The sequence below is a fragment of the Sphaeramia orbicularis genome, chromosome 20 (assembly GCF_902148855.1).
Source record: "Sphaeramia orbicularis chromosome 20, fSphaOr1.1, whole genome shotgun sequence".
In the NCBI taxonomy this organism is placed as follows: Eukaryota; Metazoa; Chordata; class Actinopteri; order Kurtiformes; family Apogonidae; genus Sphaeramia; species Sphaeramia orbicularis.
In genome coordinates, this window is record NC_043976.1 from 3573946 (window position 1) to 3644992 (window position 71047).

At 40.7% G+C, this 71047-nt stretch overlaps 5 protein-coding genes across 21 annotated transcripts in view; 2 read left to right on the top strand and 3 right to left on the bottom strand.

The window, feature by feature from the left end:
* Positions 1–12244, top strand: part of arhgap28 (Rho GTPase activating protein 28) — a 54830-nt gene extending 42586 nt beyond the window's left edge. For 7 of the 11 annotated variants that reach the window (XM_030123258.1, XM_030123259.1, XM_030123257.1 and 4 more), the window contains 5 exons: positions 10802–11014; positions 11089–11214; positions 11369–11496; positions 11693–11730; positions 11812–12242. In XM_030123258.1, coding sequence (XP_029979118.1) covers positions 10802–11014; positions 11089–11214; positions 11369–11496; positions 11693–11730; positions 11812–11894 — 588 coding nt within the window. In that variant the 3' untranslated portion in view covers positions 11895–12242. Of the gene's footprint in view, positions 1–10801; positions 11015–11088; positions 11271–11368; positions 11497–11692; positions 11731–11811 lie in introns of those variants that run through there. The other 4 variants (XM_030123263.1, XM_030123264.1, XM_030123266.1 and 1 more) reach the window with 4 other exon arrangements.
* A 681-nt stretch (positions 12245–12925) lies between these two features.
* LOC115411235 (zinc finger and BTB domain-containing protein 14) lies at positions 12926–26397 on the bottom strand. Of its 4 annotated transcripts, none has more exons than XM_030123273.1 (11): positions 26215–26397; positions 21957–22145; positions 17820–17990; positions 17454–17549; positions 17200–17340; positions 16772–17016; positions 16598–16683; positions 16261–16400; positions 13776–13871; positions 13411–13697; positions 12926–13370 (listed from the first exon to the last, which is right to left on the bottom strand). In XM_030123273.1, exons 2-10 carry the CDS (start codon positions 22143–22145, stop codon positions 13557–13559), a joined length of 1305 nt encoding a protein of 434 aa, XP_029979133.1. In that variant the 5' UTR covers positions 26215–26397; the 3' UTR covers positions 12926–13370; positions 13411–13556. The 4 variants fall into 4 exon arrangements, with proteins under 4 accessions (XP_029979133.1, XP_029979134.1, XP_029979130.1 ...); XM_030123274.1 differs by lacking the exon at positions 26215–26397 and adding an exon at positions 25109–26085; XM_030123270.1 differs by lacking the exon at positions 26215–26397 and having other exon boundaries at positions 12926–13344; positions 13513–13697.
* Positions 26398–29290: 2893 nt separating this feature from the next.
* LOC115411236 (guanine nucleotide-binding protein G(olf) subunit alpha-like) lies at positions 29291–42039 on the bottom strand. The gene is made up of 12 exons (XM_030123275.1): positions 41895–42039; positions 39422–39494; positions 39111–39165; positions 36445–36564; positions 35074–35171; positions 33951–34005; positions 31617–31690; positions 31349–31407; positions 30562–30682; positions 30323–30453; positions 30054–30121; positions 29291–29718 (listed from the first exon to the last, which is right to left on the bottom strand). The coding sequence occupies exons 1-12, from the start codon at positions 42028–42030 to the stop codon at positions 29572–29574; spliced, it is 1137 nt and encodes a 378-aa protein (XP_029979135.1). The 5' UTR covers positions 42031–42039; the 3' UTR covers positions 29291–29571.
* A 983-nt stretch (positions 42040–43022) lies between these two features.
* On the bottom strand, positions 43023–59014 carry sycp2l (synaptonemal complex protein 2-like). Of its 4 annotated transcripts, none has more exons than XM_030123255.1 (24): positions 58998–59014; positions 57296–57415; positions 57126–57215; positions 55488–55592; positions 55179–55203; positions 54972–55051; positions 54809–54897; positions 54539–54573; positions 54330–54472; positions 54078–54127; positions 53797–53995; positions 53522–53594; positions 51749–51915; positions 51515–51626; positions 47003–47049; positions 46280–46349; positions 46060–46124; positions 45792–45831; positions 45611–45706; positions 44987–45129; positions 44547–44641; positions 44106–44205; positions 43291–43349; positions 43023–43210 (listed from the first exon to the last, which is right to left on the bottom strand). In XM_030123255.1, the coding sequence occupies exons 1-24, from the start codon at positions 58998–59000 to the stop codon at positions 43156–43158; spliced, it is 2061 nt and encodes a 686-aa protein (XP_029979115.1). In that variant the 5' UTR covers positions 59001–59014; the 3' UTR covers positions 43023–43155. The 4 variants fall into 4 exon arrangements, with proteins under 4 accessions (XP_029979115.1, XP_029979114.1, XP_029979113.1 ...); XM_030123254.1 differs by having other exon boundaries at positions 53797–53889; positions 53950–53995; positions 54330–54573; XM_030123253.1 differs by having other exon boundaries at positions 51773–51915; positions 54330–54573.
* Positions 59015–61418: 2404 nt separating this feature from the next.
* The window catches only part of gcm2 (glial cells missing transcription factor 2), a 24324-nt gene continuing 14695 nt past the window's right edge, over positions 61419–71047 (top strand). Inside the window, exons 1-2 of the mRNA XM_030123268.1 lie at positions 61419–61780; positions 63753–63816. Coding sequence (XP_029979128.1) covers positions 61694–61780; positions 63753–63816 — 151 coding nt within the window. The 5' untranslated portion in view covers positions 61419–61693. The remainder of the gene's footprint in view (positions 61781–63752; positions 63817–71047) is intronic.

A 71047-nucleotide genomic window follows, 5' to 3' on the forward strand; every position in this document is an offset into this window, starting at 1 on the left:
TTACATCTTGACAGTGTAGTGCTCTAGATGGACTGTATGGAACCAAGAGCTCTTTCAGATACACTATATTGCCAGAAGTATTTGCTCACCTGCCTTGACTCGCATATGAATTTCAGGTCCATCCCATTCCTAATCTATGGGGTTCAATATGATGTCGGTCCACCCTTTGCAGCTATAACAGCTTCAACTCTTCTGGGAAGGCTGTCCACAAGGTTTAGGAGTGTGTTCATGGGAATTTTTGACCATTCTTCCAGAAGCGCATTTGTGAGGTCCCACACTGATGTTGGACAGAAGGCCTGGCTCTCAGTCTGCGCTCTAATTCATCCAAAGGTGTTCTATGGGGTTGAGGTCAGGACTGTGTGCAGGCCAGTCCAGTTCATCCACACCAGACTCTGTCATCCATGTCTTTATGGACCTTGCTTTGTGCACTGGTGCACAGTCGTGTTGGAAGAGGAAGGGGCCAGCTCCAAACTGTTCCCACAAAGTTGGGAGCGTGGAATTGTCCAAAATGTCTTGGTCTGCTGAAGCATTCCCAGTTCCTTTCACTGGAACTAAGGGGCCCAGCCCAGCTCCTGAAAAACAACCCCACACCATAATCCCTGTTAAGACTTCTGGGTGACATGACAAAGCAGTTAAGACTGAGTAAATGGGTTTAAAGAGAGAGATGACTTTGTTTGCTTTTTGTGTCTTATGTGTGAAGAGTACATTGTAATTATGAATTTCTATGTGTCTGTTTCTATTTAAAGGTTTATGACCTGTGATAAAATCCTGTGATAAACAAAAATAAATTAAACAAGAAAAGGATAAACACGAGTTGTAACATTATGTGCTGCCTGTCCAGCCTTTTCGGAGGGCTAAAATTTTGAAAAGTCCGAACAATCCCCCCCCACCAAACTTTACACTTGGCACAATGCGGTCCGACAAGTATCGTTCTCCTGACGACCGCCAAACCCAGACCCGTCCATCAGATTACCAGATGGAGAAGCACGATTGGTCACTCCAGAGAAGGCTCCTCCACTGCTCTAGAGTCCAGTGGCGGCGTGCTTTACACCACTGCATCCGGCACTTTGCATTGCACTTGGTGATGTATGGCTTGGATGCAGCTGCTCGGCCACAGAAACCCATTCCATGAAGCTCTCTGTGCACTGTTCTTGAGCTAATCTGAAGGCCACATGAAGTTTGGAGGTCTGTACCATTGACTCTGCAGAAAGTTAGCGACCTCTTCGCACTCTGCGCCTCAGCATCCGCTGACCCCGCTCCGTCAGTTTACGTGGCCTACCACTGTGTGGCTGAGTTGCTGTCGTTCCCAAACACTTCCACTTTCTTATAATACAGCTGACAGTTGACTGTGGAATATTTAGGAGCCAGGAAATTTCACGACTGGATTTGTTGCACAGGTGGCATCCTATCACAGTTCCACGCTGGAATTCACTGAGCTCCTGAGAGCGACCCATTTTGTCACAAATGTTTGTAAAAGCAGTCTGCATGCCTAGGTGCTTGATTTGATGACCTGTGGCCATGGAAGTGATTGGAACACCTGATTCTGATTATTTGGATGGGTGAGCCAATACTTTTGGCAATATAGTGTATGTAGGTACCTGGACATGAAGGCCTTTGTAAGTGAGGAGGAGTATTTTAAAGTCTATCCTGGCTTTTACAGGGAGCCAGTGCAGAGAAGCCAACACAGGACAAATATGGTAAGGCAGCAGCATTCAGGATTAACTGAAGGGTCTTTAACCTCCTCAGACCCAGCTATGGGTTTTCTGTCCACATTTGTGGACAAGAGTTTCACAACTTTTATACAAAAAAAAAGAAAAGAAAACTGTCCACCACAAAGGACATTCCATAAAAAAATTAAAAACTGCATCTGAAAAAACTGTTGCATCATGATGTTTCCAATATAGGCATGTATTTAATACAAACAAAAAAAGCTTGTACTTTGCTGACATTTCCTGAGCCTTAGGCGGTTAAAGACTTTTTGAGACAGCCTGAGAAAAGCCAATTACAATAATGTAGTCTGGATGTATGGATTAATTTTCTGCATCATTCTCTGTTAAAATATGTATGCATGGTTTTAACAATATTTCACAGATGGAAAAAGTTTAATGTGTGAGTTATATGACAAATCCTAATTGAAAATAATGCCTAGATTCCTCACGGTGGTTTTGGACTCCAGGGTAATGCCATACATGATGACCACTTCGCTGGACACTGCATCCCTAACATTTTTTGGGCCAAGCGCAATCACTTCAGTTTTATCTGAGTTTAGTTTAAGTTGTTGGACATCCAGTTCTTAATATCTTTAATGCACTCCTGTAGATTAGTTAGCTGATTGGCTTCATCAGGTTTAATGGATAAGTATAATTGGGTATCATCAGTGTAACAATGAAAATTGATGGAGTGTTTCCTTATTTAGTTAACTAAGGGAAACATATATAAGGTGAAGAGTACTGGTCCAAGAACCGAGCCCTGAGGAATTCCATGACTGTGGTGCACTGAGAAGAGTCATTATTGCCCTGCTCCCGAAGGGGAGGTAAGGGGTATTCTTATTGGTTTTGTTTGTTTCTTTGTTTGTTTATTAACACTTCAGCAGCAAAACTATTGGTTAAATTCATACCAAATTGGGTTTATAGATTGCCAGTGACCCAGAATAGATATGATTACAGTTTGGGAAAAGTAGGTCAAAGTGAATATTTTTTTATGAATTTTTAAAATCTTTTTTTTCCCATTTACTTATAATGGCCAAAATGTGTCCGTGCTGTCATGTCTTTGCTGACATCAGCACACACATAGACATGATGACATTAGCTGCATTGATGCCAAAATAAGCTACAATACATGCAAGGGGCGGGGTTTGTTGTGCCTGGCACCACTTGTTAACTTTAAACTGAAAAGGATCTGTTAGATATGATTTAAACCCCATTAATGCAGTTCCTTTAATACCAATTGATTGTTCCAATCATTGCAGGAGAATGTGATGGTCAACAGTGAATGCTGTACTAAGTTCTAATAAGACCAGTATAGAAAAAAATTCCTTGTCTGAAGCAGTTGTTGCGACCTAGAAATATTTGGAGTAAGTTCCATTTCATTCATCTGTGACATTTTCTGTGAATTTTTCTTGTTTTTGCTATTGTCAGATTGTTGGAATTCATCCTAGTTTATGATGTCATCAATGATGCACAAGGGGAAACCAAGAGAATAGTGGCTTTTACATTGAACATCTGCTCAACACTTTGCCGATATTTACTAAATATCAAAAAAACAGAAGTGCATAATACTGAACTGTGAGTAATGAAGTTGCCAGAAATAGGATGAAGTTGTGTCTCTTTAAGGGTGCAACATAATCTTGGTGTTTCCACCTGGTTGGAGTTTTTCACCTTGAAGAAAGACGAGTTACACGTGACTAGCCCTGCAACAGCTAACTGCTAACCGACGTCGTACTGCAGTATTCTGAACAAAGCAGTGGAGGTAGTTATCTATCATGTCCAAAGCACAACATATGTTGTCTGACTGGGAAAATGTTGTGAAGGAGATAGAAGAAAAGTTACTGACACTGCGGGCACCGGATTTGAATATCTGTGCGGCGCTCTGTTTAGTTGTGGAGAAAAATGATAAAGACTCACCTCATAAACTGAGAAAACATATTCTCCATTATTTAGAGAGAGAGAGGATGTTACTTCATGAGAAGATGAAGGAATGTCCCTGTTATTGGAATTAAATGACAAAACTGACAAAGTTAAACAGAAAAATAATGACAGTAATGTGTCATTGCCCCAACAAGTAGTGCAAGAGCACCACCCTGTGGATGAAAATATAATCGCACCCAGTAATTCAGATGAGCAGAAAGAAGGTGTTTCTGTTCTGAGGACTACAGAAGCAACCCCTGAAGCTACTCAATGTTTATTTTGTACATCCATGGTACCAAAGAGATTTAAAAGTAATTGGACAAATTGGAGAAACAATTCAAAAAGATAAATTAACATACACTAGCCTGGAAAGACAAATTAAAAGGGCATGGAAAAAGATATGATGCAGGAGAGGTTGTTGAAGCTGTCATTCAAGCTATAGCTCCACGAACAAAACTGAGGAGTTATCTTGAAAGTAGGGTTGGACACTACACTGGGCTGGTTGCACAGTGTTGATGCCATTTACCCACCACAGGCCATGTCTATGGAGGGTGAGCTACGCCAGTCACCAGACCGCAGTGTTTTCCCACCTACAGCACAGTCCAGCCAGACAACTGAGCCCTGGGATCCGCCAGTGGACCTGAACCATCTGATGAGCAGCAGCAGGTAAAGCAAATGCTCAGAGGGGAATGTGACATTTTTGAAAAAGATGATTGGACCACAGGATGTATTAAAGACCTGGAGATGGATATACAGCTACAAGACAATGTACCTGTGCGAAGAACATACAATGCAATCCCTAAACATCTTTATCAAGAAGTGAAAACACACATACAGGACTTGCTCAACTGAGGCTGGATCCAGAAGTCCTGTTCTTCATATTCCTGCCTGTGATATGCATGAAGAAGAAAGATGGAGGCCTCCACTTGTGTATAGACTACAGACTGCTGATGGGAAAACCCTGCCTGACAGAAATCCAAATCTGAGGACACAAGAGATCCTGGAAAACCTGGGAGGCAACTCCTGGTTCACATTAATGAACCAAGGGAAGGCTTACCACCAGAGTTTCATGAGCAGGAACAGCAGACCGTGTACCGCATTTATAACACTATGGGGACTCTATGAATGGGTGAGGATCCCATTTGGGATCTAATGCTCCAGCAAGTTTTCAGCGCTACACGGAAGGATGCCTGGGAGACCTCAGAGAGGAAGTTTGTGTCCCATATTTGGATGATGTACTTGTAAGCGATGTTTCTGTGCTGCCCATTTGTGGAAGGATTTGTTCATGTGGACTGACAGGATGTGGTAAGGAGTGCTTTTATTGTGAAGGCAGGAAGTGTGGTATGTGTGGAAGTGCTGGATTGTTCGGGCTGCTGTGTTGAGGATAGTGCTGTGGAGAAATAAAGTGCCTCCCAAGTTAAGGCTGTCATCTTTTTTTTCACACATCACGCCGTCAGGGCTCATCCTCCAGACGCTCGGTTACATACTCATCTTTAGCTCCCGCTTTGAACAACACATCCAAAATGTGAGAAAAGTGCTGGAGTGACAAAGAGAATGTGGTATCAAGCTAAGGCCAAAGAAATGTGACTTCTTGAAGCACAAGGTCTGTTACGTGGGATGAGTAATCTCTGCAGAAGGATACAAAATGAACCCCAAAGAGGTGGAAGCACTGCAAGCACTGAAGCATGAGAGACCGTCTACAGAAACCTAATGGGTTTCCTGAGTTATTACAGATCCTATATACAAGACTTCTCAAGGACAGCCAAACCCCTTTATGATCTGTTAGCAAAGCCAAAGTTTTAACAGAAGCAGAAGAGCCCAAAGAGTAAGGGGAGTAGCCGCAAATCTGCTCAGTTGCCACCATCCCATCCAGTCCAATGGATGCCAATCCACCAAGACATAAAGAGCAAAATTGTAGATCAGCTGACAAATACACCAGTCATGGCCTATCCAGATCTAGAGAAACCTTTTGTACTGCATGTGGATGCCTGAGAATATGGCTTGGGTATGGTATTGTACCAGCATCAAGAGGTGATATGGATCACAAACATTTACAGCAGCAGAAAGAAATTACAAGTTACATTCTGGCAAACTAGAATTCCTGGCACTTAAATGGACCATAACAGAGCACTTTCATGATCATCTGTTTCATGCACCTTGTTTTACTGTGTACAGTGACAATAATCCTCTGACGTATGTGACAAAGTCAGCGAAACGCCATGCAGCCAGACACTGCTGGGTGGCAGAGTTGGCAGATTACTGGTTCACTCTCAAGTACAGGCCTGGATTAGCAAATCGAGATGCAGATTTCCTACCACGAAGGACAAAACATATTGAAGAAATCATGCAAGAATGCACAGAGGAATGTCAGCAGGATGCCATTGAATACAATGGTAAAGCTGTTGAGAGAAGACAGGAGAAGCTAATTGGATCTCTGCTGTCACCTGTAACTAGTGTTGTAGTACTTGAGATCGTCTTTTTTAATGTCTCAGTCTCAGATGAGGCGGCCTTGACTACAACACTACCTGTAACACTGCCAGGGGGGTGTAATATCTCAGAGCCAATTCAACCTCTTGCAGTTGAAGACATCAGAAATGCCCAAAATGTACAGTACAGGCCAAAAGTTTGGACACACCTTCTCATTCTTTGCATTTTCTTTATTTTCATGACTATTTACATTGTAGATTCTCACTGAAGGCATCAAAACTATGAATGAACACATGTGGAATTATGTACTTAACAAAAAAGTGTGAAATAACTGAAAACATCTCTTATATTCTAGTTTCTTCAAAGTAGCCACCCTTAGCTCTGATGACTGCTTTGCACACTCTTGGCATTCTCTTGATGAGCTTCCAGAGGTAGTCACCTGAAATGGTTTCCTAACAGTCTTGAAGAAGTTCCCACAGATGCTTAGCACTTGTTGGCCCTTTTGCCTTCACTCTGCGGTCCAGCTCACCCCAAACCATCTCGATTGGGTTCAGGTCCGGTGACTGTGGAGGCCAGGTCATCTGGCGCAGCACTCCATCACTCTCCTTCTTGGTCAAATATCCCTCACACAGCCTGGAGGTGTGTTTGGGGTCATTGTCCTGTTGAAACATAAATGATGGTCCAACTAAACGCAAACCGGATGGAATGGCATGTCACTTCAGGATGCTGTGGTAGCCATGCTGATTCAGGTTGCCTTCAATCTTGAATAAATCCCCAACAGTGTCACCAGCAAAGCACCCCCACACCATCACACCTCCCCCTCCATGCTTCACGGTGGGAACCAGGCATGTAGCATCCATCCGTTCACCTTTTCTGCGTCGCACAAAGACACGGCGGTTGGATCCAAAGATCTCAAATTTGGACTCATCAGACCAAAGCACAGATTTCCACTGGTCTAATGTCCATTCCTTGGGTTTCTTGGCCCAAATAAATCTCTTGTGTTTGTTGCCTCTCCTGAGCAGTGGTTTCCTAGCAGCTATTTGACCATGAAGGCCTGATTCACGCAGTCTCCTCTTAACAGTTGTTGTAGAGATGTGTCTGCTGCTAGAGCTCTGTGTGGTATTCATCTGGTCTCTAATCTGAGCTGCTGTTAATTTGCGATTTCTGAGGCTGGTGACTCAGATGAACTTATCTTCAGCATCAGAGGTGACTCTTGGTCTTCCTTTCCTGGGGCGGTCCTCATGTGAGCCAGTTTCGTTGGAGCGCTTGATGGTTTTTGCGACTGCACTTGGGGACACATTCAAAGTTTTTGAAATTTTCTAGACTGACTGACCTTCATTTCTTAAAGTAATGATGGCCACTCGTTTGTCTTTACTTAGCTGATTGGTTCTCGCCATAATATGCATTCTTACAGTTGTCCAATAGGGCTGTCAGCTGTGCATCAACCTGACTTCTGCACAACACAACTGATGGTCCCAACCCCATCAATAAGGCAAGAAATTCCACTAAGTAACCCTGACAAGGCACAGCTATGAAGTGGAAACCATTTCAGGTGACTACCTCTGGGAGCTCATCAAGAGAATGCCAAGGGTGTGCAAGGCAGAGCTAAGGGTGGCTACTTTGAAGAAACTAGAATATAAGAGATGTTTTCAGTTATTTCACACTTTTTTGTTAAGTACATAATTCCACATGTGTTCATTCATAGTTTTGATGCCTTCAGTGAGAATCTACAATGAAAATAGTCATGAAAATAAAGAAAATGCGAAGAATGAGAAGGTGTGTCCAAACTTTTGGCCTGTACTGTAGATGTAGCCATCAGCAGAACTTTGGCCCTGAAAAGAGCACATGCCCACCTAAAACATAAAGACAAAATGTCAGTGTGAAGCAGTCAGGCACCTTCTCAGAGTGCCTGCACCTGCAGATCAATGGGGATGGCATTCTCAGAGGAGACACCACAACAAGAAAACAGTTGGTTGTTCCTGATTCCCTGAAGCCTGTCTACAAACATCTACTGGAGGAGATGGGACACTTAGGTGCATATCGGATGGTTGCTCTTGCTAGGGAGAACTTCTTCTGGCCTAAATATGAGACAGGAAATGGAACACTATGTTACACAGGTGTGTTGCTGTATACAAAGGAATAAACCTAACTGAATAACCAGAACACATATTCAAAGCATTGACACCTCTATTCCTTTGAGATGATGCCCACTGACTACTTGCACTTGGACAAGTGTAAGGGAGGTGGGGAGTACATACTTGTGAATACAAGGATGGATCGTTTTACTAAATATGCTCAAGCATACGCAACAAGAGACAAATCAGGGACGACTGCAAGGAGAAAGGTTTTTGATGAATTTATCATGCATTTTGGTTTCCCATCCAGGATACATCAAGTGAATATATCAAGATTATTGTGGTATCAGCCATTCTCGTACATCCCCGTACCACACTCAAGCTAATCCTGCAGAGTGCTTCAATAGAATGCTGCTGGGTATGTTGCGTACACTTGAAGAGTCTCAGAAAGCAAGATGGAAAGAACACCTCAACAAAGTAGTTCATGCCTACAACTGAACTGTGTGTGAAGCAACAGGATTTGCTCCGTTCTTATTTCTCTTTGGTCATGAACAAACGTTGCCTGGTGTTTCCAAAGAGAGGAGAGGAAAGGAGAAATGGAAAGAAGTTATGCAAGAGGTCTATGTTATTGTGATGCAGAATATGAAAAAGAGTGTGAGAAGAGGACAGAAAAACTACTATCAGTGTACATGGAGTTCTACTCTTTAGCCAGGTGACCATGTACTGGTGAGAAACCTCACACCCAGAGGGGGTCCTGGGAAACTGCGTATTTACTGGGAAGACATAATTCATGTTATCAGGGGAAGAAAAGGGCCTGATAGTCCAGTGTACGTGGTCAAGCCATTGTAGGGAAAGGGAAGATGACGAGTGTTACACCATAACCAACTTCTGCCATGTCCTTACCTGGGTTACAAAAATGACTGGTTAATCATATCAAAGAGGTAACTGCTAAGTAAAGGTAAAGCATCTTTAATGAGCCTTGTTGGAACTGGGTCTGAGGCTACATTCAGAGTGCAGGCAAATGTGGCCCAAAACCAATTTTTTGACCCTATGTGACTCAGGTCAGATTCTGTCATGACAATGTGAACAGCACAAGTCACATGGAATCTGATCTTTTCGAATCAGATTTGGACCACTTTCAAATGTGGTACTGAATTGGATACGTATCAGATAGGTTTTAACAGCCAGGTCACAATGAATGCGACTTTAACATCATTAGGGGTCATGACACACATTACACAGACGGAGGACGTCACAATGCCAAACAGGTTGGCCAAGGTGTGGTAACCCGCCCCCGTTGCTAACCAATATAGCCCCACTTCTACTCACTCTTTCAAGGAGATGGGTCTCCTGAACGACATGTCTCAGCGCTGACAAATGTGGTGAAAGGTATTCCTTGACGTTCTGAAGTTCTGGAAGAATTCCTGTCCTGTGAAACCAGTGACATCCCGATTCCACCACTACTGGCTCCGACACTGCATCCACATACTCCTCTCTACAAATGCTGCAGCCATTGCTCCGCAAAGAGACATCATTAACATATACATTTTCTTTCTCCTCTTCCTCCTGTTTAATATCACAAATTTTCTGGCTGCCGCCACACATTGTTTTTAGCATTTGGCCATAAAGTACAATGGTTGCCACCACATTCACTTCCGTAAACACCATTGTGTGTGTGTGATGTCATTAATGATCAACTATGCATGCGGGTCAATTCAGGAGCGTGAGTTGTTCACACAGCAATCCGTAGACAGGCCACATTTACAAATATAATGAGAACAGTCAAACAAAAAATCGGAATTGAGCAATAAATTCGAATTTGGCACGAAGGCCTGCAGTGTGAACGTGGCCTAAGAGACAAGTAGACAGTTTAGATGAAGAGACTATCGAAAATTAGCAGATTTACCCTCTACGGGAGAAAATTAATCCATATAATCAAATGGGTCAATAGTCAGCTCTGTGGTTTCTGCATCTAAAGGATTTAAAGGTGGACTAGAATCTGTGGAGGACAGGAGGCCATTCATTTTATCTTTGATGAGCAAAATTTTATTGTTGAAGAACTTCATAAAATTGTTGCTATGGAGGGTTGCAGGAATACTAGGCTCATATGAACTGTGGGTCTTCGTCATCAGTGTAAAAAGAACATGACAATGTGACGACCATGACTCGAACTGATGTGATCAGTTTACTGCTAAGGCAACACCAAGGAGATCACATCAGAGGGTGATGAAGCTGTTTAAGGTTCACATGGTGTTTACAGTGATAACAAGAGGCCTCACACCTTGTCTCATCTTTTTCTTATTTAGTTGTTATTGGAGGTGGTTAAAGCAGCATAGCAGCGCATTAAGTCCACTAAGGTGACTGGAGACATATTGGTCTCATCAGCGGTTTAACTAAATCATCTAGTTTGATCATTCACTCCACCAGCCCAAACCTAAACATTATCTATTGACAAGACAACAGAGAAGAAAGATTTACTGCTTCAGAATTGTATTATTTGAGTTACTACTTCCTGTTATCACTGTCTAGAAAAGGAAAACTGCTGCAGGAGAGTGTGTAAATTGTTTTGTAAGAAATCAACATGTGAAACAAGTGTGGACTCGATGGTGAATCACACAGATGGGAGGGATTATAGTCTGTCTTAATGAACCTAATATGTCTCCATGCTAACAGGCTCTGCTGGATTTCCTCTGTAAAGTAGTTTCTCATCAGGACCAGAACCGGATGTCTCTGTGGAACGTCTCCATGGTAATGGCGCCAAACCTGTTCGCACATCGTACCCACAGAAATAAACGCTCCTGTGCTAAGCAGCAGGAGATGGAAGAGGCGGTGGGCGGGGCTCACCTGGTCCAACTAATGATCGTACATAAAGACCTGCTGTGGACGGTGAGTGAACACAAACCAAGGTAGCGCCAAGGCCTCGCCTACTCAGTGACATCATATGCTTTGTTCTGTGGCAGGTGCCCAGTTTCCTGTTGGCTCAGGTGAGACAGATGAACCAGGTGTCCAATCAAAGACAGGGAGGGCTAGCCAGGACGAAACGCCGACTACTGAGAAGGAAAAATGAAAACCACGACAGAGACCAGGTGAGACAAGGACCAAGGATGACACCACGAAAAACAACTTAGAAGAAAAAAATTACGTAAGACACAAGATGAAAATGAAAACCATCTGAAAACTTAAAACTAAAATAACATAAATGAGATGAAGACGATCAGCTGCAGATGTATTTGTGTGTAGATCACCGAGTTGTGTGCAGGTGTCATCAGAGTCCACGCCCCTCTACACTCCAAGGTTTCTATGGCGATACAACTTGACAGACAGACGAGAGCCAAGGACGTCACTGCCCGGTTCTGGTGTGAGGACAGGTACGGAGGTTTCATTTATTTAATTCATTCATTCTTATTTCTACAGCTTCTTCACTGCTGCGTCCAGTCTTTGTCACTTCAAATAAAACATATGAAACAGGTGACAGGTCAAAGGTCAAACCTGTGATCAGTGAATCAGAATCAGTAACATGTGACCTGTCTCTCTCTCTTTCTGTCATTGTCTCTTGACCATCAGTCCTGACCTCAGTCTGTTTGAAGTTGGAGGAAACATCTGTGAGTCTGATCACATGACCATCATATGACCCTGGGCACCTGGTCTGCCTTTAAACACCTGTCTGTTTGTCTGTCTTGCAGGTGAGCGCCGCCTTCATCCAGATTGCTTCCTATTGGATGTTTACCGGGTCAATCCTCACTGTGATTGGCTGATTAAACCCTAATGCGGCTGCTGTTCAACTAAAATCTGCCTCTTTTGTTTAAGTGTTAATTTATATTGATCTGTTTGATTTATTGATGATCACTGTAAAACCATCCTCAGAGTAAAGACATTTAGAGATGGTGCTGATGTTTTTGCTCCTCCTCCTTCGCTGCCCCCTGGTGATTGTGAAGGTCCTTTTACAATAAATACTAGTAAAACATCTCATTTCTGTGCTGGTTGACTTTTCAAGGTATACATTAAGGTATTTTACCAGCACAGACAAAGCTATGTGTGAATTCTGAAGATTTTGGTGTGACAATAAAAGAAAAAACAAACAAGCGATTCATGAAAACTTAAGAAAACACATTTAAACCTTAAATCACTAAGTCAGTCACCAGGTCCATTCTGTTCTTAGTGAGGAGGATATAACAGACACAGACCCTGCTGGAGGACGTCATGTATTACATCAAACTCAAAAACAGAATATTCTAGAAATGATCCATTCAGAAACTCTGATTCTGTTACTGACACTGAAAACTGATTTGGTGTCAAGTCAATGGTCATAATTTTCAGTGAGTGTTTTTGAGTTGATTTGAGTAGTTCAATGTTCTTCATATTAATCTGACATGAGGTTGAGTTCACTAGAAGTTCCTTCACTGGATGAAACTAATGCCTCCATCAGTCTGACCGGCCTGTTTCGGTGTTTCCACTGCAGAACGTTAACCACCAGAGACACAGATAGTGTTCATAATCCCACCTTCACCCTGTGATTGGTCAGTAAACAACCATGTATCATATTGTGAATCAAGTTAAAGAAATCTCTGAAAATGGGGAAACTAATCACTTATTTCATCTGAAAAAATCTTAACGTTTGTTTTAAGAAATATCTTGCAGTGTTATATTTCATCCTCCATCGTTTCAGCAACCATGTCACAACAGGTTGTTGTGTTGCTATGATAACCAGCCACACTGAGGGAGTAGAATAAAAGACAGATGTTTCATTCAACCTCAAACCACCTGAAACACAAATGAAAACAATCAAACTGACAAACGTGAGCTTTAAAATCAGCATCTCTGCTCATGAAACTGAACAGACCCACAGTTTTATTTACAACAAACACAAACCCACAGTGTTCTGTACAGAGTCCGCTTCACACCGGAAAAAATTTACAAAAATTACAAATCATACATGACAACGGGAGCAGCACACGGAACATGATTATCACATGTCAATAACTCCATGTCCAGGTTGAGTTCACTGACAAACTGAAAGCTACAAAACTACAAACGGCTGCATTAAAATGATTCACGTTATGAAAATGGAGCATTAACCTACAGTGAATCCATGACTGAGGTTTACTCAGGTTATGTTCATTAATCCAGATTTTGATGTTCCTCCTGTTAGGAGCTGCTGATATCATCTAGATGTTTCTATCAGATCAGATGATGTGGTTCCAGAGGTCCTCAATCAGCTGATGTGTCCAGATATTACGTGCAGCTGATGGTGTCCAGGCGTTGTATCAAGATGTTGTGTGCACCTGATGGTGTCCAGATGTGTGCACCTGATGGTGTCCAGAGGTTGTGTGCACCTGATGGTGTCCAGATGTGTGCACCTGATGGTGTCAAGATGTTGTGTGCACCTGATGGTGTCCAGATGTTATGTGCAGCTAATGGTGTCCAGATGTTATGTGCAGCTGATGGTGTCCAGATGTTGCTCCTCTGCTGCCATGGCAGCAGCCTGTAGTGTCTCCGTGTCGCTCTGCAGAGGGTTCAGCTGTTTCCTTTCGCTGTGCATGTTGTTCTCATGACGCTTCAGATCCGATGCCTGAAAAGACATGAATTCAGGGTCAAAGTCAGAATGTGTTAAAGCTGTGGCATCAGACATCAGACGGTCAGTCATTACCTTGGCAAACGCCTTTGTACAGGATGGACACACAAATGGTTTCTCTCCTCTATGTCTTCTCTCATGGTCCTTCAGATGAGACTTGTGCTTAAAGGCCTGCAGATGGACAAATGGACAGACAGACATTTTTAAATAAGTTTTACATTAACATCATAGATATCAAAATGGATTAATTGACAGAAGATCTCAGAAGGTTTCAGTTACTAGTAACATAATTGGACATCCATAACCAGAATAATGAACATGTCCGTCAAAGTCTTATCTGCTGTTTGGTACCAGACTCAACTACTGATTACCCTGTAAGAACACACCTCAACCCGAGTCCTGCAGTTCGTGGACCTTCAGGTGTCTCGAACAGCAGGACTAGTCCCATCAGATGAACACATGACTTCACTTAATTGGTGATCGTCATTCCTTCATGTTTCTTTAGTTGAGTGTATTTCTGTGTGTTCAAAGTGAGTCTGTAAGGGCTGAATCATCCACTTTAACCTCCTAGAGTTTGTGTACCAGGCATTTACTTGAGTCAATCTCCATAGCAATCATTGAGAAAATATGATCTTATCATTTGGGATATAAATGACACCCAAGGAGCTTCAAAATCAAACATGCTACGAAAAATGCCATCACACACTAGTTCTACTCAAACTCCAGGAAAACTTGTAGATCACCCAACTAAAGGTCTGGTCAATCTGGAACAACGACCCTAACCCTGGTGAAATCCTAATCCACAATGTGAATCACCCTGGTAATAATCCTCTGGTTTATGGAGGTTTAGTTGGTCATCCTTACTTGTCCTCAAAGGTCAACTGAACTTAGTTTGTTCCTGAAAACATTTTGTCATCTCTTGAATGAGAGATGATGAAACGTCTTCAAGAACAAAACAAGTGTGTGTCACGCTTATTCTACATCATTTGGACTGAAATTATTATAATATCCACATGAAGTAAATAGGGATGCAAATAATTGATTAATTTATTAATCATTAGTTGGTTGACCTTATCGATTGATTAACGATTAATTGATAAGCGACGATTTTCCTGAGAACCTGAATTTCTCTTTCAATAGGCTCTATAAGAATAAAAGCTAATTATTGTTTATATACTTCATGAAAAAAGTATGTCATAGTCCCTAATGATTTATTGTAACATTGGATACAGTACAGGCAATAACATTTATGTAGTAGAACTAAATAACTTCTGCAGAGAAATTCAATAAAATAAATGGATCTGAAGAGGGGCAGTTTAGAAGAAATGGGCATTTCTGACTTTACATCACTAGTCGCTTTTCCATTGACCCTCAAACTGCGCACATATAACTTGCACATAAAAATTCACCTCATGGAAAAATGACAATTTCGCCAAGTCTCATTTTTCAGTTAAAAGTTTTTGTGCTGGCAAGATGTGATTTTTCGGGCGTAGCGCAAATGGTATATCACGCAAAACTGCAATGGAAAGACCTTTTTTTGCAACTAGAGTCAGGTGAATTAAAAAACCTGATGTTGACGGACGTTACGACAAGCAAAGAAGAAGAAGAAACATGTCGCGGTATGTGTGGACACACAACCACCCAACCATTTTTTAATTTAGTATGAGATAGAGGGGTAACATATAATGATAATGAATATATCTGTAAATCAACACCATATTTATGTTCATCACTATGTTTATGGAATGACATCTCGTGCCATCTCACGATAATAAACAAATCATCGCATTTGTGATTTAATGGAAAAACCGACATTACACACTTCTGTTTTTTCAACATTTAGTAAATATCGGTAAAGTTTTGAGCAGACATCCAATGGAAAAGTGACTACTGACACGACGTAGCGAGATTTCAGGATGTTTTCAACTTCTGTCTCACTGACCAGATAGTCCAGATGACCGTAGACTGGAACAACCTCCGGGACTGGACTGACACCGACCCCGCATATGTGTGCATATTTAGCCCGGGGTGCTGTTTCGCTCCACCATGTCCCTAAAGCAATTCTAACTAATCAACGCCACGATATAGTTTGATGACTATCCCGGCCATGGGGTTGCAGCACAGACAAGCCGGCAGCCTTTGGACCGGTGGCCAACTCCCCCCAACATTCAACCACAGCGATGAAGCCTAGTGTAGGCAGTGGCACCCCCTACTGTCAACACCACAAACACCGCCGTGGAAAAGGGCAATTTAACCGACAATGTTGTAATTTAATTGAGCAAATTCTTATCGACAGTTAATTGATAGTCGATTAATTGTTTACATCCCTAGAAGTAAACCATCATCCAAAGCCACTGTCTTTCCATTAATCAAACACATTTGAGTCTTTTTTGCTCTATTGTACTTCTATAATTGATGAGTTCGAGTTTATCTGTGAAGTATATGTGGAAATCAAACTAGTGTCAAATCAGTTCAGAAGTCAGACGTTCAGCTGATGGACTTACAGACTTAAATACTGCCATCAATTCGCACACAACCGTTACCCTTTCCCTCCTCTTACCTTGTCACACATCTGGCAGGCGAATGGTCTCTCATTGCTGTGAACTCGCTCGTGTTTCTTCAGGTCTGGAGCTCGAATGAATGATTTCCCACAAACATCACACCGGTAGGGTTTGAAACCTGTGTGGATCTTCAGGTGTTCTGCAGGACACAGATAAAGACAGCATGTGGATGTCCACAAAGACAAAAGCATACGATAATGAAGGACAAGGAGGTGCAGATACTCACACATGTTCATTACAACACAGAATAATACCCATGACCAGTCAGCCTCATTAATGACAGAAAACAATGACAGGAAAGGGGGGGGGGCTGGCACTCAAGCTGGCTGTACTTACCTTTCAGGTGAGCGTGTGTGGTGAAAGCTTTGGTGCAGATCTCGCAGGCAAATGGTCGTTCAGCAGAGTGAAGCTTCTCATGTTTCCTGCAGACAGAGACATGATTGGAACTGACAGACACAAGGGAGGGTGTGGCTTACAGGTCACATGTGGTCCAGGTGAGCTGACAGGTACCTGAGACGGCTTTCGTCAAGGAAGGTCTTCCCACACACCTGGCAGGCGAGCTGCTCTCGGTGTCCATACAGCAGGTATTCAAACTTCATATCGGCGGTGGCAGTCGTCCATCCTGGCGGTTGCTCGTCCTTCACCTCGCCCATACTGTCTGGAAATGTCAGTGTCTGGGTAGCGTGATGCTCCGCCCCCAACTCTTTAGGTTCTGTCTCCATCTCCGTCACCACATCCTGGTCGTAGCAGGTCACCTGAACATGTGACCCAGGTGAACTCAGACATGACCATTCACATTCAGAGTTTTTATAAAGTGTCAGTTCTACTTTGGGGAGTTAACTAGGTTTAGTTCGTGGTTAGTAGTTTGAGCAGTGGACACTAGTAATAGTTAAGGTTAGTGGCAGCAGCTGCGACTGATGAAGGAGTGATGCGTTTACCTTGTGGACATCCTCGTTGGTCAGTTCTTTGAGGATTGCTTCCTGGACACGCAGCGCTGCACTGGGAGACTTATCCAACTCCTGATTGGCTGACGCCTCCACAAGGTCATCAGTGGGTGGTTCATCATGCTCACCTAGAACCTATACTCAGACACACACACATGTAACATTAGAGGGTGATCTTTAACCCTGAGCCTAGTGTGATTGTGAGACAATGAACCTCAGGGTGACCTTTGACCTTAAGTGAGGTGTACCTCAGCATCAGCAGCCAGCTGAGCCTCTGGAGGCAGAGCCATCTTCACGATGTCATAAGGAAACTTCTCTTTGTCCTCTGACGAGACGTCCCGTTTCTGAGGGAACTCGAAAGCATCAGTACATCAGCACAGCAACACTACATATATCAGCACATGCACACATCATCACAGTGACAGTTAACTGCTATATTTAGGAATGTGTTGAACTCAAAAAGTTCATAAAACCTTATTTTAACAAGATCTAATAGATTTCTTCCTCATGAGGCCTCATGGGTGGAGTGAATTCACCTTTATGTGTTACCATCACACCTGCCAACACAGTGCACACCTGTGTAACTGACACACACCTGCGTACCTGACACACACCTGTGAGCAGAGTTTGTCTAGGAAGCGGATCCCCAAGATCTGTCCTGAAGACATCATCAGGTTCACGTCTCTCTTCTTGACAGAGATCTTGGCAGTGTACATGTAGTTCAAGACCTCCTCAAAGATGTCTGACCGGATGAAATCAATCTCTATGACTGAAGAATTGTCCACCTGAAACAAAGTCAATATAAAAGTAAAATGTATTCAGACCAGAGGTTGTGGTAGACATTTGTATTTTCCGTCAAAATGACGGACAGGGTCGTAAAAATTCCGTCATAACACATTATTATCCGTCATTTCAGATTTTATTTTTAATGATAACAAGTCATATTTAGTAGTGTTTAATGTTCAAAAACGTCTCAATGATGACAACAGTTATACACAGAACGAACTTACAGATTGTGTGTGGTTTTTTTTTTTCCCCTAACAGTGAAAGCGGCCATTGTGCTAAAACGGGAAAATATTGTAATATGAATAATGCCGTTTTAAAGAACTGGGTGAATACATTTAACAAATAAACTATTTTCAAGAAATTAACAAAACTGAACTCAGTTGATCCGCTGTACAGTCTACCATGAACTCAAACCTTCCTCCTGGTCCTGGGACTTAAAGTTAGTGCTGGCTTGTGCGTAATCAAATGCATCACAGGAGATTGCTGCAGAGGTGATTGTCATTAGGTTTTGCACTTTTGCCTCAGACAGACGACTTCCCATGGCTGTTTTTATTTGGTTCTGAAGGCTGAAACCCCTCTCCGCTGCCACACTGGAGACTGGAATTACCAGCGCCACTTCAGCCAGAGTTTTAAAGTCGGGGAACATTTCTCCCAGAGAAGTGATCAGAAGTCTGCCAGACTCTCTGAAAGTGGGATTCCCAGATTGTGCAAGCACCCTCTTCACAGGGAGGAAATCCCGCAGCGTGCACTCCTTCTGCACCAGTGGCTCAACTGCACCTGTCTGTGCGCCGTAGACACACAGACGCGCTCCAAGGCCTCCATTCCATAGCTCTTCAATGCGCTGTCAGCAGTCGGATAGCCAGATTTGTTGAGTACAGTGTCGAGGTCAGTGATGATGCCCACATGCTCCAAGGGGAATCTTTTTTTGATAGATTTAGTCACCTCCGCGATGTACTCTGTGTGCAAAACCGAAAAGGTCTGTGCGTCTGCCTGCGTGTGATGCCACAGAATCTGCCGTCTTGTAAAAGTATCAAAGAATTTCCTCTCCACCTCACCTGGCTCATTCATCAAGTCGTCTAGGCTATCCAGGGTCATGTTCAGGACAACATCTTCTCGTTGGAACGTGAGGTTCATGCAGTTCACCATGGCCAAGACATCAGTCAGGAGGTGAGTCAAAGCAGGGAACATATACATTTGGAGCTGCTTTCTAATACCTTTAGCGACCAGGCAGCCTCTCACGGCTTCCTCCTCCTCCAGCTCCATCACCAGAGCAGCCCAGTTGGTACGTACGCCCTTAACGGCCCTCTCCAGTGACAGCCAGCGTGTAGCCGATGGTTGTTTCAGGCTCAGCAGGTCGCCTTCCTCCATTTTGTTTTGCAGTTCTTTTAGGCGGTGTGTTCAAATGGGGGAATTCTTGTAGTATGTGTATACGTTATTGATTGTGATAACATATGCACTTACTTCACGCACAGCCTTAGAAGTGTCGCAGGCAGCTAGTGCCGTTCTGTGCTCACCACAATGAACGTTAATGAGGTAGGGACAGTCCGTCTGGCGCAACTGTTGCGCAACTCCAGCCTTTCGACCCAACATCACACTCACTCCATCACTTCCCAGTCCAACGACCCGGTGCAGAGCTACTCCACGGGCCAATAGCACATCTTTTATTTTTGCTGCGATGCATTCTGCAGTGCCACATGGTATTAGAAAATTGCCAAGAAACACAGTTTCAGCCCTCCCATTCTGTTGAAGTGTCAGGTAAATGACCAGCATTTTCTCAACGACGATATAAGTAGTTTCATCGACTATTATCCCTACGTATTTACTGTTGGCGATGCAGTCGTTGGTGGCACTGGTTATGGTCGTTGCTATGGCATCCTCCATCTCACTGACAGTGTCATGATGGGTGTACGTATGTGCGCTGTTCAGGTTTGGACACCCGGCAGACTGTAACAGGTTTATTAGTTTGGGATACAGGTGGCACGGAGTGCTGGTATTTGCCATATACAACACAACCTTAAGTTGTGTTTTTAATGCCTCGTTGCAAGCCACCTGGGATTTCTCCACATGTCTTTCCATCACTGCGCTCTGGTTGAGCATCCTCGAAGCTTCAATGTGGCTATGGCTATTTTTGTGATCAATCAGTGCTGATTTTTGCATTGTCAGGCACTCTCGAACAAATCCGTTTCTCATGCCAGCTTTTCTACAGATATTGCAGAACATTTTGCCATCTTCCCTTGTCAACCAGGTGAACTCCTGCTCCTGCTGAATGCGGTACTCCCTCTTGACCTCCTTGCTGTCACTTGCTTGTCCTGTAACTGTAGTTGATTCTGGTTGATAAACGTTATCAGTATTTGCGTGTCCTTCATCCTCCACTGCATCAGTCCCTCTTTTTTCACCGCGTTTAATGCCATCACATTTACTCAGCTTTTTAAAATAATTAAGGAGATTCGGCTGTCTTGACATTTTGCGCGAGCAAAGTAGCATCTAATTTTGGCTAGTCAGCTAAACAACGACACAAGACATGACAATGACTGATTAATTATGCACATTCGCCACCAACTGGACAGGGGTGTACTTTGAGTCATTTGAAATAAGTACCGGTGTTGTATTCAGCGTAGTTGTGATTGTGAACGGTGCCGCTGTACAGGATGCTGTTATGAACTGTTTGATGCCTTTTAGACAGAAACAGGCTAGCGATCATACGTGCAGGTTGTTTTCACCGTGTTGTGTTAAAACTTTCCTAGATTACCCTCAGTATTTTAATCTGTCAAAATGACGGACGGCCTTCAGAAATGTCCGTCATTTTTTTAAAAAATCCGTCAATGACGGAAAATTTTCAGTTAAAGCTATACTGTATGATGTGGCATTTTTACACTTTTCTTTTGCCATCTTAAAATGCTCCTAATAAGCGTGTGTCAAACCAAAATGTAAAAGAAATCTGCCAGGTATTGAAACTCAAAAATGTTTAATTCTCATATATTTCTGATAAAAGTCTGACCAATCATTTTATTCGGTCCGAATGAAATAATTGGCCGAACCTGGCTGAGCCTCCTGTCAATCATCCATTATGGCCATCCAGCATCCGATCTATTATCACCGTCCCCGCATCCAAAATGTGTCCCTCTGAATCTGACACTTCACTGGCGCTGCTTCTCCTGTCACTGACCACAGTCTACTGTCTAGGATGTGAATGGATTGAACTCAAATGCACATGTGGAAGGGAAAAAACGGATTTATGAAGAGAAACAACAACTAAGGAGAACAAACAGGAGTCTGATGTATGAAGGATGGAGATAAAAGTCTGGAAGTCGGATGTACTGGACTGAACAGGTCTGCATAAAGGTCAGCTTTTATGACCGTGGGACTCATACAGGTACATGTACATGGTGTCACACAGTGTAGGATTATGTAGAATAATAAATGTATGGACTATGAAACCTCAAATGTCCACGGAAAATTCGCGGAGGCCACGCATTCACAGTGCGTGTGCCCGTCGCCTGGACGGGCACACGCTCTCTGTGGTGCAGTGAAGACACTGACCCAGCGCTGCACAGACCAGACCCTTAAATACAGGGTCCACTGATGAAACTGGAGCCGCGGGCCCGCAGCAGGTGGATGATGTATCTGATTACTGAGGGAGGGGTCCGTGGAAACACCGAAGCGGACCAGACCTCCACCTCCGCTTCCTCCGTGCGCATCAGGTGAGAGGAGGAGGAGCCTCAGTGCTCAGGCAGGGGGAAGTGGGTGGAGCTTTGGAGGGAGGCGGGTTGTTCATGTTCAAACTTCTACTAAGTGCTGTGAGAAATGCCACATTGGTAGGTATAGCTTTAATGCGATCTCTGATTCAGACAGTATATCATATTTATGTAGAATTCATATCTTGTGTTTTTTGAAGATTGTATGTGGGACTCTGCCAGTACATGGTGTTTTTCTGTACCTGTGCCTCTTTAGGTGTGGTGCATTACCTCATGTTTCTTGAAGAGCTTCTTGAAATAGTTGGAACAGGCGGCCAACACGCAGCGATGAGCTCTGAACTTCACATCCTCCACCACAACGGCAATGTCACAGTGTTCACCCTCTAGTCGCTGCTCGTTCAGTAGCTTCAGGAAGATACTCTTGTGTTCATCGTCCACGTATTTTACAGTCTCTGCCATCTGGACACACAGAACATGGGTTAAAAGTCACAGTTCTGCTGGTCTTCACCTGTGAGGATACTGGTATACTGTTACATGTAGTACGTACTGGTGCGTGATGTATGTACACGTCACACTTGTGCATTTGTCACAGTAACAGTGTCAACACAATTCAACCAGGTAAAACATTAGTGAACAAGTAAACAAACTACAAAAAAACACGAAAAACACAAATTATGTCAGTGGTTTAATTTAAAAATTCATATAAAAACAGGGTAGCACAGCACAACCTCTGAATTTTAGGAATTTGAATAAAATTCAACAAATTTAATGAGATTGAAAAATGTGTATTTTTAAAAATGTAACTATGCTTGAGTTATAAATGTCAGAACATTTCATCCAATAGAAAACACCGGTTTTAACAGCGATATGTGTTTTCTGTATATTTAGCGTCCATGGACTTGTTCATTACTGCTTTGAGGTCCAAGTAGGATTATAACGATGTCATGGAGTTACGATGAATCGCAATTTTAAACGTCACGGTTAATTAATCATCAAGGCAGCCAATAACCGTCTTATTAAGTACAATACATTAAAAGCAGAACAAAAGACACACCAATATGCAAACGAAAGCAACGTTACAGAGGCACTGCATTCAACATTCCACCAGTGAAAATGACAGAGAAGGAACAAGCTGGCCGTCTGTCTCGGGGGGTGGATGTACTTCTGACTTGTCTTGACTGTAAATATATTTTTGATGTGGGCTTCGTTTCCATAGATTTTGCATTTGCTACAGTCATCTACGCAGCTTCAGGCTACCATCGTGCAACCCACTCACAAAAATCTGACTTTAACAAATGTCCTGCCACCCCAAATGAAAGTTAATGAAGTTTCACAACAGCAGGAGATGTAGAGGGATTAGTAAAGCATCTACGTTGTAAAGAAACCATAAGACATATATTAATGATATCTTTTGAATATGCATCACTTTAAGACCTCCAGCAGGGGTGAAATAACCTATTTTCCAATCCTTTAGTAAAACTTGGTCACAGTGTTGATTTTTTGTTTGTTACGTTCGTCAAAAAGAATTTATAAAATGTACACATGCTGTCAGCATAAAAAGGGGAGGATATGATACGCATGCACAGAAAGGAACGTCACACACCAAGTTGGAAGCATGCCAGAGTTTGAGATGCTGCGGAGCTAATTTTGTCGATTAATACCTTTCTGGATTAAACTTCTCCCATTGTCCAGAGGATTATTGTCCTCCTTGGACCTACTGGGACCAATGTGGGCTGATCCTGTGGTGGTGTTTGCGCAGTGCTGTGAGTAAAGCCCCCAGCTACACTGTTACTGATCTATGGCATTGACTGTTTGCGTGCATAAAAACTTTGGGGACTAAAAGGGGAAAGGTATTTTGGGATTGAACTGCTTTATATTTAATGATTTGTGCAGACTTAATAATTTTGTTGGCTCTGCTATGTGGTTGCTTCATGGTTTATTTGTGTTATTTTGGGGTTTGTTTTGTCGGGGGTGTGCTCAGAGCGTGGGGGGTGTGTCCCGGCTTCACCTGTGGAGATTAAAAGGCTGACATAGAGCCAAATGCAGACTTATTTTGTCTTCTGCTTATTTCCCCTGCTGATGGTTAATCTGCCCGTGACCCCTAAGTGCATTGTAGTGTCATTTTAGAAAAAAATAAGTGAACTGTTTCAAAGTTTCACTTTCACGTCTGCGTGTACCTACATGGCACGGACCACACCCCCACGTATAAACCCCGCAAAGTAATCGTAGTAATCGTGAAAACGCGATTATTTTCCTGACAATAATCGTAGCATCAAAATCTCTATCAGTTACATCCCTAGGTCTGAGTGAGTTAACTAAACTAAAATATAAATATGTGAAACTACACTTTTACATTACGCAGCAAGGTTACATATAATGACTTTTCAGAATCATAGATGATGCTTTTTACACAGTGATGGCATCAAGACAAACACAACTACTACAAATACTACAACTAGTAATACTACCACAACTAATACTACTACTAAAAATAATAATCAAAGTAATAATAATAATTTGTTTAATGCAATAATTCTCTCCAAGGATTAATAAATCTAATCAAATTTTATTTATATAGTGCCAAATCCTAACAAAAGTTATCTCATGACACTTTACATATAGAGTTGGTCCAAACCAGACTAAAGCCAATTTACAGAAACCAACAGAATCCTCCAGGAGCAAACACTTGTGACTGGTGACAGTGACGAGGAAAAACTTCCCTTTAACAGGCAGAAACCTCGAGCAGAGCCAGACTCCTGGAGGATGGCTGTCTGCCTTGACTAGTTGGGGAGAGGGAGAGTAAAACAGGAGAAAAAGAGAGAGAGCGATAAAGATAGAGAGAGACTGGGGGAGAGGGGGAGAAGGGGGGAAGTAGGGGGAGACACATGAATGCAGTTGATGCACAAATAACTGAACTAGAACATCTATGGAACTGTATAATAAACACTATCATAGCTACATGGATAAGTGAGTATAAAGTATTCTGATTGAACCTAAATGTGTCTGTGCTCAGTTCATGTGTCTGTTGTCATTAAACCTGGATTCAAACGTTGAAACTATAATAAATGACGTTCAATGGATCTATACATCATATATCATATCTGTAAAATGACGTTCGTTGGATCTACAGGTTCACCAACGGGAGAATGTGACTGGATCCAGTAGAACCAACTGGTTTTACTCGGACTGGAGCTCTGTGTATTGGCCCAAATGACACCGATTTATTTATGGTCAGAACATGACAGTTAAAAAAATTACGACAAATTGTTTGTTCAACGTCAAAGTGAAAGAACAAACCTCTGAAAATAAAAATAAAATGATAAAAGACAAAGAAATCCCCATCACAACTTTATCATATAATGGAAGTTACGGTTAGAAGTTCGGTCCTGGGCTAGAGACCCGGTCCGGAACCGATCTCGTACCGTCCAGTTCCAGTGTCATCCTGGTTCAAACCCGGTCCGGTCAGTCCGGGTCAAGTACCGGTCACCGTCCAGACCCTGTCCCAGGTCCCATTAGTCCGGTTCCTGTAGTTCATGTACCTCTTCTTCATCGGACACGCGCACCGGGGCGTGTGCACGCTCCGTAGGGCTTCAGTGGGACCGGCAGCATCGGGAGCCGCTGCAGACCGGTCCAACCTGGGGTCCGCATCAGGACCCGAACCGCTATCGGACACCGGGGCCGGTTCACATTCTATCTACCATCCGTTGAACGCGAACGGACCCGGGAGCCTAATGCTAACAGCTGCCGGGCTACCTGTAGCCAAGACCAGATCAAGGTGAAGTCCCGGTTCCGGTCCTTAAGTCTACTAGGGGCTAACAGTGGGTTCTGACGGTGTACCGGCGGTAAGGTTACCCCGTTGGACGTATGGGAGTTAACGTGCTAACGGACTCTTTCGAACCGGAGGCTAAACGGCGGCCCGGGGCTGAGACTGAGGCATCGGGGCGTCCGGGGACCGGCCCGTCTGGTACACAGGGTTTGGGGGACTTTTCGTGCCCATCGGGGACACTACGCCGCCGTTCAATGGCGGACAGTGTCCCGCCGAACGGAAAGCAAAGAGAAGGTTTGGACCGCAGCGTCGGTCCATCATGGCGGACCTCTGCCTGGAGCACCGGTGAGGAGCCCTGGCCGTCGGTTCCAGCCGGTGCGGGTCACCGGGGCGGAGCTGGATCAGAGGCGGATGATGTTGAATGTTCGTCGGTCTTTGTGTTTGTCTTTCGGGACGTTCGGAGATGGTTTTAATGGCGGACGGTTGTCCTCCGCTCGCTCCCTCATTCATACAAAATGGCGTTTCTTTCTGTTTTCTTTTTCTGTCGGTGTTTTCCCGTTAACCCGCAACCCGGTCAACACAGGTAACGGCCCGCGTGCTGCGTCCCCGGGACCGACACAGGCACGCGAGTCCGAGCGGTGCCGCGGCCTCGGCAGCACGCGGGAGCTCGAGCCGCCATGAACGGCTCGAGAGCGCGCAGGCATCCCCGCGGAAACGGCGGCGGCGGAGCGCGGGGCCGGACGGCGGGGAGTGGGCTCTTACCGTCAGACAGCCGGTGGGAGTGCGGAGCTCCGGGTGTGTCAGCGCGCGGCGGCCGGTGGACCCTGTCCGGTTCTTGTTGTTGTTGTTGTTGATGAGGACGAGCACCGAGCGGAAGGCCGCGCTTTGCGCTAGCACGTTCACACTGCAGGGGCACGCAGGCAGCGGGCCAAAGATCCTCTATGGGCGAGACGGATCACTACCTCCGACGCATGCGCCCTGCTGCCGTGTGTCCGGGATCGCAGCGACTCCTCCGCCATGTTGAACTGAACTCCGTTGAGTAGAAGCTCCAGTCCCACCGCTGCCCAAACAGAGGCTCCGGGTCCAAAATGGGTCGAAGGGTCTTTATACTGGGTCGGCCACGGACACAGTAAAAATACATGAAAATGGTGAAAAAAAAACTCTGGAGAACTGGTATAACTTGTACTATACATAAGTATTTCCATTTCAAGCCACTTTGTAAAGCAGAAAGAACAGGAACACTTTTAACCCCACAACACCTGATACTTACAATCACCTCTGTATAAATGACATCAGCAGTTCCTCTTTGCTAATTCTTCATCTTCATCCATTGGGCCACTGGGTGCCCTCTAGTGGCCTAGAGACAGTAACATGACTAATATTCAACAAGTCATAGGAAAAAAAACATATGTTAATGTTAATACATTCCTTTAAATCAGTGTTTCTCAGTCTGTGTGTGTGTGTGTGTGTGTGCGGGGGGTGGGGGGGTTGAGGGGTGAAGGCTTGCCAGGGGTGGGGGGGGGCATGGGATCTCTCCTGGGTTAGAACATGTAGCAGGTGGACCTAATATTTTAGCGCTGGAGCACCCTGGACTCATTTTAGGGATGTACAACAAACAAATCCACTGCCATGGCGATCTGTCACTAGACTAGACAAAGAGTTTAGGTTTGGAGAATGGATGAGGATTTTACTGGAAAAGAAAAATGTGCAATGTTTTTGCACTGTTTGTACAGTTTGCACTTTAATATTTTGAGATGTGCAATGTAAACGGGCTCATTGCAGCCACTGATATTGTTAAAATTAGAGCCCGACCAATGTGGAATTTTTTGGGCCGATACCAATTTTGGGGGCTAAAAAAAGCCGATATCCAATATATTGGCCGATATCCGCTATATTGGCTGATACATGAAGTAAGAACATTGATATACACAGGATAGAAGTCTTATATTAGATACAGCATTTACGCTGGTAAGGTGCTGTGCCACAGCAAAATCCTTGCTGCCACACCATTCGTTTCATACAAGAAAAATCATCACTGTTGCATTAGATTTATTATGTGTCATTTTTAATAGGCCAGGACAAATGTCCTGCCCCTCAAATGAAAGTTTGCAAAGATTCAGGAGGTAGGGAAAAGGTAAATGAGCATTAACTTTCACTTTCACTTCCTCGGTCCATGCCTTGCGTACCCATTGTGAGGCACGGACCATTTGCTGATTGGTTTCATCAGGTTTAATAGATAAATGTAATTGGGTATCATCAGTTAATAAGTTGATGGAGTGTTTCTTTATTAAGTTACCTAAAGGTTACCTAAAGGACGGTCTCAAAATTGTCCAGCCTGAGACCAATTAAAGATCTAGCCTCCTGGATGATTCTCTCAAGTCTGTTGGTGTCACTGGCTCTGATGCTACTGCCCCAACAAACAGCAGCAAAGAAGATGGAACCGGCCACAACAGACTGGTAGAAGATCTACAACATCTTGTTGCAAACACTCAGTCGATCAATCAAATTGTCTGCACATAGCACCAAATCATAACAAAAGTTATCTCATGACACTTTACATCTAAAGCTGGTCAAAACCAGACTACACTGAAGGATGTCAGCTTCTTCATAGTCTGCTCATCCTCTTCTAGTACACAGCCTCAGTATTGGATTTCCAGTCCAGTCTGTTGTTGATCCCCACCCCCAAGTATTTATGGTCCTCCACCTCCTCCATAGCCTCCCCTCTGATCTGCAGTGGCTGTGAAGGCATACTCTTCTTCCTGAAACCAATCACCATCTCTCTAGTCTTGTTGACATACAACCTCAGGTGGTTCTGTTCAGTCCACTCTACAAAGCTGTCTACCAGTGTCCTGAATCCCCCTCCTCTTCTCTTGTACATCCTACAACAGCCAAGTAATCAGAAAACCTCTGCAGATGACATGACTCAGAGTTGTGCTGGAAATCTGTGGTGTATAAGGTGAAGAGGAAAGGGGAAAGCCCAGTCAACTGTGAAGCTCCTGTATCACTCTGATCACTACATTAGATGGAACACTGCCCAGACAGACAAAATGTGGTCTCCCTGTTAGGTAGTCAGTAATCCAGGAGATCACTGAGCTGCTCTGCTGATAACCATCACCTGTATTAAAAGCACTGGAGAAATCAAAGAATGTGATCCTCACAGACCTCCCTCCACCATCCAGGTGCATATGGGCTTGCTGCAGCAGGTAGATGACAGCATCATCAACTCCCAAATGGGACTGATAAGTAAACCGCAGAGGGTCTAGAAACGTCTTCACCTGTGGCCTCAGCTGGGCGACAACCAGTTGCTCCAGGACCTTCATTACATGAGGTGAGAGCAACTGGTCTGTAGTCAGCCAGGTCAGATGGAGCTGACTTCTTGGGGACAGGAACCAGGCAGGACGTGTTCCACAGCAACCATAAAATGACATGGGTAAACCACGTTAGTCCAGGATAAATCAAATATTAAATATAGCCGAGTTATCTGCACACCAAATACTGTATTTATCTGAACTGAGTTTGTCTGAAATAAATGTATTGTGCTTTATCAGTTGACCTTCTAACTCATTTAATTTGCATGTGAAAACACTACTGACAGCATTTTACATGTATTTGTAACAGAAACTTATTTCAAGATCAGATATACTATAAAAATTATACATTTGTTTGCACTTAAATTTCATTGTCAAACATGTGAATATAACACAAGATGAAAATGTTGTGAAAGACAGAGTCACATGAGACATGAAAACAATGCTGCCCTTAATGTTTAAATTAGACTTTATTAACATTTTCAGACACAAATATAATGACATCAGTCTGCAACAGCCAATCAAATCAATAACGGTATCAGAAACATGAAAAAATATACATAGAGTATAATCTTCTGCTTTTCTAAACTCCATCCCCTTTACTTATGACACTGTTGCCATGGTAACAATATTAAGTGTATATCCTTAGATCCAGCTCACATAGAAACGTCTATTTATCACTAATCACTAATCAATCACAGTCCATCTGAAACTAGCAGATAAATGTCAGCATAAATATACCAGGATCTATCAGCATTGATTGTTTGTCAGAGCCATCAGGAAGTTGAGCTATGTGAGTGCTGACAGCCAATCAGAGGAGCTCATACTGCCGCAGGTGCATCCGCTGGATGATGTCGCGACAGTCATTGAAAACACGACGGATGTTTTCAGTGTCAACGGCGCAGGTGAAGTGAGGATAACAGTAATGTTTCCCATCGCCACTGGCAGTACTGATCCTCTGAGAGACAGACGGGTAGAAAGACAGATGGGTGAGAGATAGACAGGAAGAGAGACAGGTACAGAGACAGAGAAAGAGAGGTAGAGACAGACAGGTGAAATACAAACAGGAAGAGATGAGTGAGAGAGACAGGTAGAAAGAGACAGACAGGAAGGGAGACAGGTGAGAAGCAGACAGGAGGAGACTACTGTGAGACAGACAGGTAGAGAGACAAGGAAAAGATAGACAGATGAGAGATACGTAGAGAGACAGACAGGTAGACAGACAGACAGACTGGTAGAGACTGTGTTTAGACAAACAGGTGTTCAGACAGACAGGTATGTTTTTGTTTTTACCAGAAACTCGTCTCTGATGAAAAACTTTGCTCGAGTGACTCTGGGATCTTCATCAGTCTCTGAAACAGCTGAGAACACAAACAAACACAACAAAAGGATATCAGGAGGTCAAAGGTACAGCTGTGTTTTTGTTTATGTGTACAATTCCGTTTTTGTTTATGGTTGTACTGACGTTCATATGTATGGTTGTACTGATGTTCATGTATACGGCTCTGTTTATTATTGAGCTTTTGTTCATGTTTGTGTTTATTGTTGTGTTTTTGCTTTACTGTCTGCTGGGACGGTGTAGTTGTTGTATTCAGGGAAATAATCCTCCAGTTTAGATTTTCCTGCCAGAATCTTGTCAGCCAGAACATCCTGTTTATTCAGGAACAAGATGACTGAGATGGTCTTCAAAAACCTGCAGCCAATCAGAGAACACAGAGAACACCGACAGCCAATCAGAGAACACAGAGGACAACAGCAACCAAACAGAAGACAACAACAGCCAGTCAAAGCGCATAGAAACCTGTTTGTCCAAATAGATCTGAAGAGGTCCAGAGACTCTCTAAGCCGATTGGTGGAGTTGTCTTCTCGGATCACCATGTTGTAGCTGCTGCTCGCTGCCACAAAGATTATGGCTGTCACATCTGACAGGAACAACAGGAAGGAAACCTTAAATCAGTGGTCTCCAACCTTTTTTGGCTCGTGACCCCATTTTAACATCACAAATTTCTGGCGACCCCAGACATTCAAAAAGGAGACTTTTTTTTTCTAAAACCAATTTGTTTTTGATCGTGTAATAGCTGTAATTGCTATACTATGTTGCAATTTTAAATGATATTTAGTCTATATAATGTATATTGTTATGGACAGAGGCAGTAAATCCAGGTGTAGATTACTGCACAAAGTGAGAATTTTATTTTCCTTGGTCAGGATCTGTCCAGTCAGTCCAGCTGTGATTTACAAGGACAATTAACACTGAACAAACAAGAACTCAAACTATGAATTATGAAAGAGCTGCAGCATCTGAAACTGACCACACTGAACATCTGACAGATAAACAGAACCACAGTGCTGCAGTTTCAGCTTCACAGTTTGTCATGTCTTTTATGGATTGTGATTGTCTCTGTCAACTTACCATATACTTTTTATTAGTAAGGTTTTTTTTGGTTTTGTTTTTTTGTCAATTACTAGAAATTTCAGGTGACCCCATTTGAATTCCTTGTGGGGTCCCGACCCCAAGGTTGACAAAAACTGTCTTAAATATTGATAACACATCTGCTGTAATGAGATGATTAGGAATTGTTTCTCACCATTAAAGCACTGGATCCATTTTCTGCGTTCGTCCCTCTGTCCTCCAACATCAAACATACTGACAGACAATAATCAATAATCACATCATCTCACAGCATCAGTGGGAGAAGTCTAATGCGATGCAAATTAAAATAAATTAAAGATATTAAAAGTAGACATACTTCAAATGAAATACGAAATAACATGAGTGAAACAATAAAAATGCATTAAATTGTAAGTAAAAGTGAAAGTGCAGGTGTACAGAGGGGGCGGAGTTAAGGCACTCACTGAAAGTTGACTTTGTCAACCTGAAACCTGGTTTCAAAAATCCCTGAAGTCAAAACTCTGCAACGAAGTAAATCCTGCAGGAGGAGAGAGGTGTGGGCTTACAGGTCGTTGCTGGTGAGTCACTCTGAGGCTTTAACCTGATTGGTCACTTGGTTACTGTGATGATCATTTAAAGAATCATGCCACATGTGAGGAACCTTGATGAACCCTGGTTAACCCTGACCTTGGTTAACCCTAACCCTGGTTAATCCTAGTCCTAACCCTGGTTAACCCTAACCCTGGCTAACCCTAACCCTGGTTAACTCTAACTTTGGTGAAACTTAACCCTGGCTAACCCTAACTCTAACCCTAGCTCTGGTTTACCCTAACCATGACTATACCCTAATCCTTGCTCACCCTAACCCTGGTTAACCCTTACCCTGGCTAATCCTAACCCTGGCTAATCCTAACCCTGGGTAATCCTAAACTTAACCTTGGCTAACCTCAATCCTGGCTAGCTCGAACCCTGGTTAACCCTAACCCTGGTTAACTCTAATCCTGGTTAACTCCAACCCTAACACTGGCTAACCTTAAAAGGATGCTAGTTAATCTCTGCTGAACACAGATGTGCACATCCACCTCTGCCTTCAACAGAGGTGGACATCACCCTCTGTCCACATTGGGAGTCGATGGGCTCCTCTACCCTAGTCTGGTAGATTAAGTGAAAATTTGCAGCAATCATTCAAAATATGAATAAAGCAAAAACCTTGACCTTTTGAAATGTACTATATAAATTTGCTAAATATAACCCAACAAAGAGTCACTTTTAATAAGTCTTATTATTCCACCCAAATAAAAGAGTCATATTACTGTCCACATAATATTTGCTTCAACTGGGGACAAATTGGCTCTGTGATATCAGTCTTTACGTTAACATGACCCAGCACATTTACACAATTCGGTACACTGAAGTGACGCCATGAAACATTTGCAAGGAGGTTGGCAGGATTTCTTACAACCACACTTGATCAGTTCCTTGCATGATTTAAATGTGGTCCATAAAGGAGTCAGATGGCTGTTACAGTTCCTGATCCAACCCCAGTCGTATGGGTCTGGTAGCTGTTGTTCTGCCACCATGTGCTACTCAGGGCCAATGGCACATTCATGGGAAGTGACAACATTGGTGCTGTATGTATATGTATGGATGCTGTGTGCTGAACACCTCCTTTCCTTCTGTGGATAGTTTTGATATGCATTCTGACAAGTAATGGTACAAATCAACTTTGTTGCTATTCACTCTGAGAAAACACTCAAAGTGTGTGAAATAGGCAGGGAGACCACTGTTGCAGGTGGTGCAGTAGTTAGCACGATTGCCTCACAGCAAGAAAGTCTTGGGTTCAGTTCCCCAGGGGGGACCTCTCTGTGTGAAGTTTGCATGTTCTCTCTGCATTGTGTGGGTTCTCTTTGGGGACTCTGGCTTCCTCCCACCATTCAAAGACATGCACTAATAGGTTAATTGTTTAATCTAAATTGCCTATGGGTGTAAATGTGAGAGTGATTGGTTGTTCGTTTCTATATGTCAGCCCTGCGATGAACTGGTGGCACATTCAGGGTGAACCCCGCCTATCCCAGCTACCTGGGATAGACTCTAGAACCCCCCGGTACCCTCTCGAGGACCAAATGGTTCAGAACATGACATGACATTTTTGCACAAGGTCCCAAGGTATTATTCAAGCCATGGGCCATGTTTACTTGCTTAAGTTTACGATAGGTTTGCAGCATTAATGCTGTGGAGTGTTTATACTTACACTCGGGTAATCTTGAAGCTGTGAAAGTTTGGGCTAAACAACTTCAAGGTATTACATGTTTAAGGGATAATGTATTGTACTGCATGTAGATTTTTCAAAGGCAATAATGCAAAAAAACAAAAAACAAAAACTATTTTACATTCAAATCAACTAAAATGTTTTTATATATTATTCTCATTGGTTTAGACATTTAGATCATGTATTTATGTCTTCTGGGAGTGAGATATCACTAATTTCACTTTTCAATTGTAGCAATATTCAAAATCAAAATGGCTGTCACCAGAGGTATTGAATTACGCGTATCCTGCTTTTATATGAAAGGGCGTAAGAAAATGTACCTTTGTACCAATTCTCATGCTTTATTCACATTTTGAACGATTTTTACCTAATTCTACTTTGCTACTCAACTCTTATTCAGAGTCTGAGGATCTGGTTCCTGGTGGGCTCGACAGAACTGTTACTCTGTTAGATGTTACTGCCCATGATTCTTACCTCCGTAATAACCTCTAATGTATTTGAAATTACAGCGATTGGGAGAAATCTTTACCTGGTCAGTAGGGGTGTAGTCATTTCTTCTAACGGAGTCCAACCGGTCCAAGAAGCTGCAACACAGAGTTGATTTCAGTCTGAAATTATAGAACTAGGAAATTACTGATGACTGAAACCAGTTTATCTCCATAGCAACATTAAACAGCAAGAATCAACAGACAAAACATCAGATATGATGATATTGGGTTTAATTTACATCTACAAACATCAAATCATCAGCATTACCTTACATTACATTAGCATTACCAAACTAAGTGAAAGAAAATGTGTGTGTGTGTGTGGGGGGGTCATCATCACAGTTTGAACTGACTCTTAAAGGGTTTAACAGTTTATTATATTGTTAATAAATTACCTCAGAGTGTTTATAATTAAGGTCTGTGAAATCGTTTGACTGTGAGGTATAAAGTTATGGGATGCTCTTATCTTTGCTAAGTTGCCGTTTGTTGATCCACGGTTCAGACTAAACTGTGACAGTTCTGACCTTATTTGTTGGATTCCAAACAGATCTTTAGTACAGCTATTAACACCACAAACCATACAGAAAACAGAGGTGATTTGTGGTTTTACTGGGGCTGTTTTCAATCTAAAAACAGAGCTCAGCTAACAGAGCCATAATGTAAACTATCAGCTGACACAACACATCAACAGTATAAGACAGTGTTATTTTATCCACTGTTAAAATAAGCCTCTATGAGTTTTAGTTTGAATAAAACTTAATGATTCCATAATACTGATGTGTGGAAACAATGATCTTTAGCCTTTATTCATTGACTGATACAGTCTATGGATACATAGGTTTGGTTCCATGGTGGCTCTGGTTCTGAGTGTTCTGGTACCAGAGTAATACCTGCGGTCAGTTCTACACAGAACACCTTTGATATTAACAGGATGGACATTTAAATCCAACTTTTCTTTTGCAGACTGTCTGACAATTTGGTTAAAACTTGTGACACATTTGCATCAAACCCAATGCAGTGTAATACTCCCGAATCCTCTGTGTTAAAGTTTGGTTGGAAGTAACCTACATATTAAAAGTGATCAGACCTGATTCAGGCTGTGTTTCTACCTCCTCCTCCATCATCATGTGATCTCCAGGTTTTAGTGTGTTGTGCATGTCTTACTACTGAGCGCAGTCAATCAGCTGATATTCATTGGATCGTTCAAAACACGCCTTGATGCCATCATCTTCCCACAGCTTCTGAGCATGCTCAAAGAACTCCTAACAGACAGACAGATAGCGTTCACTAAACATGGATCAAATATTTTCATACTGGAAAAGGAAATAATGTAGGCAACATCAACAACAAACATGAAACACAGGTGTATATATTATATTAATCTAACCAGTCTGAAGGCAAAAAAGACATTCAGGATCTGATTCAGTACAAAACCTTTGAGATATTTTCCTCAGAAAAAGAAAGAACTGTTTTATGCCATTGTTTAAAAGTGAGGAGTTTTCACAGGGTCAGTTCATCAATAAAAGCCAGTCAACCAATGATAAACGACAAAAATGTACAAATGCAAAAATCACGAAAAAATGGACAATGAAACCAAAAATGACAATGAAAATGTACAAATAAAAAAATGACAATAAAAATGGACAATGAAACCAAAAATCACAACAGAATGAGAAAACAAAATCAAATATCCCAGTAGAAAGAGAAAAAAGCCCAAAATGCTGATGAAACATGCTATAAATGTGCTGCCAGTCCATTTATAGCCTGTGAAGAACACAAGGCACAACATGATCATATGATGTGTAACATGTCAAGTTCTTTCTGTCATGTGACATCACAGAGCCGGTCTCCGGTCGACCAATCAGACGTGAGTGGAGACAGACAGGTGAGTCCTGGGAGTGTGGATAATGAAGCCTCAGGTGAGACCGGGTCCCAGGTGACACCGGTTACATCAGCTCATTAACACCATTAGAAGAACCAGAGCACTGACGTTTAAAGGCTCCTTTGGCTGTTTTTTCTGATCATGATCAACACTCACACATGACTTCACACAACCTGATCATTATTGATTATTGAACATTACTGTGAATGAAACCGTTAAAAACAAGTTTAATGTCCTTAATTCACACAGAATCCACCTCCAACACTTCAAACCTATGAAAATAAAAGCTCTTTTATTGTTTAATGCACAAAAAACATTATGTCAACAAAGTGACATGTATGGTTATGGTGTAGATTTAAAGTTAGGAAATATCAATTAAATGTACTTAAACATTACAAATATTCACATATTTAATATGAACAAATTAATAATGAAAGTCAATTGCTGTTAAATATTTAGCACAAAGTTAGATTTATTCAACAATTCACAAAAATCTGATTAGGTTTTATGTCTTAGATCTACTGAAGCTCTGTTCATTAATACAAAGTGTGATTTTGTTTCCCTTTAAACAAAAATAGATCACATTGAATGAAGGGAAGGACTGGAATTTGTTGTAACTGATTAACTATCTGTTTTGTGGTTCTTGTCTTTACCTCTGTGTACTCGAAGTCAGACAGTGGTGCGATGCTTTTGATGTAGTCGACTCTGACCTGGTTGTTAGGGTTACCCAGAGGAATGGGTGGAGTCAGTGAACTCATGGCGGACACAATGGTCTGGAAAAAGACACGGTGTGGTGATGACATCACGATGCATAGCTTTAAAGCAGCTCTCCCTCTCTCCACGCCATGCAGTTTGGTTTCAGATCCAAGCATTCCACTGAAATGGCTACATGCCTTTTCATTGAGAAAATAAAATCTTTTCTCGATAAGGGTGGAGTTGTAGGGGCGGTGTTTTTGGACCTCAGGAAAGCATTCGATACAGTAAATCACTCTGTTCTTCTTACCAAGCTCTCTAAATTTAACTTCTCGCACAACGCTGTGAGCTGGATTGAATCTTATCTGCATGATCGAACACAATCTGTATCAGTTAATAACTGCAGATCTGATTCTCTTAGGCTAACCTCTGGAGTTCCTCAGGGATCTATATTAGGCCCCCTTTTATTTAGTCTTTATATCAACGACTTGCCTACTGTTTGTCCTGATGCTGAATGCTTAATGTATGCAGACGACACAGTTTTCTTTGTTCATGGTCGCTCCAAAGACACTGTTGCTGCTATGCTCAGTAAAACAAGGTCCTGTGTTACAACTTGGCTGCAGGAGTGCTGTCTACAGTTAAACGTTTCTAAAACTGTAGGCATGTACTTCACTAAAATAAATAGAGCATCACCTGACCCCGACATACATGTCAATGGAGGAAAAATACAAATTGTCAGCCAATATAAATATCTTGGGTTAGTAATAGATTCACAGCTTTCCTTTAAAGCCCATATTGCCAAATTGTGTAAAAAAATCAAGTTAAATCTCACAAATTTTCGTGCAATTCAAAATGAAATGTCAACTTAAGTAGCAAAAATGTACTTACATTCAATGATTCTCAGTCACTTCAACTATTGCCTAACCAGCTGGTCCCAGGCTGGTCAGAGTGCAAAAAAACCATTGGAAGTTTTGTACAAACAAGCAATTAAAGTTATGGATAAAAAACCTAGGCACTATCATCCTAATGCAATTTTTAAAAAAAATACAGTCTTTTAAACTGGGACAGTCTCCTTACATTTGCAGATTTAAGTTTGGTTTATAAAGTATTGCATGATTTGGCTCCAGATCCTCTGGCAGAGTTCATCAGCCAAAGAAACAGCTGTGAGCATGTCACTGGAGGCTCTGTCAGAGGTGACTGTGTCATTCCTCTGCGTAGGAGCACTTTCAGTAAGTCGGTCTGGTCAGTGAGGAGTGCTAGTGAGTGGAACTCAGTACCTGAGGAGGTTCAACTGCTTACAACATACAAGGCCTTCACAAAAAAATTGAAAATGTGGCTTATCAACACCTACAGCTGCCAACACTAAAAGACAAACCTGTTGTGATGTTTTGATGTTGTCGTGATATATTGGGATGTCTTATTCTCTTTTAATTGTATGGTAAGTGTTCGAATATGTATCTTGTATTATACTGTACAGGTATTGTGTGTTTTGTGCTCCCTTAACAGTCTGTTATGCATATGTTATTTGTTACATTAGTGTCTAACCATGTCTTTCTCCTGTAAATGTTTTTTTTACTGCCTTTTTAAAACTTGGCCAGGGGACTACAGATGATAACTAGCCTTCTGGCTAATTCTGGCTTTTTTTTTAACCATGTGTAACCATGTGTTTTAGGAAATTGCATTGTCCCCTTTCAAATAAACTAAAGTCTGATTATTGAGACTCCAGATCAAACTCAGAATGTGGAAAAAATACTTTTTCCAAAACTGTTCACTGAAGAACAGCATCAGGACATGATGTTATGTTCTGTTGATCGGATCAGAACCTGCAGGACCTTCACAGATGAATAACCCTAACCCATAAATGGATCAGTGGAACCAGATCAGATAAGGTCCACATCAGCAACACATAAACTCACATGGCACTGGATTTAATACAAATCTAAGGACAATAATGAAGTCAAACAAATGTCATTTCCATTTGTCCAAAGGTGGATCTTTGTAAATCCATTAAACCTTTGATTGTGTCTGTGACTCAACTCTTCATTTATTCTTATTTCACTGTGTTTTCTGTTGGTGAATTCATCCCTTTACACATTCAACCATTATATTACTTGTATGATTTAATTTTCTTCTGGATGTTCCGTATATTTATGTCTTTATGGATTAATTTCTACTTATGATGTACATAAACCTGTCTCATCTTGTTGTTTGAGATCATTCCATCATTTTTTTTTTAATGTATTTTACGCCGATGAAGAGATCAGATCTACATACTTGTTCTTTGAGGATTTCTTTGCAGTTGTGGTCAGATATGTTTAAAAGAATTGTTCAGAGGATTGTGAATATTAAACATGAGGATCCACAAATGCATCCCTGTAATTTCAGTCCAATTTAATCTGATGTAGTTTTATGTAAATGAAACGCTGAAGGATCCTTTGTTAAGATTGAGAAACAGTCACAGCCATGGAAATAATAACTGACTGCTGTGTCGAAGTAGTGAAACTCATACATGGTATTATAACATGTTCTTGCATTCATTACAGGATGATGAATGAACAAGGATCCAAACACGATGTTTGGTGCTCTAAAATATCCTGTTATTGGAATGATCATTTCCATAACCTACCACTATGGCATCCTTTACATTTTTCCTGATGTCCTGAATCTTCTGCTGTTTCTCTCTAAAAGAACAAACAAAAACAATCACAGCAGTTGAGGCTTCTGGATAATGAAGTACATCATCAACATATTGATGAGCAATCAGATTAAAATGAAACCTTGTTCTGACCAGAAAGATCTTGTAAAACAGATTTTTAAGTCAAGGTTTTTTGGGTAAATAAAAATAAATGAGAAAGAAAAAATCTGACTCTTCAGTCCCTTTACTGGATTTTAAATAAAACAAATCATGATGGATATAAAATAATAAATGTGACTCACTCTGTGTTGAATCCGTCGACGTGAAGAATCCTCATCTGTTTCACTATTGTACTTTTACCTGATTCACCTGCACCTACAGAGACACAGTCAGTCAGACGGGTTTACAGGTATATGGTTGTACAGGTATGGGTGTACAGGTGAACAGGTGTATGGGTAGGGGTGTACAGGTGAACAGATTTAGGTACATTAACTGAAATAAAATTAGGCTTAAGTGAATCTCCACTCATTATAATACGTCTTTAGTTGTGGTTGCTTGTTTCAGATGTAAACTGTGAATGTTGGTGAATATGATGTAATTGTCCAGTTTTACACCACTAGAGGGCAGCACATCACATATCTTGTTGTTCGCTTACGTTATTTCCACTTTTGTGTTTTACATACACTACCGGTCAAAAGTTTTAGAACACCCCAATTTTTTCAGTTTTGTATTGAAATTCAAGCAGTTCAAGTCCAATGAACCGCTTAAAATGGTACAAAGGTAAGCGGTGAACTGCCAGAGGTTAAAAAAAAAAAAAAAAAGGTAAGGTTAAACAAAACGAAAAAATAATGTACATTTCAGAATTATACAAAAAGGCAAACAAGAAATGGGTCAACTTAAAGCAGTTCTGCAGCAATGGAGGTTGATCAAGCCTCGAAAGTTGGTGCTACCAATTCCTACAGGTGTCCCAACGTTTGTAAAAAAGTAGTGCTGGAACACACTTTGGTACCATACCATTGTGAGCATTATTTGAATAGTATTGTACTGCAGAAAGTAGTGTGTTACTATAAAAATGGAAAAGAGGAAAAGGCAATTAATGATAGAAGAGAGACAAACCATCATAACACTTAAAAATGTAGGTCTTTCCTACAGAGAAATTGCCAGAAAAGTCCTGGTGTCAGTAAGTCCAGTTTCCTTCACCACCCAAAGGCACTCAGAAACTGGGGGAAATGCTGACAGGAAGAGGTCTGACAGACCCAAAGCCACAACAGAATCAGAAGATAAGTTTATGACAGTCAACAGCTTGCGTGATAGGCGACTCACAGGACAACAGCTTCAAGAACAGCTCAATAGTGGTCGTAGTAAGCAAATCTGAGTTTCAACTGTGTTCGAGTTGCAGGTTTGATGGGTTGAGTTGCAGCAAGAAAGCCATTGCTGAGACTTCAGAATAAGAAAAAGAGGCTTGCCTGTGCCATGAAACACCACGAGTGGACTACTGAAGACTGGACGAAGGAAGATGTTATGGACTGATGAATCAAAATTTGAAATCTTTGGTTCATCCCGCAGGACTTATGTATGCTGTCGAATAGGTGAAAGGATGGTTCCTCAGAGTGTGACATCAACTGTCAAACATGGAGGAGGAAGTGTGATGGTCTGGGGCTGTTTTGCTGGATCCAGGGTAGGTGACTTGACATGACAGAGTGAAAGGCACCCTGAACATAAACGGCTACCACAGCATTCTGCAGCACCATGCAGTACCCTCTGGGATGCACCTAGTTACCTCCGCCAAGGAGGTTATGTTTTTGCCAGGGTTTGTTTGTTTGTTTGTTTGTTTGTTTGTCTGTCCGTTAGTGTGCAACATAACTCAAAAAGTTATGGACAGATTTTGAGGAAATTTTCAGGGTTTGTTGGAAATCGGATAAGGAAGAAATGATTAAATTTTGGTGGTGATCGGGGGTGGGGGGGCCCACAGGGGGGCCCATTTCCAACAAACCCTGAAAATTTCATCAAAATCTGTCCATAACTTTTTGAGTTATGTTGCACACTAACGGACAGACAAACAGACAAACAAACAAACAAACAAACCCTGGCAAAAACATAACCTCCTTGGCGTGGGGGGGGCCCACGGGGGGGGGCCACTGATCAGCCTTGGCGGAGGTCTGCGCTCTCCGAGTGCTTCTAGTTGGTCAGGGGTTCATCCTACAGCAAGATAATGACCCAAAACAGAAGTCCAAGCTATGCCAGAACGACCTTAAGAAAGAACAACAAGATGGTACGCTTGAAAACATGGAGTGGCCAGCACAGTCTCCAGACTTAAACCCCATCGAGCTGGTTTGGGATGAACTGAACAGAAGAGTGAAAGCAAAGCAACCCACAAGTGACACACATTTATGGGAACTTCTGCAACAGAGCTGGGAAGAACTTTCTGAAGAATATTTGATTTCCACTGTAGAAAGAATGCCACAAGTGTGTTCAATTGTTGTATCTGCCAAAGGTGGCTACTTTGATGAGTCAAAAGTTTAGAAAACATTTTGGTTTCTAAATTGATTCCATGATTTCTTTTTTAACTTCAATTGTTTATTTGTTCTATGCTTTAATTTCAGAGTACACTGAGACATTCAACTGCATCATTTTCAATGAAATTCTGGAAAAACTGGGGTGTTCTAAAACTTTTGACCGGTAGAATAGTTTTCACGTCATTAGTTTTATACTTGTGTATTGTTCATTGTATGGTTGTGTCTTTTTCTGTGGTATTCAGGTAGACAGGTGTCTCACCCAGTAGTAACAGTCTGTGGGTCGCCTTATACGCCTGTCTCTCTTTCTGCAGTTGTCTCTCAATCTTCTTGTTTGCTTCTCTTTTGGCTTTTTCATCCAGTCTTTCTTCCTCCGTCTTCCCTCCAAGACAGCCCATTTCACCTAGAACAAACACCTTAAAACATAAATGACGTAACCAACATAAAAGACAAAATCACATCAGACATAATGAGGATTTAATGACATAAAATATGAAAAACTGATAGAAAGGATGCAGGGTGACATACTATGTAGAAGATGAGATTAACAGGTAGATCATTTCAACATACACATCACTGACCCTAAAGTTTGTGAGACCAGTTAAACTAGAACCAGCTGGTCCGGGTCCAGTTTTGTCACTGACCTGTAACCAATCACTGACCCAACAAGTCTCAGCAGGTCCTCCTCAGTTCGTCCATCAAAGTCCAAAGGAAGACCGGCAGCCTCTCAACCACTCTGAATCCACCTCTGTCCACCAGACCAGTACCCAGACCAGCAGTATCTTCAGGGGACAGAATCCGTTCGTCGTCCGTCTTCACTTCAGTTTCTTTGTTAAAGACTAAGGAGACGCCAACACCTGATCTGCTCTCACTCTCTCTCTCTCAGTTCCTCCTCTTCGTATCTACCTCTCTCGCCCCTTCCATCTCTAACAGCTCATTAGTCGACAGTTTCCTTTTGGGGTTTTATTGTTTTCTCTGGTGTCACTTTGCTGCTTAACAACCAGCGACCGGATCCACAAACAGACTGAAACTGTTCAGAATACACAGAGGACCAGGAGCCCAGAGGTCGAGACCAGGGAAGTACCCAAGTACAAATACTTCACTACAGTGCTTCTGCATCAATATTTACTTTTCTTTTACTTCATACATTATATAACATACAATGTTATGTTATGTTATTCAACTACATTTTAGAAACAGGTATTTGGAGGAAATATGCAATATTTCTATAGGAAAAGATCTCAAACAACAAAATGAAACACAAAGACAGAAATCCACACAAAATATGCAAGACACAAATGATGAGAAAACAACACAAAACATGACAAAAGTGATGTCAAACAAGTAACTCTGCATCATCATTATCCTTTATTGGTCCAACATGTGCAGTTGGTAGTTTCATTATCTGTAAGTGTGTAAATGTCATAATAACACAGTTACACAAATGTTACACCTTACATTCAACTCTGTACAGGTTTAACACAAACAAAAACTAGGATCAGCTTGTTCTTGATGTTCCTCCCTTATTGGCTGGATGGATGTCCAGCCCCTGACTCAGTGTCCTTCAGAGATTTCAACCTGACAAGAAAAAAACAGGACTAATGAGGTCCAGGTTCACATGTAAGCCACATCCTGATGAGAAACAAATTTAGTCTGACCTGAGCTGCAACTCTTCATAGATGGAGTTTACTCGCTGCTCCTCAGATTGAAACAAACTCTGAAAAGACAAAGCCAGTCCTGAACCACTATTGGACCTGTCTCCAGGGTTGGGCTTTATTTTGGGGGTTTTGGATGCTGCTCTCCCTTCCTCAGGTTCAACATATATGGCCATGGAAGGCTTATGGTGGTTTATGAAGGTGTATGGTGGTTTATGGTAGATTATGGAGGTTTATGGTGGTTTGTGGTTTATGGAGGTATATGGATGTTTATGGTGGTTTATGGAGATTTATGGTGGTATATGGAGGTTTTTGGATGTGTATTTAGCTTCATGGTGTTTTTTGGACATTAATGGTGGTTTATAGTGGTGTATGGAGGTTCATGGTGGTTTTTGGAGGTGTATGGATGTTTATGGTGGTTTATGGAGGTTTATGGTGGTATATGGAAGTTTTTGGAGGTGTATTTAGGTATATGGTGGTGTATGGAGGTTCCTGGTGGTTTTTGGACATTCATGGTTATTTTTGGAGGTTTATGGAGGTTCATAGAGGGTTATGTAGGTTCATGGTGTTTTTTAGATGTTCATGGTGGTTTATGGTGGTGTATGGAGGTTCCTGGTGGTTTTTGGAGGTTTATGGTGGGTTATGGAGGTATATGGAGGTTTTGGAGGCGTATTGAGGTTTATGGTGGTGTATAGAGGTTCATGGTGGTTTTTTGGACATTCATGGGAATTTTTCCAGGTTTATGGAAGTTCATGGAGGTTTTTGTTGGTCTCCCTGTCTTGCATCCCAAAGAGGACAGAACTGTTAGGAATATTTACCAGTAGGTTTTCACTGATGGAGTTCAGTCTGGTTGATGTTTCCTGAAGTTGCTCCAGTTGATAATTGATGCTGTTTTGAAACATCTGCAACTGCACTGACCTGACACACAAACACACAATCAGAAACACAAAAACCCACTACACAGAAACGCAAAATCAGAAACACAAACCCACTACATACAGACACACATGCAGAAACACAAACCCACTTCACAGAGACACACAAACCCACTACACACAGACACACAAACCTACTCCATGCTGTGGGTTTCATTCAAACGTCTCCAATCCAATTGATCAGTCAGACCTTCGAGATGTGTGCGGTTTTTCTGTGAAATGACCTTTTGACCTCTTGACCTCTGAAACCAACTGACTCATGGTTGTCATGGTCAATGACCCCTGAGGTCATGGGGTACATGTCAGGTGTAAAGTGGGCAGTACCTGTGTTGATTGACAGCTGTGAGCAGAGCTGAGACATGTTGTTGACATTGTTTCTGTGACTGTAGAGCCTCAGCTTCGACCTTCTGTCTGCAAATCTGAAAACACCATAATGTTGATCAGTGCCATGTCATAGTTACGGTTTTTGATGAATGTTGTGCCATACTAATGTAACTGATCAGTATGGTATCATAGTAACATAACCAGTAACCAGTGTCATGTCATGGAACATCACAGGTGTATTACTTAGTGTTCGCCAGGTGGAAGTGTAGCTTTACTGTTGTGTTGGTATTGAGACCACAGAGCAATGAAGTGTTGTTGCCTGACTAGACTGACTTGGTTTCCTCCATGTTGTATATCCAGTCAGTGACCCATATATATGTATGTGTGCACTGGCAGTGAAGTTGTTGATCAGGGATGATCAGCAATCGACATGTACTCACATCAAAGTGCTGTTCCAGTTGTTCTGTGAAGGTTCTGAAGACAGTTCTGATTCCTGACATAAGGTCTGAATCTGGCTGCACCCCTATACCAGATGACTCCGCCCCTCTATCAGGTGTCTCCTTCCTGTCTGGTGAACATGCCTCTGACAAACAAAAGTTTGTTGAATAGAGACTTTGTCCTCTTAGACACATTAGATTAAGTATTCTGGAGTGATTTGTGTGGATGCAGTAATAATAATATGAATTCATTGCAGTTTATCTGTCTGTTGTTACCTCCAGCAGGAGGTATTGTGATCAGTTTGCTTTGTGTGTGTGTTTGTTAGCAAGATAACTCAAAAAGTTATGGACGGATTTGGATGAAAGTTTCAGGAAATGTTGATATTGGCACAAGGAAAAAATGATTAAATTTTGGTGATGAGTGGGGACGACGATGACTGATCTGCCTTGGCGGAGGTCTGCGCTGTCTGAGTGCTTTTCTAGTTTCTCTCATGTCATCTGTTGTAATTGTATATGACGTTCATCACAGTCACACTGTGGTCATCAAACTCAGATATTCAATAAAGCCTCAGGATTGGATTTATTTCACTCTTCAGTCACAAATCTGATATTTTAACATAAAATTACCTGACAGTGCTTTATTAGACTCCTCCCCTTCATACACAGGCTCCTCCTCCTTCCTCCTATGAGTAGGTGTGTCCACAGTACATGCCAACAGGTCACCTTCAGAACAATCAAAGGATGCATAAACCGATGGTAGAGAGCTGCGTCGTCATGACAACCACAATGAGCATCACAGTGAATTCACCTGAGTGTGGAAACGTTCTCTTCCTGCCAGAGATGACGTCCTACAAACAGGACACAATCAATCAGAGGCCGCAAACACATCACACGTACATCACATGAATAAAATACACTGAAAAAGACAAGAACTGTCATAACAGAATATTAAGGAAACAAAATTAAAAATAACAAAAAACAGACTTCATTAACAAAACAAAATTAACAAAAAAAAACAAAGTATTGGATTAAGAAAATGATCCGATAATGATTTAAAAAAAAAAAAAAAAAAAAACCTTCACTGGGCTACTTCCTGATTGGCTCAGATAGGAGAGTGGTCCCGCCCCCTCCACAGAAATGCCTGAGACACAGGTGATCAATAATTGATCAATATTCACAGTCAAGTTAATGTTGAAAAGCAGAGTTAAAGTCACAGCATGAAGACCATGTCACATGACCTGGACCCAGATTGTCCGTAGACCATGTCACATGACCTGGACCTAAAATAAAACTGACCTGAGTTGAAGGTTAGCGTCGAGTGTTTGATTTGATCGAAGAGAAACTCTGCTCTGCTGAAATCTGAAGACTGAAAACAGAAAGTACTCAGCAAATCAAATTAGATCAGATTAGATCAGATCAATGAAACAAATGAAGTCCAAAATGTAAATGACATGTTATGTTTGACTGAGCATTTTCCCTCTAAACCATTTACAATAGCTTTATTTAATTCACCACTACATAATCAGGTTTTGATATTCATTTATAACCTTAATTTCAGTTTTTTGCCTTGTAAATTTGTCATATGTTCTTTAATCTCCAACATCAAATTTATTTTTACAACATTAATCCAAATGTCTGATGTTTTTCTCATTTCAGTGTAAAACTCTGACCCTGGTCTTTTGTCTTTTTTCACTGATCTGATGGTTATCAGCTGTAGTAGAACTTACACTGACAGTGATGTTTCAACCTCTGTGTTTATATGTATCAGATCAATACTGAATATCAGGTCATAATTAAAACCCAACATACAACTGTTCATTAGTTTAATACGTTTCAACATGTTGAATTCACCATTCCACCTGAGGTTTTAGTGTTTTTACTTAAATGAAAGGGTTAAAAGTGCAGATTTAGGAGGATCTAGTATAACATTATATGTTTTAAAGGCTAATCATAAACATGCTTTTCTTTATAATTCAGTGATGCTCATGTTTGTACATCAACCATTTGATGACTCGGTACCTTGGTGATGAACTCTTCATTGCTGCTGGGAGATGACAGAGGCAACACTAAAAAGAATCAAACAAACCATTAATTCAGTGTAGAGTGAAAAGTTCACATCACATCTGGACTAGTTTAACACCCAAGGACTTTAATGGATCAAGAACCGTGGATGTTCATAAAACCACGTGAACACACAAATGTTTCAGTTCATCTATGAGTCTCCTCAATGACATCATCATCCACTTTTTGGGTTGGTTTGTTTTGTGATGTCCTTTGTTGGCTGATTTTTGTGGGATTTAGAGAAAATGAAAACAAATGTTATCTTTGGTTCGATTTACTAAATGCATCATTAAATAAAATGGTAAAATAGGTTAAAGTCAGCTTTTGTTTTATTATCTGATAATTTAGTTGTTTAAAATTAACCTGTTTTATAATTTCATGTTCAAGCAGATAATATTAGTTGGCTGTTTACCAGAAAACTACATTTAACTAATGTTAACTAGTGAGCTAATTTTTCACGTGACAAAATTAAACTATTAGGTAGTGAGCAAACAGGAGCACCTCAATGCATAAAAATATCAAAAAGTTGATTATACTGGGGAGGGGGGTTAATATCAAATACCACATTAGCCCTGATTTTCTGATGCAACAAGATGTTCTAAGCACTCCTGTGTAATTTTTTTGAAATTTTCATCCAAGCCCCCCCCCCCCCCCCCCCCCCCCCGAAAATTACTTTTTCTAACTCTGAAAATCACAACTTTCACAGCTTCTCCACTCTTTTGTCCAGTGCAATGTATAAATATGTTCATGATGGGCCATTTAATGATCTTGTAAGTGCCATATTGTATTGTAAGTACTTTGTACTATGAAAAGTCTAATGTCAAGGTCATGTTGTAGGTTAAAGGTCACCAAAATGACTAGTTTTTTCAAAAATTCATACCATTCTGACATTTTATCAAATATGTCCTAAGTTCTCTTCCCTCTGGTATCCTGGTGGGATCCCCCAAGGCCTTTGGCCCTTTAAAGACACATTAGAAACAAAATATTACAACATATACATTCCATTTGAATTTGCCACCATTAGTGTGGCGGGAATCACTAATACTTCATTCATTCATTAATTTTCTGAACCTGCTTTATCCTCACTAGGGTCATGGGGGTCGCTTGGAGCCTATCCCAGCTACTTACGGGCGAAGGTGGGGTTCACCCTGGACATGTCACCAGTTCATCACAGGGCTGATATACAAAGACAAACAATCACTGTCACATTCACACCTGTGTTTGGATGGTGGGAGGAGCCAGAGTACCTGGAGAGAACCCATGCAGACATGGGGAGAACATGCAAACTCCACACAGAAAGTTCCCACCCCCATCGACTGGTGTTGGAATTGAACCCAGGACCTTCTGTCTGTGAGGCACCAGTGCTATACACTGCACCACTGTGTCACCCATCACTAACACTACATTACAACCCATTGTCTTGGAGCTACAAGTATTGCAACGGGACAGTCATTGATTTTCTGAACCCGCTTTATCCTCACTAGGTCTCTTGGAGCCTATCCCAGCTACTTATAGGCGAAGGCGGGGTACACCCTGGACATTTCGCCAGTTTATCGCAGGGCTGAACATATGGAAACAAACAATCACTGTCACATTCATACCTATGGGCAATTTAGATTAACCAAATAACCTAATAGTGCATGTGTTTGGATGGGGAGGAAGCCGGAGTACCCGGAGAGAACCCACGCAGACACGGGGAGAACATGCAAACTCCACACAGAAAGGTCCCACCCATCGACTGGTGTTGTAATTGAACCCAGGACCTTCTGTCTGTGAGGCACCAGTGCTATCCACTGCACCACCGTGTCACCCGCAACGGGACATACACATGTAAATGTCAAAGTCATGTGAAACTGCCGTTGTTCTTTTTGACATGTCTATATGGAGAATACATTGAGTAAATAGTTCTGTTTAATGTGTCTTATTGAATGGAAGGTGTTTGTGGTCAATAGATGTTTTATGAGGAGAGAACCTGAACCCAACATTTGGAAGAACCCACATTAACAGCTTAATTCCATGAAATATGCATTTTTGACCATTTGGGTGACCTTTGACCTATAATTTGACCTTGGTACTGCACCTTTTGTAGTGAAAAGCACTCTGAAGACATGACATGTCTCAAAAAAAAAACATTTAAGGGCCCAGCATGAGCATATTGTTACATTGTACATTGAAAGTTGCCAAAATCCCCACGTTTTCAGGGTTGAAAAAGTAATTTTCAGACTGTGTGTGTGTGTGTGTGTGTGGGGGGGGGGGGGTTTGGATGAAACTTTCAAAAAAATTACACAGGAGTGCTTAGAACATCTTGTTGCATCAGAAAATCAGGGATAAAGTTGAATCTGAAAATGTTCCTGAAATAAGCCCCTCCCCCCCAATTATATCAGGAATTCAATTAAAACAGTGAAACATCTTTAAAGATAGATTCACACACAGACTGATATATTTCAAGTGTTTACTTCTTTTCATTATGATGATTTTAATTTACAGTTAATGAAAATCCAAAATTCAGTATCTCAAAAAATTATAATATTGTGAAGAAGTTCAATATTGGAGACTCATGGTGTCACACTTTAATCAGATAATTAACTTAAAGGTTTCCGGGCCTTTAAATGGTCTGTCAGTCTGGATCAGTAGGACGCACAATCATGGGGAAGACTGCAGACTGAACAGTTGTCCAGAAGACGATCACTGACACCCTGCACAAGGATGGTAAGGTACAAAAGGCTGTTGCTAATGAAGCTGGCTGTTTACAGACTGTATCCAAGCACATGGATGGAAAATTGAAGGGAAGGAAAAAAATAATGTAAAATGTAGAATACGGTAGAAAAAGGTGCATAATTAACAGGGATAAGGGGGAAGATTCCTCCTCCACTTCCTCTGGAGGAGCTGGAGGAGGTGTCTGGGGAGAGGGAAGTCTGGGCGTCCCTGCTTAGACTGTTGCCCCCACGACCCCGCCCCGGATAAAGCGGCAGATAATGGTTGGATGGAAGAGGGGAGATTCACAAGGAGTGGACTGGAGGACATGGACAGGACACGGGCTTCAACTGGTGCATTCTAAGAGTCAAGCCACACTTGAACCAGAAACATCATCAAAGGCATCTTTCCTTAGCTAAGGACAAAAACAACTGGACTGTTTCTCAGTGGTTCCAAGTCTTTTCAGATGAAAGTAAATTTTGCATTTCTTTAGGAAATCCAGGTCCCAGAACCTGGAGGTAGAGAGGAGAGGCACAGAATCCAAGTAGCTCGAGGTCCACTGTTTCCCCAGTCAGTGGTGGTTTGTGGAGCCATGTCATATGCTGATGTTGGTCCACTGTATTTTATCAGGTCAACTTCATGCTTCCCTCTGCTAACCAGCTTTATGGAGATGCTCATTTCTTTTTTCAGCAGGACTTGGCACCTGCCCACACTGCCAAAAGTACCAATACCTGGTTTGAGGACCAGGGTATGCCTGTGACTGATTAGCCAGCAAACTCACCTGACCTGAACCCAAAAGAGAATCTATGAGGTATTGTGAAGCCCAGACCCAACAACGCAGAAGAGCTCAAAGCCGCTATCAGAGCAACCTGGACTTCAACAGCACAGACTGATAACCACCATGCCACGCTGCATTGCTGCAGCAATTCATGCAAAGGGAGCCCCAACCAATTATTGAGTGCTATACAAGTTCATAGTTTTCAGAAGTCCAGCATTTCTGCATTGAAAATCCCCTTTTTTGATGTCAAGGATGAAGGAAACCATTGTTAGCTTAGAAATAGAATTAGGTAAACATCGAGCTCCAAAACGCACTCTCAACCACAACCCATGCAGACTGAAAGTTTCTCAATACGCGTTCTTGTCTGTTCTTGTGTTCTCATGATCTTGTGAAACATCATCAGCCACAGCCCAAGTACTGTTCCATTTAAAAGTTTGCACAAACCAAGATTGGATGGAATGTCTCCTTGCTTAAACCAAGGATGCACTGGTTGGTGAGTCGTGTGGACTTGGTTGGTAAATATCCCAAGATGCATTTCATGCTACTTTTGAAGATTATGGTAGCTTATGTGACAACTGACCTTAAAAATATTGTGAGTAGATGACCATCACCAGATGATGTGATACAATGTTGGAACACATGCCAAAGGGAGAATAGCGAGAAAATACATCTGTATTATCATGATCAAGCAAATTAGTTTATCCAGTTTTGAAGAATATACAAAATGTATGGAAATATAAATGATATGAAAATAATACAAATGTACTGAAATCAAATCAGTGATATATTGTGGTGGATTGTGGAAGTACATTAGGGAGTCGGGAAGGAAAGTTCACAAGCACCAATTGTTCAATTACAGAGAGACTGGAGTTATTAGGAAGTTCGATCTCTGTGACCATTCTTACTAAGACTGAAAGACTGAACTCACCGAGTTGTAAAGGGTTAGGGAATGGTCTTGGTAGGAATGGTCTTGATATTAAGAAAGCTTTGAGACTCACCCTTCAACTCCCCCTTCTTTGGTTTCTTCCTTTTGTAGGTTCTCAGGTTGGATTTAGTAGCACACATCTGGACTGAACCACTGGAGTCGGAGAGGCTGGAGTGGTTCTTCACCTTCAGTTTGGGAGAAAAGCAGGATGAATGACACTCTGTTTCTGTCCATGAATGTCTGTAGAGTTTGATAGGTTCTGGTTTTAGATCGTTTTACTGGTTAAGTTGTTATGGTTCACTTTTACTTTGACGTTTTCAGGTGTTTGCACCTTAAACACCTTCCCCAATGCTGCCTCCACCGGTCTGTAGAGTTCAGAGCTAAAGATCAGCTCCACTTTCTGTCCGGTTGTGTTCTGGTGCATTATGGGATTGTTCAGCCACACACTCAGTACCATCTCCATCTCGGCGCATTCTGGGAAATCAAACACTGGGACATTTGAGTTGACTTAATATTAAGGACAGACACATCTGTTCATTTGATCTTTTTTTCATTATTAAGTGATGCAGTATGTAACAAAACATGTGAGAGACATAACAAATAAGACAAAACACAAACAGATACTAATTACATATTCATCTTTATATGTTGGTGTGTGTGTGCGCGCAAGAGAGAGAAAAATGAAAGGGGAGACAAAGGAATTGGTAACAACAAATGACATTCACAAACAAAAGTAAATAAAATAAATCATTATCATTAACAACAGTGATAATAATAGTGGTGATATTAACAGAAATCATAGTAAACAAAAAAAATACTAAATTATAAAATTATAATAAAAATAATATCAGGAATTGGTAATGTTGTGGTTGTATAGGGGGTGCCTCTTACAAAGACAAATATCAATGGTCATTGGTTTTCAGGCTAATTACTCTGAGTAAAAAAAATAACCTAAAATAAAAAAAAGGGGGGGGGGGGGGGGTATAGGAACTCAATTTAAAACATAAGGTGGGCACTTGAAAACCCTTGGCCTGATTTATCAGGTGCACTACTGCCACCCAGTGGCCTGACTTATCAGTGCATGCCAAAGTTTTTGGTCAGACGGATTGACGCACGACCAACTGATGACTATACCCTGCGGCCAGTGTGGCAGAGGGCAAAAAGCATAAGTGTGGAACAATTGAGGGGTAAAAAGTGTATAAGGCCAGAAAAAAACAAAAGTTAAGACTGTAGTAAATTAACAATGGGGGACCAGATGGAAAGGGGGCTCTGTTGCGGACTGTTCTGTGGGAGTTGGTGGGTTTTCCCAGGAGATGTATTTGTTGAGTAAATTTTTTCATTGTGTGATGCTTGTGTTGTTTTTGGATTTCTAGTTCTTGAGGATGGTCTTTTTGGTGATAGTTATTGCTATTAGAAATAGTTTGTTGTTTGATGTAGGTAAGTTTATTGTAGATGTGTCGCCTAAGTGGAGTGAGGGTGATAGGGGGATGTGGCATCCCATAAGGACAGATAGTAACTTTGTGACTTCAGACCAAAACCGTTGAATGGGTGAGCAGTGCCAGAGGGCATGTATGTAAGTGTCCAGGTTATTTTGTGTGCAGTGAGTACAATTATCTGTTGTGTAGCCCATTTTAAACATGTTATGCCCGGTGAGGTGAGTTCTGTGAAGTATTTTGTATTGTATTAACTGTAGATTTGGACTTTTAGTCATTGAACACATATTTTTGCAGATTTGGTTCCTGAGTTCGGCACCAGGGGCAATCAAGAGGTCTTTTTCCCATTTTATTGTTGGAAAAGATATGGTTTGGTCCAACTGTGTTATTATTTGGAGAGGAGTTTTTTGGCTGAACGTACGTTGATCAAATTAGAACATAATGGTGGGAGAGCAAGATTTGTGGATGAGTTACAGATTGCTTTGGTTTTGATTGCTGATTTAAGTTGAAGGTATTCCAGATTGATCATTTGATCATTTTTAAGAGTTTGTTACAAAACTAATAAAACGTTCTTTGTTTTTTCGGAATCTTCATAATTTGAGGGTCGCTGTACATGAGCTTGACCTGCCCTTTGACCTGTTACTCACTGGGGTGTTTGATGTTCAGGCTGTAACGCTCCACCTCCTCCCTTAAAAGGTGGATGGACCCCCAAAGAAAACTCTGAGGAAGAAAAACTGATCACAGCTGGACACTCCCTGCTGGACATCAGAGGAACTGTGGCACCATTCTAATAATACTATGTACTATGAGTTTCTGATCCTGAAACAGAGAAGCTGAATGCACCTGGATAATCTAAGAGATTCTGACAGAAGATATAACAGTACGTCCATGATGAAGACATGTAGAATGTAGTCATCTCTACCTGAGGGTTGTCGATGAAGAAGCTCACACACTCCGAGCCCAGGTTAAAGTCGATCCAGAATTCATCCCATTTGTCGTCTTTTGGACAAAACAACTGAAGAAGAATTGAGTGAATAAGCTGAACATGCCCAGGGTTTGGTTCAGATGGTCTTACCTGTGTGGAGTCCAGAAAGGCCCGTAGACAGGGGAAGGTGTAAACCCTGACAGACAGAGCAGAGACAAGTAACCACACCCACTCATCACATGATCCATCTAATGCATGGGGTAATTGCAGGTCATCACCTCTGGTCACCTTGGTAACTGTTAGCAAAGTTCAGGAAACGCCTGCAGTCCTGGAGACATGGACACGTCTTTAACATTTTCATTTTCTGTGGTTTTCGCTTTTGTGTTGTGTCTTGTTTTCTTGAGTCTTTGTCATTTTCATCCAGCTGCAGCTTGTTTTAAGTCTATGGTTTTATGTCACTCGTTTTTATCATCCTCATTAAAACTAAATCAGTTAATAACCTGACCAATGTCTGTCACCTGATTACTCACCACCTCGAAGTCTCCATTCCTGATGGTAGAGAAGGCATGGCCCACGTCGGCACTGGAGAACCACTGATTGGCTCGTACACGTCTGTCCTTCTTGGGTGTCAGGCGACAGAGAGTCTCTGATAGGCTGACCTGCAGCTCATAGTCTGAAACAGCAGCACAGACATCAGTACCAGACCCATGCTGAACCAGACCACAAACACCACACTCACCTCCAACAGTCAGGACTGCCGCTGCCACCCGGGTCCTGTTGGATTACAATGGACCGGACCAGAAAACGTCAGACCCAAAGAGACCAAAAGGGTGTGGTTAATAAAACTGACATGATGGGTTTTATTGACAGTGAAAACCAGGTGAGTCTGACCCTGACAATGGTTGTGTACTGATCCACATCCACGTTCCACTTCTAAAAACCACAAAACACCTGCTGCTGATCATCTTTATCTGTCCCTCTTCAAATAAATAAACTGGACTTCAATCACAACATAAGGTTCAGGTTCTGGCACGTCTGGACGCGCTTCCTCTTGTCGCTGCTCAGAGAGTCCAAGATGTTGTTAAAGGTTCGGAATGCCTGAAAGAGAGCACAATATGGACATCATGGACCAGTAGAGACCAGTAGAGACCAGGTACAGGATGTGAACTCACCTCTAGTCTGAGTCTGAAGCTGATCTGAGTGTCCAGACCCATCTCAGCCAAATGAAGAAGAACTGCAGACACCTGAGACACTGAGAGACAGACAGACAGGTGAGAGGACAGACAGGTGAGAGGACAGAGAGGACAGACAGGTGAGAAGACAGACTGGTGAGTTTAAAGAGCCTCATGTGATTTAAGGTGTGAACATGTTAAACTCACCTTGTAAAAGGGGTGGAGTCAGCAGCTGGAGGAAGTGAAAAAACAATGTTGAACTAAATGAAAATTTAATGTCTTTAGATCAAACCATTTGATTTTGATTTCTGTTAAATCATATGATACTGTGCAGTCATGGTATTAAACCTACTGCTGCATTTGTAAACTTTATATCAGTAGAATCAGTTCTCAACTAACTTACCTGGTTAATAAAGGTCAAATAAATAAATCCCATGAGGAGGGGAAAAAGGGGTGGGACTTCCCCTGAAATACCCACACATCATGTAACGAAAACCTGAATTAAGCCACTCTCACCAGGAAGTAGTCATAGAAGGACTCTGTGAGGTCCAACAGGACAGTGGAGTTTTTATGGAGGTCAGAGGTCAGGAGGTCATGGACAGTGCTGAACCAAAACATGATCTGTGAAGATGAATGACTTGGCTGAGGTGAACAGGACCAACACCACCCTGGTATAAGGATAAGAGTTTTACTCAGATGTTTTTGTGTTTGATTTGTACATGTATAAAGTGGCTTCTACAGTCACCACAAGGAGGTAGTATTTTACCAAGAAGCTGTGTTTAGTGAACCTATTCATGGTTGTCATTATAATTCTGTGTGTGTGTGTGTATATATATATATATATATATATATATATATATATATATATATATATATACATTATTTTTCAGTTTTGTTTAACCTTACCTTTTTTTTTTTTTTTTTTTTACCTCTGGCAGTTCACCGCTTACTTTTGTACCATTTCAAGCTGTTCATTGGACTTGAACTGCTTAAATTTCAATACAAAACTGGAAAAACTGGGGTGTTCTAAAACTTTGGACAGGTAGTGAATATATATATATATATACACACATCTATAATTTTTCTTAAATATGTGATTCTGCATTGTCCTTTTATGCAGAATTTATGAAAAAACACCACCCAATCATTTTGAGCGCCCACTCAAAATGATTGAGTTTGATATGTCTATCAAACTCAACTGCCATCCCCCCCTCCCCCCTCTGTGCATACCCCTCTTCGCCGTCCCACAGGCTGGAGCGTGTGTACAGAAGCGTAGCCAGAACCTGGCTATGTTAGTTCTATTAGGACGGAAAGTTCACCGGCAAACTGTTTTGTCACTAACATAAAGCAGTAGGAAATGTAACATTAGTCACATAGATGTGAACTGGGGCTGTTCTGGAAGAGTGGGGGGGTTAGAGGAAACTAAATGAGCTCTGCATGGACACGTGAGCCGGGGGTTCAGTCGGGACCATAGCCGGGGTAGGAGCCCGAGGCGTACGGGACCGGAGCAGTGGACCGGAGCAGGTGACAGAGCCTCAGCCGGTGTCGGAGACGGTTCGGCCGGACCGGACCGGACCGTAGACGGCGTCGGAGCCCAACCCGGAGCAGAGCAGAGCCTCACGGATAATTGATGCCGTGCAGCGCTCGTGAACCCTCGGTAACAAGCATTGCGCGTGCCACCACTCTGGAGGCGTGGCTTCGGAGGGTCGTCTGAAGAAAGGGGATTGGACTGAACTGAGTATTTTCAAAATGTAGCTAGCTCGAGCCGTTTTTCTAAGATCTCAGACCCCACCTTTAAATGTTTTTTGTTTTTGTTTTTTTACTTCTCTCTCTGTTCTTTCTTTTTTCTCTGCTGAAAGCCTGACTAGGGACTGCAGATGGAAACTAGCAATAGCTATAACCTCCTTATGTGAATCATCAGTTACTACAGCTTGATTGTAACAGGTAGAAGTTACACTATGTAATCTGCATTGTCCCCATCAAATAAACTTTTTAAATAAATAAATACATTTAAATGTTTTTGACCTGAGTCGAAGCTGATGCTGCATGACTGAAACAGGTTTGTCTGGATCTACTAACTAATGAAGACAAATGTTCATGATGTGTGAGTCAGTGTTGTTTTGTCGTTACTTTCGGAACCAGTCCCAGATCTACCAGTGTCAGCAGATCGGCGGTTTTCTCTGACAGGATCACTAAAGACTTCAACAAGACCTGGACCCGGCTGAGACCTGATCCACTGAGATTCTGAAGGGATAAACAGACATGAACAAACTTCAAAAACCAAGATGGCTCGGATCTACTGAATGAAACCACCTGCCCGTTACCTCGGTAACCACCTGGTCCAGACAGGTGAGGGTGATGCTGCTCAGTCCTTCAGTGAGAATCTGAGCCACCAGACCTTGTGGATCTTCTCGAAGAAGACAGTCCTTGACCTGAGCCTGAAACTGACACAAACATAACAAACAGATTCCTATTTTTTTTGTTTCATTTAGAATTATATTTACAAATTAAGGTTTTCTACCTGAAAATTCATCATGTGATTTTTTAAAAGAATTAAAATCTCACTTTCTCTCTGTTTGGTTTATCATTTGACCATCAATGAGCAGAAAACAGCAGAACAGCTCTGAGACTCACATATATCCTGAAACCCAGCGTGTACTGATCAGTTATGAACAGCTTCTATTCCTGTGTTTGTCTGTCTGTTAAATCTGGAAATGGAGACAGAACACACATCCTACAGGATACACTTGATGATGATGATCTTATACCCATCAGATGCTCTGTTTCTTCTCCATGTCTTAATTACACTGGACAAACTTAACGCTTCAGTGACAGTCTGGTCCAAAAGTAAATATGATATAGAAAGTCCACTTTCAACCAGACCGTCAACTATCAACTTAACTGATTTGCAATTTTTTCACAAAAAAACAACACAAAACTAATTCACAAAAAACAACAACAGGAGACTCAACATGAACAATATGAGACAGCTGCACCAATAAAACCAACTGAAACCAAATCAAACTTCTGATGAAAATAAAAGACATGTCAGAGTAACACGTCTGATAAAAACCCAAAGGATTCACTTATTTCAATGTGAAAAAAAGAAAGAAAGAAAAAAAATCATAGCAAGAGTGAAGCTGATACAAAAGACTGTGGGGAACATGGAATTATTAATGAAAGTAGAAGTAATGTAACAGAGCGAACAGCAGGGGACGCTCAAGGACAAAGTCATAAACTTAATGTTCAACACAACGGCAATAATAATCGGTAAATTTACATTAAAATATTTAATAACCAGTAACACTTTAATTTGAGACACGTGAACATTTAAAGAGCAAATATTAAAGAAGAAAAAAAAAAGTCACGTGGAAAAACTCATAATTTATACAGAAAATCATATTGAATAAAGTTTAAAAAAAAAAAAAAAAAAAAGGAGATTATCTGTAGATTTAAGAATAATTTAACGCAAGGCAAGTTTATTTGTATAGCACATTTCAGCAACAAGGCAATTCAAGGTGCTTCACACAGGACATTGAAATAAAAGAAACAAAAAGAAAAAAACATTATAAAAGAAACATAAAAGGTGATTAAAAACAGCAAGTAAGAAAACAACACAAAATCAAAAAAAATAATAAATAAAATAAAACAGAATAAAATAAAATAAAAATGAAAACACACACATATATTTAGTAAAAGTGTCATCAGTTAATGTCGTCTATGGTTGGATTTGATAATAAGAGTTTTTTTTTGTTTTGTTTTGTTTTTTTTTTATCTTAGAAATACCTAAAATAAAATTTGTGTACATTGTCAGTTAATGGATAAAACTGTAACAAAACAACTCACCTCCTGTTTGTAAGTTCATGTCACGACGTCAAACTGATCAAAATCATTAAATAAACATAAACATAATAATATAACATGTTTAAACTTTTAGTGTTTTCATCTAAACCTAAACCTTCAGACTTCTATACAAACAATTAATCAGATCTAATGTGGAATTAAAGCTTTTTCGATTTTATTTACCATCGCGTTTCTTTTCTTTCCTCTTCTGCTCTGGGGTCGCGGGCGCGCACAGCTGTCACTAATTAACTCATCAGTGAGACGGGGCCGCGCGACGAGTGCACAGAGGGACGTCCAAAAGGAGAGGAAATAAATAAATAAATAAATAAATAGATAGATAGATAGATAGATAGATAGATAGATAGATAGATAGATAGATAGATAGATAGATAGATAGATAGATAGATAGATAGATAGATAGATAAACTTTCTTTCTTTCTTTCTTTCTTTCTTTCTTTCTTTCTTTCTATTTCTCCTCTCCTTTTGGACGTCCCTCTGTGCACTTGAGGCTTTTATTTTGAAGACCACTGAAGGCTGTAACCATGGTAACGCAGATGTTGTGAAAGGTGTCAGTCATATATTAGATATAGATTTAAAGGGATTGACATGACGATGAGGAGTGATCTCAGAGAGTCCATGGTCCGGGTTGGTTTCTGAACCGGTTCACGATAGAATCGGTCGGGGCCAGTCCATGTTCTGCATCCAGGTCCATGTTCTGGGTCCAAGTCTGGGTTCAGGTCCATGTTCTGGGTCCAAGTCTGGGTTCAGGTCTATGTTTTGGATTCAGGTCTGGGTATAGGTCCATATTCTGGGTTCAGCTTTGGGTTTGTGGCCATGTTCTGGGTCCAGGTCTGTTTTCAGGTCCATGTTCTGGGTTCAGGTCTGGGTACAGGTCCATGTTCTGGGTCCAAGTCTGGGTTCAGGTCTATGTTTTGGATTTAGGTCTGGGTACAGGTCCATATTCTGGGTCCACTTCTGGGTTCAGGTCCATGCTCTGGGTCCAGGTCCATATTCTGGGTCAAACTCTCGGTTCAGGTCCATGTTCTGGGTCCAGGTCTGGGTTTAGGTCCAGGTTCTGGGTCCAGGTCTGGGTTTAGGTCCAGGTTCTGGGTCCAGGTTGTGTCTAAACTGTGTCTCCAAGGTGAACCTAATTGATGACTAATGACTGTTTGTTTATGGACAAACATGAGGTTGTGTTTACACAACACACACACACAGACACACACACGTGCACACACACACACACACACACACACACACACACACACACACACACACACACACACACACACACACAGAGTAATGCACGTGGACACAGTGTGAACAGGTTGGTGTTCATCTGAATCAGCAGCTTCAAACCACATGTAGACACCCTATAATTCACTCATCATGTGTTTTTACAGCCATGTTCATGTTGAAATGCATTGGTTGGATTATGACCTGATCCAGTTTGGGTTAGGACTACGGTTAGACATGTGAATGTGTGAGTGAATGAATAATGGATCACTAATGTAAAGCACTTTGGGTGCCTTGAAAAGTGCAATCCAATCCATTATTATTATTATTATTATTATTATTATTATTATTGTTATTATTATTATTATTATTATTATTATTATTATTATTATTATTATTATTATTATTATTATTATTATTATTATTATTATTATGGGGGTCTCATCTCCATCAGCTGAGGCTCATGGAGTCCAGGTTCCAAGTAAAACAAAACTGAGCCTTATCATCATTTTATTCACTGAGTGATTTGAGCTCTTTGCCACCTTTTTGATCTGTCCATGCATTTCTGTTTTATGTATGTATGTATGTATGTATGTATGTATGTATGTATGTATGTATGTATGTATGTATGTGTATGTATGTATGTATGTATGTATGTATGTATGTACGAGGGCCGTTCAATAAGTTCATGGCCTCACCCAGAACAGAACAACACAGACTGATAATTTATATTTTATTTTTCAACATAATCTCCATTTACAGCAATGCACTTGGTCCATCGATGTTCAAGCATCACTATCCCATCACGAAAGAATGTAACATCCTGTATTATAACAACCAGTATTTCTGGGTGAGGCCATGAACTTATTGAACAGCCCTCGTATGTATGTATGTATTGAGTATTTAATAAATTCACAAAATAAATGCAGCCTATACATATTATAGAATCACAGACGTAAATGTAATATCTGTATTTTCTCTATAAAACATGGGATTTTTTTGTGACATGTGAGTTTATTGAATAAATTTAAACTAGCCAATTTATTCTAAAACTTCAACAAATCTGAGAAATTGAAATATTCATTTTATTATTTTTTAATTAAAGTAGAAACTGTAAATTCAGGACTTTTTGAAGAGAAATGGTTAAGGTTAATGAACAAATGTTTTAATGTGTTGAATGTAACTTGTTTCCTTTAATAAACAATTCTTTAATTCATGGATTAAATATTCATTGAACACAGTGTCATTACAGCGTCATTTCACCGTTTATGAACTTTTTATTTGTGTGTTAACACCGTCGAGGCTCCGCCCCCTGCGTCTCGGAGCCTCCTGAACCGTCTCACCTGTTCAGTCCATACCTGAGTCCACATGAGCCGCACGCCCTGCCGGTCACAGTACAGTCAGAGCCAGAGGATCGATACCGGATCGAGCTGACCAACTACACTTCATTCATTAAATTCATTATTATTATTATTATTATTATTATTATTTTTTAATTAAAAAAAAAAAAAAAATTCTGACTCCGGGTTCAGGTCTGATTGTGATCCTTCACCTCCTGAACCTGAACCTGAATCTGAAGGATCCGGACCGGGATCAGGACTAATATAAGGACTAGGACCCGGACCAGGTGGACCAGGGTCAGGATGTCTCGGTCTGAGGAGGACTCGGACTGTGTTTGTTCCGTTGGGATGAAGTTCACGTGGGACATAAACGACCCCAAACTGCCGCAGGTAAGGGATCGATAACTCACCGATAGTTCATCGATAACGCATCGATAACTGATCGATAAGTCAAACATAAGGTCAGCTGATCGTAACCCTCATCAAGTCATGTGCTTTTCAGTTATCCATGAAAATGTTGTCACTGATTGTTTAAAATAAGTGACTTTAAACTGTCGGAATCCGTTTCACATTAAATGAAACATGTTTTATGTCAAATCTGTAACAAAGAAAAAACACCTGAAAAAGGGTGAAAATAAATAGATATAACCGAACAACGTGAACTTCACGTTTCATGTTAACTTTGGGTTTTAAGTAAAGACTTGGTGAAAATATTTCACTCAATAAAATCATTAAAACCTCCAAATCGTTTAAGGAACTTTTCAGATGTTTAATCTGTTTTTAAAACACATGTAACATGTTTAAACCTTTAATACTTAACCCTACTTTTATTGGACTTGGTTCATATTTTCTCACTTTTTAATACAACTGCACATGTATTTTTTGGTTTCATGTCATATTTTATTTTTACTGTTTTATTTTTATATTTTTCAGTTCATCTGTTTCATTGAATCATATGAAACACGCTATGTCATTAATCTCTAAAACATGGAAATAACTTTAGTTGTAATAGAAACATAAAACACCAGAATTATTCTGTATTAAAAGTATCAAACTAAGAACTGAATTAAACATAACACAAGTTATCATTCTTATTCTTTTTCTTATTCTTATTATTACTTCTCTAATTCTTATATTTCTTATTCTTTTCTTATTCTTTTTTGTCTTCTCATTCTTCTTAATTTTCTTATTCATTTTCTTATACTTATTCTTAATCCATTTAGTTATCTGTCAAAAACAAAGTTGATTAAAAAAAATATTTTAATATTTTCATGTGACTTTAATCAAAATATTAATGAAATGTTTCATTTTTATTTGTGTTTATTCAGTTTATTTCTATTAAATGTGTTTCACATTTCATTCAGTAGAAGAAAAACAATGCATTGAGTTACATGATGATTAATAAGTATTTAAAGCTTTTAATTCCTTACATTTATTATTTCACTTTTTTTTAAACCAGGTGTAACAGTAGTTCTATTGTTTTGTCAGTTTCTGGGTTTTTTTGGTTTCTATTTCATTAAAGTGTAAAGTTGTATTTTTTTTTTATTTGAATTTAATTTAATTTTTTCTGGTCATTTTGTGTGAATTTGACTTGACTCCTCAGTTTGTTTTGGATCAAACAGTAAAAACTGGTTTTTATTTGTGTGTTTTACCGAAACCAAAACACACTCGTATTTCATGTGATATTTAGGACAAGTCGAGTCGTAGTGAAAATACATAATAATGTTGAAAAATGATAATGAATGAAACTAATAATAAATATTAAAATATCAACATCATTCTTAATTCTTAAAATGAGTCTAAAGCTTCAGTTTATTAATTTAATCTGAATGGTTTAAAAATAAAGAATAATAACAACAACAACAACAGTGGTTTTATTTAATCAGTAACATTAAGGGGATGATTATCAGAGCTTTAAATGACCATAAATACATAGATAGAATTAAAGACAGATCATGAACATTGTTACATGTAAACTTGGAATAATGTCTTTAATTAATCACCTTTGACCAGGTTCATGATTAGTTCCAGTTACTCTTTATCCAGAATAAGTCACATCATCACAATCATTTCATGAAGTTCATTTTTCATTTCATGAACAAAATGTTTAATTCCAACATAATGGGCAACAGGCTAAATAATAATGATAAAGAAAATAAAGACAATAAAATGATGATAAATAAAGATGAGGTTAAATGTACTTGGATAAAAACACATCATCATGATTCACTTGTTAATGAATGAATTTACAACATGTTGAAGATCTGTTCACATTTATGTAATGTTAACATGTTGAATAATGAAAAAATGACCTTTGACCTTGTGGGATCAAACCTCATATGTTTCCTGTGTTTTTTTTCAGGATACGAAGCAGTTCGACCCATTCCAGGAGTGGACGGACGGTTATGTCCGCTACATTTACAGCGGTGAGAAAACCCTCCGTCAATACCTGCTTTAATGTTGACAAGCTTCAAATACTAAGAAACACATTCAAACACAGACATTACTAAAACCTCAGCTCAACCTAAAACTTTATTTGGTTGGACTTTTTGGACATCATGGCCCTGATCGTCTATTTATTGTTTATGGACTGTAATTTATTGGACTGTTTCTTTCATTGGGCTTATTTTAATTATCTTCTGTTTTTTTTTAAACTGTGACTGCTGAAGATGATGCTACTAAATTGTTTTTCACTGTAGTAAAATAAAGATACTAAAGTTTATTCTCTTCTCTTCTAATTTATTCTCTTCTATTCTATCTTAAAGTTAAAAGTTAATAGTGGTAGTTAAAATGAAAAATGGTGAAAAAGAAGCGCTAAACATGAGCTAAATAATCAGGATAAAAATCAAATAGAACCAGGTTTAAATGTTACTCTTACAGTTAAAACTAACAGAAATTAGCGTTAGTTAATCAATGAATTTTTTATAATGATTGATTAACTAATGTTAATAATTAACTTTAGTTAATCATTAACTTCAAGTTAATTACCTATTGTTGACTGGAACTAATACATACAATGCTAGTTTGATATAACTGGAGCTGGTTGTAGACTATAGCATGCTAGTCTCCACCCATAACCAGTCTAGGTAGTGGGCTCGTGCTCGCTAACTACACCCAAAGCCATTGTGGGGTTATTAATGACTTGTCTAGAGCCTGTATTGCTTTGGGTTAAATACTGATCTTTGAGAATTGAGTCTTTTGAAACTAATGAATGGATTAGTTATTAAATCAATGAATTGATTAGTTATTAAAATAATCTACAGATTAATCTATTATTAAAATTATCATTAGTTGCAGCCCTAGTGATAACTACACCATTTGTCCCTCTGCCGTCATTTTACTGTTTTTAATTTAACCATGCTTGTTAGGTATTTGTGTGAACCATTATTCCACCTTTGTTCCGTAATGTGCAGACACAGGCTATCCTGGGTTTGTTTGAGTTTGCATTATGTTTGGTTACAGGTCACTTACATCATTTCTGGTTAAAGTCATACACAGACAAGTATAGTTAAGTTTAAATTGGTTCAATTATGTAGTCTTTAATTTCAGTTTGTTAAATCCATACTCACCATACCCACCACATGGTCTAGGAGCAAAGGGAGGAAATGCTCCCCTACTGATATAACCTTGCTGACATCATCAGTGATGCAGACAGGGCACACCCAACTATAGTGTTGGTCATTTTAAAATGGAGATATATTGTTTGATATATGTTTAAGCACGGTAATCTAGTATGAGTTTAAAGGCAAGAGGAGAAGGTCTCTGGGAAATGTAAAAGAAACTGATGTTTCTGTTGTATTCTTTTCTCCAGAGGAAGTGGTGAATTTACCTGCTGCATGGTTTTATCCAATGTACCAATGCCTTCAGCAGTATATATAAGGCAGCTGAAGGCTGCCGCAGAAAGAGAGAGGACATTCAGTGGAGTAGCTGAGTACATGCTATGTTCAGTCAATTTAATTTACTAAGAGTTTAGCTTTCTTCATTTAAGCTGAGTTAACTGTTAATCTTTTTATACTTTTTTTTGATAAATATTTTTTTGTAACATGAGAAGCTTGGTGACACCTTTTTGTACTGGGACAATGTTTCTGAGTCTGTCTCCTAACACAAATCCATTTGCTCAGGCCAGGCTTACCACACAGTGTCATTCAGCCTCTGTGACGATTCTCCCTCTTACATTGAAGGTCTACCTCTTTTATTGCCCTCCCTCTTGGAATAGCCCCCAAACAAAACAGTTCTTACTTCCTGAAGTGGCCTTTAGTGGTTTGTGTGGACCTGCTGTACACCTGCTGTAAATGATGTGGGCATTGACTGCGCTGATGCTAAGAACCGCATTGAAAAAGTGGTTGTACTATTTCCTTGATCTGTGTGGAAAGATGTACATTTTCATTCTCTGTTCAGCTGTATCAACTCCACCCATACAGGTGTTGTAACTGTCAACACACACTGGTTTCTTGATGTCATGAAAACCAACCATGCTTTCCTTTGAACGCATATGTTTCTGAACACACGCGATGCTGTGAATGGATGATATAGCATAATGAGATGTTTTCGTTTACCATGTGGCATAAACATTGGTTCATCTCCCTTTCTCAAAGGCAACTGGGCTGGTCTCAGATCCTGTGGCATCCCTTTCCTGTTACACTTCACTGTCCAACACATTCCAGTTTGGTTAGCTGCTAATTCGTTTGCTCTGGCTGGTGAAGTGTAGTAGCTGTCCATGTAAACCTCATGTCCTTTCCCTGTGAATAGAACCATCAGCTGACTATAAAATTGGTCATGCCTGAATCATCATCCTACATGTCCTGTGTAGACTGACCACTGTAATATGTACCCTGAACAGGCTTCAATCAAGACAAATGCTCTGTGGCTATGTTTGTCAGGTTTATGGGGTTGTACAGCTTCAAGGTTGACCTTCGCTTGAATGTAAGTCATTTCATCCAGGGAGAGCTGCTTGTGTGGACCATAGACAGCTGAAAAATTAGGAATTATCCACACAGGCATTGGATGCACTTTGAACTGTCTATCATGGCCTGGCTGCCTCCTCTCAACAGGTTCATCATTATTGGTACAGTAGAGGAAGGAGAGAATAATCTCAAATCTTTTCCTAGACATCACTTTGCCAAAGCCAGGTGTAAAATTTGGTACAAATCCTGCCCAGTAGTCCTCAATCTCAGGTTTTTGTACAAACACAAATGAAGTGACAGGAAAGCTTTCATCTCTGGGACAGTTGCATCATACAAGTCATGTAATCTGGATTTTGATTTTAGTTTTTCACTGTCTAAAACTTGGTGAGCATATCTATTAGTCTCATTTGTCATGAGATCCCTGAAATCATCATCTAGAAACACAGATTAAAAAACAGTAGGTTTGGCCTTTTTCAAATCCTTCTGTCCATGATACCCAACTGGTTCATCAAACTGCCTGATCCACCCATCATGCACTTTCTCAAGTCTCAAATGCACCTAGCCATCATCTCCACTATTCTGACCCCTCCCAATGCTTCCACCTCTTTTTACTCTTCCACGTTTCCCACCCCTGCTGCCTCAACCATGTACACAAACTCTGTCATAGTGAACCCTAACCATAACCCAGTTATAGCATGCCAACAATTTAATCGTCGGGCAATATGTAACCAATGTATTAACTTTTTTTCTGTGCAGAGATTCTGTCACTGTGCTCTTGTGTGTCTGCGCTGCCCAGAGAGTTAGAAGAGTAGTAAAATGTGTTCACTTTCACTTGAAAATCGGACTGCTATCCACCCCCACCCCCCACTCCGACAATCACGGACTGCTGCAACCACTGCAACTGTTAATTCACATGTCCACCATTATCTAATATAAGACTATTATATCCTCTGTATATTAATGTTCAAATTTCATATATCGGCTGATACCCGATATATTGTCCGATAACCAATATATTGGCCGATATGGCGGATATCAGCTTTTTTTAGCCCCCAATATCGGCATCGGCCCTAAAAATTGGTCGATCTCTACTACACACTGACACACTGGTTAGAGCTAACCCCTAACCTAACCCTAACTGGTTAGAGCTAACCCTTACCCTTACCCTCCCTAACCCTAACCCCATGCACAGGCACACCAGTTAGAGCTAACCCTTACTCCAACCCTAAACCTAACCCTGACCCTAACCCTAAACCTAACCCTGACCCTAACCCTAAACCTAACCTTACCCTTCCCTATGCACTGGGACACCGTCCCTCTCAGACTCAGTCGGCAAACATCATTTGAAGTACATGCTTCCTCTCAGTTGTGCTTTGTAACGCTGACTACATGTGCTCTTTAACCCCTCTGATTTTAAAGAAACATATTTAGCGTAAATAAACTTCCCTTACTTACAAAACCAGCTTGGGACCATGCCTATCAAACTGGATTTTCTTCTTCCCTTTGAATAGAAACATGCCCTTAAATGGTGTTAGGACTGAAGGGGCACATGTCTGCCATTTATTAGTGGGAGGTGGTAATAAGATTTGGCAACTCTATCTGGAGCTATGGTCTGTTTCATTCAGTTATGTTGCCAGTTTATAGGGCTAAAGCTACCTGTTAAGTGCTAATGATAAACTCAATAGTTAAAGTAAAAGGCAGGGTTAATGGTAACATCAAACCCACAAATTAAAAGCTATTGTTAAAGGCTACAATTAACGCTAACAGTTAAGGCTAAAGGCCCATTTATTTCACTTTACATTCGTAAATAGCTTCGTCCTTATAAGATGCTTTGAAAGGTCTTTATTCTTCCACGTACCCATGGCCTTGGAATGAGTGTTTGACATCAATCCACCAGAGGGCGTGACTCTGAATTACATTTTTTGACAATCGCTAAGACACATTTTTTCAAAGCTGCACCCCTTTTCTCAAAACTGTAAACACAAAACCAAGAATTCAAACTACATTTACAAAATCTGTCACCCTTCTTGTAAAACCAAACAATTTTTTTTGAGTGCAGTTAAAATAGTTTTTGAGGCAAATAATGCTTTCAGATCACACACACTACCAGGCCAACATGTAGACAATACAGAGCAGTCATCACACACTGCACAGCAAAATGGAAAACACTGTGTTCAGTGCATGCAGAACATTATGTTTATTACATTAAATATTGTAAATACATTTAGCATTTCCTAAAGCTGTACAATATGATGTGGCACTTTTACACTTTTCTTTCATTATCTTAAAATGCTCCTAATAAGCATGTGTCAAACTAAAATGTAAAAGAAATCCACCACATTTTGAAACTCAAAAATGTGACTTTTTGAATTAAGATGGTTAAATCTAAAAATAAGCACGTCTATGGATGTATTCAGAAGGCTTAAAATAAGCATAAAATGCTGGTTTTAAGATGAGATTACTTTAAATTAAACTTTTTACAGCCTCAAAATAAATGAAATATACTAAATATAAGTTGACTGAGCTGGCTGTAAGAATTTAAGTCTTAAAATAAGAGTAACAAGTAGAAAAAAAATTCTTAAAATATGCATTTGATTCAGCTGAAAATGACCATCTCTACTAGGAATTGATCCCAAGTCTACCACTGTGGAGTTCAACACCTTACCTACTGAGGTAAACAGCCAATGTGGAGTCAGGATATTAATTTGCTACTCCTTATGGAGGAGACATGGGTGTCCATGTTAAATTAACTAAGAAACCACCTCTTAAACAAACTGCTATTAATCCATAACTGTACATCCTATCTCAAAAATTTTTGCAGGTGAGACTGGTGAATGCATTGATGTATAATATGTGGGGGGAAAGTCAGAGCTGAATAAGCAACGATTATGGGAATGTGGAGTTTGTCAAACATGTTGGTGACAGAAATTTAACATGGAAGTGAATGAGACAAAAAAATTGTCTTTGGTTTCATGTCTCTACGACATTCCTACTGGCAGTAAGAATTTTTCAGTCATTTTTCAGTTTAGTCAAGGGTCATGTTAAACTGTGTTATCATTTTTGTCATATTTTAGGCCTGGTTAAATTTATTAGAAATATCATAATTCCAAAAAAAAAAAATAAAATAAAAAATTGGAACTCCTTTACAGTAAACTGACTTTCTTCCATGACGTTCATCAGTATTCCACACGCCAGTCAGGGGACAGACGTTTCCTGTTGCCTGCCTGTAGGACGAATCAAATACAGGAAAGTGTGCAATATAGGGCAATGGTGGCATGGAATACACTGCCACAATTTTTAATTCAGAAATTCAAGCAGTTACTTTTTCTAAAAGGTTGAGAATTTTCATATTTACCCAAGAATAACTGAGCTATTGCACATCCTATAGTGATACCATCTAGAGGGTTTGTTTTTCTGTTTGTTGCGGAGATGTTTTTTGTTTCTGTTTTTCGGGTTTATTTATTTATTCTTTTTTTCTGTTGTTGTTGCTGTTGTTGTTGGTATTATTATTGTTATTGTAACTGTTTTGTATTGTGTGCTGTTGTTAAATTTGGTTTTTTGTGTTGCTGTGTTGAGTGTATGTACATCCTGTTTGTTTGAGTGAGTTGTAGGAAATTGTGGTGCTTTGTTTTATGTTGTTAATGACCCCAGGAAGAATAGCTGCTGTGGCTACAAAAAAGGTTAGTTGCTGTCATTTTTTGAGATTCATTTTTTGCAGTGCATACTTTAAGTCAGAGCAATAATAAACTCTGTTTCTTTCAGATGCTTTTTGTGTGTCTTGAATCTAGCAACTTGACTTTGCTACAGAATCTTAAAACAAGATTTATTTTGATGAGACTTTGAGGGAGCGATGTAATAAATCTTATTTTAATGGTTATTTACCTCATTGTTGTTGTTCTTCCTGAGGAGACTGAGGTCTTTGGGTGTCTGCAGCAGGCTCCTCAAAACCTTCTACCAGTCCATGGTGGCCAGTGCACTGTTCTCTGTTGTAGTGTGCTGGTGTGGTGGCGTTAGGAGTGGTGAGGGCAACAGGCACAGTCTGGAGATGGTGGCTGAGAGGAGGGTGAAGAACAAAATCTGTGCAATCCTAGACAGTCCTGCTCACCCTCTGCATGATGAGCTGTGGCTGATGGGCAGCTCATTCAGCCAGCGGATTATCCCACCCCGGTGCAGGACTGAACATTTCAGACGCTTCTTCATTCCACCCACCATCAGACTGTATAACAGAAGCTTGGCTTGAACTACATCCAGCTCTAAGCAGTCGTTTGCATCTCCCAATATCACTCACTTGCACAATTGTAAAAAGTCACCTACTGCACACTTGCTACTTTATCCTTATTAGGCTATTTATTGTCACTTTAGTCACTTTAACAAACTTGTTTATATATATATATATATATATATATATATATATATATATATATATAAATCTTTTTTATTTTTCTGTTGTATTTGATATATATTGTCTTGTACTGCTGTCCACACTTGAATTTCCCCCTTGGGGGATCAATAAAGTATATCTTATCTTATCTTATCTTATCTTATCTTATCTTATCTTAAGATTTCCTGCCTATTTAAGACAAAAAAATAAGGTTGTGCTTGGTTTAAGATTATACTATAAAACTGAACACTTAAAATAAGAAATTAACTCTTCAAATCAAAATAGATTAACTAACGCTTCTCAATCTCAGTTATTTTTTTCTTGGTAAGAACCAAATAATTTGCAGTGTGTGCTTTTCTTTTACAGTTTTCT

Bases quoted from the DNA above. Each gene is read 5' to 3' on its own strand.
- LOC115411236 (XM_030123275.1), bottom strand. From the start codon at position 42,030: ATGGGCTGTCTTGGAGGGAAGACGGAGGAAGAAAGACTGGATGAAAAA. The intron at 35,172-36,444 runs GTAAAGACAAGA...TCTGTCTGTTAG, and splicing joins CTGACTTCGAGTACACAGAG to GAGTTCTTTGAGCATGCTCA. The intron at 29,719-30,053 runs GTAAAAACAAAA...TCTGTCTCTCAG, and splicing joins TCATCAGAGACGAGTTTCTG to AGGATCAGTACTGCCAGTGG.
- LOC115411235 (XM_030123273.1), bottom strand. From the start codon at position 22,145: ATGGCAGAGACTGTAAAATACGTGGACGATGAACACAAGAGTATCTTC. The intron at 17,341-17,453 runs GTACACCTCACT...GTCTGAGTATAG, and splicing joins AGCTGGCTGCTGATGCTGAG to GTTCTAGGTGAGCATGATGA. The intron at 13,872-16,260 runs GTAAGAGGAGGG...GTCCATCTGCAG, and splicing joins CCTGCCAGATGTGTGACAAG to GCCTTTAAGCACAAGTCTCA.
- sycp2l (XM_030123252.1), bottom strand. The intron at 54,898-54,971 runs GTGAGTTCACAT...GCTCTCTTTCAG, and splicing joins GCTTCAGACTCAGACTAGAG to GCATTCCGAACCTTTAACAA. The intron at 43,350-44,105 runs GTAAATATTCCT...TTGTCTTTTCAG, and splicing joins CCATCAGTGAAAACCTACTG to AGTTTGTTTCAATCTGAGGA.